Consider the following 70196-nt stretch of genomic DNA (forward strand, 5'->3'; position numbering starts at 1 on the left):
GCATCAGCAATCCCTTCTCCAGCAAGCTGAGCACCCAGCATGTTCACTACCACCACCACCTCTTTGAAGTTCAGACCTCCTCAAATGTATTCTCCTGCTTTACGCGAATTTCTGTCACCACTCTCTCCTTCCCCATTATCACCTGCACCACAGAGAGCACAAAAAGTCACATAAAATCCCACAGGAAATGCAAAAGATCTATATAAAGCTGCCAAGTGTCTCCTGTCTCTCATCTTCAGCTCTTTACAAGTTTTTCAGACTGCTGGGAGAAGAGAGTCCTGGTTACACCACGGAAGGAGGGGAGACGTGAACTGAAATAATCAACCTCAAATGCCCCAAACCAGCCTGGATGGTGGAGCAGGCTGTGAACTTCATACCGGGGCTATACTGGGAACCTCTCTGTGCCTGCATCAGTGCCTACAATACGCTTCCAGATCAGAGTTTTGGTTTAAAAGTTTCATTATCAGTAACAAACGCCCACCATTTGCCTCATTCTGGCTGGTCCAGAATTAATGAGCCTTTTAGGAGAGTGTAAATCAGTGCTGTGGTCCTATTTTTTTTTTTAAAAGGGATTCTTTACAGGTACAGACAGCCCCTCCCAGATTTATCATGACCCTCTGCTACCCCTGGAGTGGCTGTGCTGCCCTGGAGCACCACGTTTGCCCCGAGAGAGCAGCAGCCTTGCCCGCTCCTCCCCAGGCTCAGCACAGACCTTCATCTCCCTGCCACGAGCGTTGGGACAGCAGGTGACACTCTGGGACATCCCAGGACATCCGAAGCCACACTCCGCTTCCCGCAGCTCCACCTGCGCCGAGTTTCTTGATACGAGGGAGCACGGTATCAAAACCAGTCCCATCTGCTTTGAGTGTAAAAGGACAAAAAAAAAAAATAAAATTATTTTAAATTAGTACAGCTCAGCGAACCTTAATTATTATGGTCAAGATTTTTTCATACCACACAACTTATTTACCTACAAATTCTTTCTCCTGCCTCTGCTGGATACTCACATTCACCAACATGTTAGTCATTGCTTAATTATCGCTACGAAGCCTTATTAATATGTATGGATAAAGCGCTCTCTGGCAGGAATGCATTTTAATGAAGTCGCTGAAAGGCAACAAGCAGTAATTTCTAGCAGGTTATGCCATGACTAACAATAGCAAACTGCCTGAAGCAGCCTAGGGACAGGACGAGGTATGGAAGGAAAAAAAAAAACAAAACAAAATTAAATTCATTTTAATGATAAACTTAATTAGAAAGCATTTAGGCATTTTGACCGAGCGGTTACAGCTTCGAACGGCTTACAACTGTTCTTGAGAGGAATGGCGTCTCCCAAAACGTTGTCTGTGGGTGCCCAGCAGCGTTGTCTCCCGGACACGTAACGGAGAAAGGAGGAGGTTGAAAATGAGACATTTTGTGCCCGCCCTGTACTTAACAGCAAGCGAGGCACCCGCGCCGTATTTCTGAGCCTACAGTGGGGTCTGTAACATTCTGTATCGCCCAACAACGTGTAATTTACAAATCGAACGCATACACCGTGTATGTAATTGGACTTATTTCCTACAGCAGCAATTCGCCTTGCTCCTTATGTTACTTCTGTTTGCCCTTCCAAGGGGACGTCACCCCGGCCACCCTGAGGGCCCAGGCCCAGCGCCGTCACGCCTGGGCACCCAGCGGGGACTGAGGTGGCCACAGACCCGGCTGGGGGACCCGAGGCACCAAGGGACACCCGGCCCAGAGGGGCTCCTTCGGGAAGGCGCACCCGGCAGCAGGGCCCAGCTCCGGGGCGCCGCAAGGCCCCGCCGACAAGCCCGGCCCGGGCACCCGGGGCAGAGGACACCCGGGGCGGAGGAGAGGACACCCGGGGGCGGGCCGCCGTGTGGGCTGCGGAGCCGCCCCGAGAGGCGGGCCCGGCCCGGACGGCTGAGCGGCGGCTGCCCGAGTAAGGGTCGGCGGGGGAGCGGGGCAGGCCATGGCGGACGCGGGGAAGGCGGGGAGGGCAGGGAAGGGGAGGCGAGGCAGCGGCGGGCCGAGGCGCAGGCCGGGGAGCCCCGCCGGAGGGCCCGCGGCTCCGGCCCCGCCTCCGCTCGGCCCGGCTGGGCCCCCTCCCGCCCCGTTCGGCTCCTCGGGCCCGCTCCCGGGCCCGCTCCTCCAGCCCGCGGGCCCCACTCGGCCCACTCCCGGCCCCAGAGGCGCGGCTGGGCCCGCTCCCGGTCCTTCTGCCGCCCCGCACGGCCCGGCCGGGCCCGGCCCGGCCCCTCTCGTCCCCGCAGGCCCGGCTGGGCCCGCTCCCGGTCCTTCTCCCACCCCGGCTCGGGGAGCCGCCGCCGCAGCGCTCTCTCCTCCCGGGGTGTTCCCTCACGCCCCCGGGCCTGAGGTGCGGTGCCTTCTTCACTTTCTCAGCCGAGGGAGTCTGAAGTTTTAATTTATATATTTTTTTTTTATTATTTTGGGTTTTTTTTTTGGGGGGAGGCCAATAAATGCTGTTTCTTCTCCCTTCAGCCCTCAGGGTCATGTGGAACACTGTGGCGTTGTGCTCCCTTGGCAGGCGGCCCCCCAGGGCCGCGTCTCCACTGCTCCCAGGGTTACAAACCTTAAATCGCGTGTTCGAAAGAAAATATCAGGACTTGTGTCACGGTAAAGAGCCAGCACACTCGCTGCAGAATCAGGGGTTGAAACGGACACGCGACATGCTCCCCTGCCGTTTAGTAAGTAATAAAGCAAAATGTAAACGGTATGCAAAAACTTACCCTGTTTTAGATGGACGTATCCTGTCTGTGTATCGCCATGTGTTTGAAGAGAATTTAAGGAACAGTGAGGCTGTTATTAAAAGGTAATAAACTGTTTTTGTGGTGTTTTAAAAATGTTGCTGCTTGTGAGGTGATGTGGGAGTTACTTACGGGCACTTTTAGGAACTTTTTAACATAGGGAGAATGCTAATTAGAAAGTCCAAAGATTAGAAAACAATTTTTCTTACCTAACCGTTTTGGAGCTTAGCCTAGTTTCCTGGCTGCGCTTTTCTTCTCCGCAGAGTGGATTTTACAGGGGTCAGCCCTTGATAATTTCAGCCCCCCAGAAGAGGTGCCTAAATGTTGACTGAAATGCCTAAATGTGGGTGCAGTCTGTATTTGAAATACTGCCATGTGCCGTTGTTTTGCCTATATACCCATGAAGTATTTTTTCTACACCTTCATAAATCTTGTTTCTTACTCAGTTTTTGAACACAAAGACATAAATGGAGACTCGGGCATTTACAGATCCCTCCTGAAGGAGTAGGTGACAGTTACTGCAGTTTATTGTGATTCACGGATAAAAGCAGGAAGATTATTTTATGCGTTTGTCCTTAAAGATCAGATGGCAAAAATTCAACCATCGCCTTTGTTCAGAGGAATGATACATGAGCTGGCAGCGACGCTATGGCAAACACACTGTGCCCTCCTGTGGTGGCATTTAGGACATTATTAAAAATCTTTAGCTCCTTTCTCCGGAGGTTTTTCAATCCCTGCAGGCTGCAGGAAGCCACGATAAGATAATGGAGCCATGGACAGAATGGTGCCTGAATAGTTATGATGTCAAACAGTATTTTTAGTGAAAGATGATGCATCTTGGTGAAAAATGTTTTATTTGCAATGAAGAACCTGGTTTATTTAAGACTAAAATTATTGAAGCTACCACATTTGTTTACAGTTTATTTAATTCTTTATCTATACATCATGTTGCCCTGACAATAACATTTGCTAATCGCTTCCTCTCTTGATTGTAGTGACACTGCAGTATTTGCTGCTTCTAAAGTATATTTTCCATGCTGTGGAGCGTGCTTTTCGTGCCAATTTAGTAATTTATTCTATTTACCAGTCACTGATTTTTGTCAGATAAACTTGTTGAGGGAAACTGAATCCCTTGACTGGATTTTTCCCTAGAGCGGTTGGAACACGGAGGTGAATGTCCACGGTGATTAGGACTAGCAAATTATGACAGCCTTATTAATAGCTGCAAATTTATAGGGTAATGTTATTGTAGGGCCGTATCTCTCAAAGTCAGCTGTCATTGCTGATGCTCAGCCCCTCGTCAGTGCCCCGCGCGGGGGGTTGCTGGCAGAGATTAACTGTGTCATATATTGTGAAATACTGTGTTGGGTGTATGTGGGCAACACCCAGGGGAGCATAATGTCTACTAGCTATGAACATAACCTACAGATAGAATATTTGTATTATTTCACTCTTTTTTTTGCCTTTATTAGACAATTTCTGAATAATGAAACTGAAATGCTTGCTTTAAATAACATACCTCTGCTTTTTATTACAGTCTGTAAGAAACAATAATCCGAAAATGTGAATTTATCTTCATTCTCATTCTATTGATGTGAAACCTGTGCAATACATTGAAGTACTATGTTCAATCTTCTACAGGGTAACTCGTAGAGTAAAGGTGGTTTTCATTAACTGAAACTTTTGTTTCTTGACTCAGATACTCAGAATTGCTAGAGACGGCCAGTAAAGGAGGGGGAGAAAATGCCATCTTGCGCCATACTCAGAGAAACAAGAAGCTGTTTGTTCGTGAGCGCCTCAAGTTGCTGCTTGATGATGAGTCTTTTCTTGAGCTGTCTCCGCTGGCAGGCCTCGATCTGCCCTACGGTGACGTCCCTGCTGCCGGGTGCCTTACTGGTAATTCCTAACAAATGTAATACTGGACGTAACGGGAAAGGGATGGAGTTCATTTGTTTCGTTGCTGGTATCTTTAAATAGGATTCACATTTGATCTAAAGATGGATACGGGCTGAGCGGCCTTGCTCACTGAAGGAGAGGTGTTTGGTCCTACTGGGAGAGCAAAAAGGATACATGTGATCAGCTTTATGGAATATCTTAGTATCTTGAGAATGTGTTTTTCCTAGGAAAAGTGAACGTCAGGCCTGTCTAGTAGCAGCATGAAGGAGTTCAGCCACCACTGTATTATTCCTCTATGCTTTTTGATGAGAAATCTGAGAGAAACCTTTAAAGGAAAAACATTCTTTAATTTCTAGATTTAGTAATTTATTCTACTTCCCAGTTACTAATTTTTGTCTCAAAAAATTTAGGATGATATGTCAAATAATGGGTCAAAGGAAAGGGGACCAAGTTATTGTGAGACACAGGAGCTGTGGTGTTTCTTTTGTAATAGTTTTCAAATTATAGTCAAGCCTCTCACTTCATTGCGTTTTGAAGAGCAGTTCCAGTTTAAAAAGTAAATGGAAGATTAAAGTATAAAATCCTATCTTTTGTCAGAGATCGTTACATTTTTCACTTTTATATAGGTAATTCTTTATTACCTTTCCTCTTATTTCAAGAGTTGGAAGCCAAACTATGTATTTTTTTTTCTCTTACATTGTCACCAGGAGTAAGTAAGTTTATTTCAAGTTCTGTCTTCCGTCATTCAGATTATTATTTTTAAATATCATTGGCTTTCAGCTTGTTATTCCAGAGACGAGCAATAGATTTCTTCCCTGTGTGGTATTTACAACTTATATTGCAGCTTATTGATACAGTGTTACTGAAAGAACATCCCAGCTATAATTTGTCCCCCCTTGTTTCATCTGTGGTATTTTAGAGAGTCCTGATAAGTGTCTGTGGTACCACTTACAGGAATCGGCAAAATCTGCGGGGTCTGGTGTGTCTTCATGGCAAACGATGCGACGGTGAAAGGAGGAACTATTTATCCCATCGGGGTGAAGAAACAATTAAGAGCTCAAGAAATAGCCCTGCAGAACAGGCTGTGTTCTGTGTACCTTGTCGACAGCGGGGGAGCTTTCCTACCACTGCAGGTAATAGCTGAACCAATTCACAGCAGAAAATACCCATGCTTATCTTAATCATATTAATTCTTAGCAACAAACCTCAGATTTCGGTTTAGTTTTCCTGGCTGGCTGACTTTTGTTGTCTGTTAGAGTTTTGTCCACAAATGGGAGTCCAGGCAATGGTTTGAAGATGATTTATAACAGCAGTGATGGCTTTGGCTAATCTTGTGCCTAATCAAAGTTTAGAAACTTGAATTTCAGTGGGGGGACAAAGTGCTGACCAAGCACGGGTGATCTCAGCGTGCTGAAATGCTTTGGTGTCTTTAATAAATTAGTACAGCATTTGAGGTTTCTGTTTTAAACTTCAGAATCTATAAAATTACTCTGAATTTTATGGTAACTTTTATGATAGTAACGCAGTAACCTCCAGGGCCTTTAAAATGTTAGGTTTTGAAATTCTTACTGTAAAAGGAGAATTTACAGGTTACTTTCCAGAGGCCATGTTATTACAGAGACTAAAGTAGATCCTGCTGCAGACTGAAAGACGTATAGAAGAAGTTTTTACCTGACTTAAGGAAGTGCATCAAAAACTAAGTAAAAAGGGAAACTGTTCTGAAGTCATTTCACAGATAAAGGATGAACATGAGCCTCTGAAAGGTCCCTTCCATCCCAGGCAATTCTGTGATTCTATGTTTACAGTCTCACTTTGTGTAGAATAAATTTGTTTCACATAAAGTTACGAAACTTACCTCTGTTTTCAAAACACACGGGTGTGTTTGTGGAATTTCACAAGGCATAAGGGGAATAGATACTGCAGGGGGTGCTGTGTAGGAAAGTTTCAGGAATGATGTAGTGGTGATGTTCCAAGAGGCAGGTTACAATGCGTTTGGGAATGAATGGAGCGAAGGGGAAGCCTTGGCTTTTGTAGTTAATATCCAAACTCCCTCTGTCTTTTCTCCGCAACCTCAGTCGGAGCTGTTTCCCGACAAGCTGCACGGCGGCAGGGTTTTCTACAATGAAGCAATAATGTCTGCCATGAGGATCCCGCAGGTACAGTGTCACTTGGAGTACAAATAAGTGGAGTAGGTGTCATCAGGAGAGCTCTGGGAAAACGGTTTGCTGTAATAAAAATTCCAGGAACAGCTCTCAAACATGCAAAAAAATTCCCAAAGCCCTCCTCTTTCTGTTTGTGGGGAAGGGAGATTCATATAGTACCTCACATAACAGAATACTTTAACCTTAAGGATTTTCTGAGCGTTTATGGACTGATGGTGATGGAAAAGCATAAAATCCCTGGGTTATTTGAGAGTAAACGTTGAACTCTCTCAAAACCAGCATTGTTGTTCTTACTGGAATTTATATCTCCAGTTCATCGTTCCCCAAGCTGCGATTTAGTCTCTTGAAGGTTTCTGAAATGTAAGGGTTTTTTGCTTTTCCGTTCCCCCCTCTCCAGCATCTGGGTTTGTTTTGGTTGCTGTGTCCTTCAGGTGGCGGTGGTGTGTGGCTCCTGCGTGGCCGGAGGCGCCTATGTGCCAACCATGGCCGAAGAAGCGGTGATCATAGATAAAATCGGTACCTTGTTCCTTGCTGGCCCACCCCTGGTCAAAGCTGCCACGGGAGAAGACGTCTCTCCTGAGGACCTAGGAGGAGCCAAACTTCACTCTAAGTATGTTAAATAATTTGCAAAAACAGCAGAGAATTCAGCATACTTAGCTTTAAAAAAACTATCATTTTATCTTAAATGACCGTGATTGAAACTACTCCAGTGACGTGATACCATATGGTCCTCAAGACTGAAAAACGTAGTGAAAAAAAACAAGTAGAAGTGATAAATGAAATATTACGAAAGGATGATGGTATTCAGTTACATACGTGGGAGTATCGTGGGGCCAGATAGAATTCTTGGAAATGAAAACAGTAACGTGGCATTGTCATTTCAGCTTTATTGCTGTCCACAGGAACTTTGTGTTCCTAGAATCATAGAACCACAGAATGGTTTGGGTGGGAAGGGACCTTAAAGCCCCCCCAGTGCCACCCCCTGCCCTGGGCAGGGACACCTCCCACCAGACCAGGTTGCTCCAAGCCCCCTCCAACCTGGCCTTGAACCCCTCCAGGGATGGGGCAGCCACAGCTTCTCTGGGCAACCTGGGCCAGGCTCTCACCACCCTCACAGCAAAGAACTTCTTCCCCACATCTCATCTCCATCTCCCCTCTTTCAGTGTCAAACCCTTCCCCCTCCTCCTATGGCTCCCCTCCCTCATCCAGAGTCCCTCCCCAGCTTTCCTGAAGCCCCCCCCTTGAGGGACTGGAAGGGGCTCCAAGGTCTCCCCGGAGCCTTCTCTTCTCCAGGCTGAACCCCCCCAGCTCTCTCAGCCTGTCCTCCCAGCAGAGGGGCTCCAGCCCTCCCAGCATCTCTGTGGCCTCCTCTGGCCCCGCTCCAACAGCTCCATGTCCTCCCTGTGCTGAAATACATATATATATATATATATAAAAAATATATACTATATACACACACACGCTCTGATAGAAATCTCACATAAGTACAGAGCCTTTCTCACAAAACCAAATACCGGTGTGAGAGGCAGCCAACTGTGGTGCATGCAATAAGTTACATTCTTTATATCTGGGCTGGAAGTGCTTATTTTGAAATAATTTTTGAAGTTTGTTTTCCCTTTATTATATTATTTGCAACAACATCATAATGAAAATAATTCGAAGGTCTTTCTTTAATATAGGGAAACACAAAAGTCCCAAGGGAGAAGTCCTTACTGTGAATTGGGTTTGTGGATGGCACAGAAATCCCACTGTCAGTGCTCTCAGCTCATTCGTACAAGAACAAAATCACACACTATTTTCAGGGAGTTTGGAGAAAAACCAAAGATTTTCCCTTTGGTTTGGATTTTCTATCAGAGTTCAGATTCCTTTAATTCCATGCTAATTAACATTGCTCTCTCTCCTAGAGTCAGTGGCTGTAGTGACCACTTTGCATCCTCGGAAGAGGAAGCCTACGAGTGCATTCGGAATGTCATCTCAACATTAAATTACCACCCACTGCTGGAGGAGGCTGTGGAGCACGACAGCCCTCTCTACAGTCCCGATGAGCTCCTGGGACTGGCGCCGCGAGATTATAGGTGTACCCTCCCTGTGAAACTGGTAAGGTGACACTCACCGTGTTCCTTTGTCCCTTCTCCATCTCGTAGCTCCAGACTAATCATCAACAGGCCTCTTGGAGAATCCTGAAGCGCCTGAGATACTCCGTATTACTACCTAATCCTTTGCCAAACTGTCTTGAGCCTGCCATAGAGCAGAACAGCAACAATCCTGTTGAATTATAGAAAATATTTAAGCTGAAAACCTGCTGGAGATGAGATCATTACAATTACAGATTGATTATTGGCAGCTGAACCCCATCTGTTTCCAGGCGCCCTCTGAGATGCTGTCACGTCTCCTACCGTGTTGGCTGCCTTGAGACCGTGCCTCCCTTTCCTGTCCTGTTTTCCCTTCCCCCTGCCTTTTTTTTTTTCCCCAAAAAGTCAAGACTCTATTTTGTAACTTAAATGCCTAACAAAAATACTGAGGGAAAAACCAGTAAAGCTCTGAAATTGGGACGGACACGGAGTGTAAGACATTGAAGGGCTTCTGTGCTCTTTTAGGTTGAGTTCTTACAGGTCTCCTTACTATTTGAATTAATCCTATTTTCAGTTAAATTTCTGTAGTAAAGACTAAAAATATGTACACATATATATATCCACACACTAAAGTATATTTCTTTGCAGATTCTGAGCCGTCTGATGGATGGAAGCAGGTTCCAGGAATTCAAGGCTAATTATGGAACAACATTAGTGACAGGATTTGGCCATGTGGAAGGGTAAGGCTTGATTTCACTATCACGATGTGTGGATGCATTTGTCTCAGTAGCTTTCATATCATCAGGTTTGATGTTATTCCAATAACAATGTTTATGAAGTTCTGAATCCATCGGGAATTGATAATAAAATACTTCTAGAAAGGCCGGTGATCTGTCTCCGAGCTCCGAATTCATCGTGTCTCAGGCCAATAGCAGCAGAGAGTGATTACAAATCAATGGCTTTAATGACTTTGAAGTGGTTTGTTTGCTCAGGCAGCCGGAACAGTGAAGTCTCAGCAGATTCCTGAAGAAATAAGAAACAGCATCTTTAAAAGTGTTCCTTCCCAACCGGAGTTGAAATCCATCATCCTTCTCCCATGTGATGGAGATGGGATAATACCCTTATAATAAAACCTTGCAGAGTTCAGATCAGACTGCATTATTAACACATTCATAGATTCATAGATTGGTCCAGGCCGGAAGGGACCTCCAAAGGTCATCTAGTCCGACCTCCCCGAAGCATTCATGAAGCATACAACGTTCCAGTCAAATCATATTAGGAAAGAAAAGAGAAAAGGTAGTAAAATATATTTTTTTGAGCCTCTTTAGGTTGGAAGTACACATTTTTCAGATTGACTGTTACGTTGTATGTTACAGGAATTAGAGAGAGCCCGGAGTCCTGGCACCTTGTGTGTTTTCTTGCAGTGTAAACTCAGGTTTACAGGTCAAATTTTTATATATATATATATATATATATATAAAAAAGTGTATATATATATATAAAAATATATAAAAGTTAAAGCTTTACCCATCCTCTGGGTATTTAACCTGTCTTAATTCTTCCAAGCTTTACACATCAGGAGAGCTGTAAGACTTGTTTGGAGGGTACATGAGGATCCTTGAATGAAACAACATGCATAACTGCATCCTTTTACATTCTGAATTCACGGATATTGTTTCCATCCTTCAGGACATTCCGAGCTACAGTTTGATAATTCCTGGCGTTCAGAAGTGAAAAGGTTCACGTTGTCTGTGTTGCAGGCGCTTGGTGGGGGTCGTGGCCAGCAACGGGGAGCTGTCTCACGACGCCGCTCTCAAGGGCAGCCACTTCGTGCAGCTCTGCGGCCAGCGCGGCGTCCCCATCCTCTTCCTCCAGAACACCGCTCCGCAGGCGCCACAGCCAGCCAGCCTCTCCCAGGTAATTTCACTTCAATAGCCTTCATTCAAGTCTTGCCCAGTTCTTGCTTTGTTTAAGATTACATTTTGAAAATTATTAATTGTTAGGAAAATATTTTTTTAAAACTGAGAAACTTCATAATTACTCCGTTCTTAAATCTTCCCACTGGCGTTCTCATTTTACTCTAATTTTAAGCAGGCCTCTATCCTTAGCTAAAATGGTACTGCCCAGCTGGCACGCAAGCTGTAAAACTTGGAATTCATTTGCTAATGGCTGGGAGAGCGAGGGTCGCTCAGTATTACTGGTTTTTGCACCATGGTTATAACTGTTTTGCTGATTTTCATAGTAAAATCAGTGCATAATGCTGTCTTACTGTTGGGGAAGAAATGATCATACAGAACTGTAAAGAAACAACTGTTTTAGAAATACAAGTGTGGTGGGAGCGGAGGGAATCCAGAAGAAAGACTGAAAGGATCTAAAAAGAAATCTTTATTTTTATTTCAGGCAGAGGCTCACTCCAACAGATTAAAAGCCCAGGCCTCCATGATGGCTGCTGTGGCTTGTGCGCCTGTTCCCAAAATAACCATTGTCATCGGGGGCTGCTACGGGATCGAAAGTTATGTTATGGTAGGGGTAGCATAAATGTTATGTTATAGCATGGGTAGCATAAATCATAGAATCATAGAATCGTCCAGGTTGGAAGAGACCCTTGGGATCATTGAGTCCAACCACCTACCCTACACTACAAAGTTCTCCCCTACACCATATCCCCCAACACCACATCTAAACGGCTCTTAAACACATCCAGGGATGGTGACTCAACCCCCTCCCTGGGCAGCCTGTTCCAATGCCCGACCACTCGTTCTGTGAAAAATTCTTTCCTAATGTTCAGTCTAAACCTACCCTGCTGGAGCTTGAAGCCGTTCCCTCTCGTTCTGTCATTAGTTACCTGTGCGAAGAGACCAGCACCAACCTCTCTACAGTGTCCTTTCAAGTAGTTGAAGAGAGTGATGAGGTCTCCCCTCAGCCTCCTCTTCCTCATACTAAACAGTCCCAGCTCCCTCAACCGCTCTTCATAGGATTTGTTTTCCAGGCCCTTCACCAGCTTCGTTGCCCTCCTCTGCACTCGCTCCAGCACCTCGGTATCTCTCTTGGATCGAGGTGCCCAAAACTGGACACAATACTCCAGGTGTGGCCTCACCAGTGCTGAGTACAGGGGCACAATCACCTCCCTACTTCTGCTGCTCACGCTGTTTCTAATACAAGCCAGGATGCCGTTGGCTTTCGTGGCCACCTGGGCACACTGCCGGCTCACGTTCAGCCGCTTGTCAATTAGAACCCCCAGGTCTCTTTCTTCCAGGCAGCTTTCCAGCCACATTTCCCCAAGCCTGTAGCGCTGCGTGGGGTGATTGTGGCCCAAGCGCAGAACCCGGCACTTGCCCTTGTTGAAACTCATGCCATTGATTTTGACCCAATGATCCAATCTATCTAAGTCTCTCTGTAGAGCTTCCCTATCCTCCTGGGAATCGACACTCCTGCTTAGCTTGGTGTCTTAAATGGTATGGTATGGTATGGTATGGGTAGAATAAGCATTAATGGGTTTGGTAATAGACTTTTTATGCTTTGCCAAGATTTCACAGCCCTTCATTTTGAAAACAGTCAGTTGCTGTCAGAGACGTTGAACTCAATATGTTATTTTAACTACTTTTACATCACAGAAAATTTGGGCTGCATCCAAGAACCTAGAGCCAGTTCTAAAAAAACCAAATTATCTGAAAACGTCCCTACTTGGAGCCCATCCTGCCTTTTTTTCTCTGTTGGTTTTCAGCGATCGAGGAGCACGTCTCCTTTAGTTGCGCTACTCTTTGTGTTGTTGGCGCTGCTGCTAAGTGGAGTAGGGCTCCTTGTTTGCCCAGAATTAAATGTTTAAGTGCTTGGAGGAAAAATGAAATAATAAAATAGCCATATTGAAGGCCTTGGGGGTTGATGGTTGCTCCCGCAGGGTGTCTGTACTGATACAGGAGCTGCATCATTAGCACTTTACAAATTAAACTCAGTTATATTCTGCCTTGAACTTGATAGTGTTGTCCTACAGCTGTATTTTTCGTGATTAATTTCAGTGAGTTTGTGCTGTGTATTTTTTTTTTGTAGTGTGGGAGGTCCTTCAGTCCAAACTTTCTGTTCCTGTGGCCTAACGCCAGGGTTGCTCTTGTGGATTCAAGACATTTCTCCACAGTCCCACGAACCGAGGACAGTGACTCTGCAGGAGACGAGTCAGAGCTAAAACAGCTGAAAGAAAAGTAAGGCCCCTAAACATAAGCCCTTGCAGTTGCACTGGGATTTAATTGGTTAAATTACCTGGTTTTGGTCATCTTACAGATCAGTGCATCCCAAACAAATGAAGCAAACCTGAATCTACTGGAAAATATTTTAAATTTCCATGTCTGCTCTTAGGATCTTCCCAAGGAAACACAAATGTTTGACTTCAAACCAAACCCAAAACCCAACCCCGAAACCGTACAACCCAAAATCAAGCTATTCGGGATGTGGAGGGTTGTCTGTGCTGCAGAACGATCACATCTGTTAGGCATTAATTGCTGGATTCTAATTAATTTTAACAGTAGAACCGCACATTCACTTGAGATTGAAGTACATGCCTTTTTCATCTATGATTGATCTAAAAGCCTGATGGTTTTTATTACATTCTTGTGCTTTTAAGCATGTTTAATCCTCTCTCTTCTCCAGGCTGGAGGAAGAAAGCAGCGCTTTTTACTCCTCTGCCAGGCTCTGGGATGATGGTGTGATTCTACCTCAAAATACTAGAAAGGTAGGGTTTTTTTCCTTAGATATTCTTTCTGGTACATTTTGTCCTCGGATCTCAGAAGGATCTTGGGGTGAATGCACAAGAGTGTGACTTGCTCAAGGTCAGAGCCAGGTCTCCCACTTCTCACTCCATCTTCTGGGGCATTTATCATTGGAATTCTCATCTTTTCTCTTTCCCATTAGTCTATCCAAAAAGTTCCTCTTGAATTCTGGTTATTTACTACAGCGTTTCCTCACTGAACCTCTTAATTGATTCTCTGTCCAAATCCTTTCTTTTTTGGTCTTGCATAATCGCCCCATCTTCACTTTCTAAAATTCAGGCTTAGATTCTTTCTGAAAGCCGCTGCCTTTGTTCTTTTATTTTTCCTTGTTATATTGTTTATTAGCAATCCTTCAAATGTTCTTTGCACTTCTGAGGCTTGTTTACTTAAAGATTGCAAATAAAGCCTGCCATCCATTAATCCTTCTAAATATGGAACATATTTATGGTAGTACGTAGATGGGAAATATTTTCTGTGGAGTTTATGGGAACTTTGATAATAGGAGAGCGCCGAGAAGTATTTTCTAGCCCTGAGACTGCCTCTCTCTGGGAACTACACGCGGAAAGAAAATAGGTTAAGATGAATCGTAACTCGGGTAATTTTCACCAGCACATCACAACTCACGGTCGTGTGTTTAGCTGGTTTTTTACAATATTGTTCTGCGACTTTATCCCAGTTCTTGTTAACAGATGGAATTAACGGTTGGCTGTGTCGGAACCGACAGCACGTGCTCCTTCAGAGCCGCAACGTGCTGCTTTTTTAAGAGGCTTTAAAAGCCAACGTGCGCTCCAGCAGCGGTGGGAGAGGCACACTGAAATCAGGAGGATGCTCAACATGACCTTTGGTTTCCAACCAGACACACAAAAGGTTCTGGCAAAGGAGACTATTAAATGTGCACCATGTGATAAGATAATTCTCCATTATGATTTTGTTAACTTTTGTTTTTAAAGACCAAAACCAGTTCTGTATTTTCAGTCCCTGGTGTCACAAGACACCAAGAAAGATGACTTCTTAGATAAAGGCGGATGCGAAGGAGCAGGATGTTCTGCTACTTTGTGATGTGATTGGGAAGAGGAGGAATGTGTAATAACAGAAATGAATTTTCATTGGAGTTTTACAGTAAAACTGGAGTTTCAGTGTTCCAAAAGTAATTCTCTTGTCACCAAAGTGACTTTAAACCAGTTTAGTGGTCTCTGGCATAAACTTTGGGGGCCCAAGGAGGTTTTTTCCTTGACGTTTCCCCTGCCCCAGTGGTTCTTAACACCGACCTCTTCTTTCCCCTGACGCTATGGTCAACAGCTCCTCATTTTAAACTTCATTATTTTGCAAAAAGTAAGAACAAATGCATTATGGAACGAGTGCAGAACTAGTAAGTTTTACTTGTTTTTTGTTTCAGAGGCCCGTTGCTTATATTTATACGTGGTTTTGTGTTTAATTAGGTGATTGCGCAGTGCTTGGAGATTACAGCCCAGCAGAAGTCCCAGGCTGTGTCTCCGTGTCCGTATCCCGTCATCAGAATGTGACTGCCCCAGCCTCAAATCATCAGCCTTTTCGAACTAGCCCCCCGTGCTAGAAATCTTCAATGTAAATGATTTTCTAATTCTTTGATACCATTAATAAAAAACGCTAAACCATTGCAGGCAAACAAGAATCCTGGATTTTAAGTCTTTTAGCAGTAAGTTTGTATTTTGAACCATAACCTCCTACTACAGTAGTGGAAAACGCATTTGTGAAGAGGAAGGATTAAGCTGAGAGCCCAGAGCGCTCTAAGGAAGCAAATTCATCCCCAGCCGGAACAATTCCTTGATTTTTTTCATATTCCTGTTTTACCGTGAAATCCAGAAGTCAAGAAACTGCACTTTGAGGAGAGAAATGGGAAAGAGAAAAGAGCACAGAGATTCTACATCGCGTTACCATGTGTGCAGGTAACGAGTTCACGCTCTCCCATTTCATATATTTAAACTTTGTGGCTGCGGTGGAGTTAAAATTTGGTAAAAACAACAAAACTCCCCGTCCCAACCTTGTGTTGTTTCAACTGTACGTCCAGAAATGATGCCAGAGGGTCTATCTGAAAAATATCTGGTTAAGTATTTTGAAGAGTCAGCGACAGAACTGAACTGCTCAATCTTAATTAAGCAGCCGTGCAAATAAGAAGTGACGTTGAAGGAATTTAGGTCAGCTGAGCGCTCGTGGACGGAGACTGCACCTTTTTGGAGCTGGCAGGAGCCCGAGGCGACGTCGCAGGCAGCGGTCAGGCTCTTTTGAAGAGTCCGTGGAAGGTCACGGGGATGTTCACCTCCACTTCGGCCCTGGCCACCTCGCTCATGTCCTTGGCGTTGAGGATGAGGAGGTAGGCGGGCTTCGGCCCCGCGCCCGGGCTGATCACGATGCTCAGCACAACCCCTGGCAGGGACAGAAACAACCAGCCTGTCCTGGGGGGGCACCTGCTGACCCAGCCCCGGGGCTAATGGTGGCCACTCACACACAGGACACCAGTAAATCCCGATATTACTCTAGACTGAGGCTATCTATTTATTTCTCCTACTATTTTGGGTTCTTGCTGCCATCATTTTCCCAGCCTGGGGTGCTGAGGCACATACAGAGTTTCTGTTTAAAACTGAAACGTGTTTTTATTCTGAATAGAAACTGGGAAAAGCTGTTGCTGGGGCTGACGACAAACATCACTTACTGGCATAGACATCACATTTTGTCCATTAATTTTTTCAACACTATGAATTATTTTATAATTCTGCTGAGGTTTAATGCGACAAGATAAAAGAGAAGTTAAGCATATTGCAAAGATGCACGTAAAATGCACTTCAGTTCTGGAAAGCTTTTAAAAACAAGCTTAGAACCATTTCAGTGGGAGTTGAGCCCCTGCAGAAGCGCTTTCCTGAGCTGGGAAGGGATAATACGCAATTTGGTTCTGTCGAAACCAGTGGGAGTTGGCTCTTTAATTTGGCAGCGCCAAGACTTCTCCCAGTTTCACGTAATCCTGTTCGGAGATGGGGAATTCAGGGAGTAAGCGCTGCCACGCGCCGTCCGAAGCAGGTTCAGGGCTGGGGGTGCGTGAAGGAACCACGTACTGTGTGTGACATGGGTACAACTACGTGTCCTCGAGTGACAAAGCCCAAACGAGGACGAGAGCTCACCTAAACCCAGAGGGGCTTTCTCCTTTGGTTTTTTCATTCAGTCTTAGTTTTCTCATATTTTCCTCAAACTTCCCACCAGCGTTAGAACAATCTGCTCGTGCCCTTGTAGGCAGCCCCCGGGGCCAGCGGACACGAGGTTTTCAAGCCTCTGTGCCCTCAACCAAAATAAAATCGTTATTACCATCATCTTCCTCCAGGGCATCCGGGTGGGAAACAAAGATCGGCTCCGATGGGTATGAATCCGGCTCCTGCCACACCCAGGTCTCCTTGGTTTTAACATTCAGCTTGCAAAGCTAAAGGAGGGAAAAAACAACAAAAAATAGTTGTCAGAAATAATCTTTTCTTGTCCTTTAAACTGGAAAACGTGGGAAAGGGTTTTCGTTGATATTTACCCTGTCTGGGACAAAGTGATTCAGCCCCAGCCCGTAGGTGTAGGTGTAAGGTTTCCCACCGTATTTCTTGTAATTGATCTGTGGAAATTCAAAGGCTACAATAAAAAATAAATATATATAGTGAGGATGAGGGGGAGGCGGGGCACAGGGGGTGCTGGCGTTGCCGATGGCTGTGCTTTGGGGGGTGGTAGTCGTCTTACCATGGCGTGGCCCTGAGAAAATAACTTCTGGCTCCAGCCAGATGGTCTCGTCGCTGCGCAGGGTGGCCGTGGCTGTGGTGTAGGGCAGCGTCACCAGGTTCTTGCCCGTGTCGGCCTGGGACAAAGGAAAACACCCGAGAAAATGAATGAAAAATTACCCAAAGAGCATATGGATACGCCAGCGAGCTCTGGTCCAGGGTGGCCACGTTGAGGGACCTCACGCCGTAAGCTGGAGCTGGGGGGTTTGTGCTCAAGGCCAGGTTGGAGGGGGCTTGGAGCAACCTGGTCTGGTGGGAGGTGTCCCTGCCCAGGGCAGGGGGTGGCACTGGGTGGGCTTTAAGGTCCCTTCCAACCCAAATCCCTATGATTCCATGATTTAACTACACACACTCAGGCTGCTTTCTCCACCCTCCGGAATTAACTGCTGCCCCACAGTCTCTGATTTGAACAGTAATGTAGGGGAAATAAAATGGAATAACGCTGATCAGCTAAAGAAAATTAAAATTTTCTCTGAAGACCCATACTTTAAGTTCCCTCCTTCATTAAAATGTTTAATTTGCATTAAAGGGGTTGGGCAGAGCACCAGCGATGCTCGGCCGTAAGGAGTGGGGTGACGGTGGCGTCTCAGCCCCACCGGCAGCGGCGGGGACACGGAGGCGCGGTGGTACCTTGTCGATGTTGAGGGGCAGGACGTATCTGCGGGCTTCGGGCTGCGGGGCTTTCTCTGCCTGACGCTTCACCTCATCCCAGTTGGCTCGCAGGTTGGCTAAGTAGAGGTAATTGTAAACAAACTCGAACCTGCGCAAAAACAGGGGCACGGGTGGAAAATGAGATGTCATTTGCGTGTCACGGGATTCAAATACAGCTGGTTTTTCCTAAAATTCAATGGAGTAAGACGAGTCCTGGCCCTGCTCCTTGGCAGAAGCGATCCGCGCCTGCGCACCGCTTCCACTGCAAGGAAAATGGCCAAGAAGGCTAACGGTCTCCTGGGGGCATCCAGAAGAGCGTGGCCAGCAGGTGGAGGGAGGTCATCCTCCCCCTCTGCTCTGCCCTGGGGAGGCCCCATCTGGAGCACTGGGTCCAGTTCTGGGCTCCCCAGTTCAAGAAGGACAGGGAACTGCTGGAGAGGGGACAGCAGAGGCTGTGAGGGTGATGAGGGGCCTGGAGCATCTCTCTGCTGAGGAAAGGCTGAGGGACCTGGGGCTGTTCAGCTGGAGAAGAGCAGACTGAGAGGGGATCTCATCCATGCTGAGCAATAGCTAAAGGGGAGGGTGTCAGGAGGATGGGGCTGGTCTTTTTTCAATGGTGCCCAGGGACAGGACAAGGGGCAACGGGCACAAACTGGAACACGGGAAATTCCATCTAAACATGAGGAGGAACTTCTTTCCTGTGAGGGTGGCAGAGCCCTGGAAGAGGCTGCCCAGAGAGGGTGTAGAGTCTCCTTCTCTGGAGACATTCCAAACCTGTCTCCAGCCTGCTCTGAGTGGACCTGCTTTGGCAGGGGGTTGGAGTAGATGATCTCCAGAGGTCCCTTCCAACCCCACCCAGCCCGGTACGGCAAGACTCACCCCTTCCAGGTGCAGAGGTCAACGATGAGAAAGCCATTATCTTCATAGGTGTTAATGTGATGGAAAAGGTTGAAGGCTGAGGTGCGGTATTTGATGTTGAGGAGCCTGCCTTTCTTCTTCTCGGCCACGTGAAGCCAGACCTGAAAAGCAAGCGGATGCTTGGTGTAGGCTCAGAGAAATGAAGGAGAAACTGATACGATGGGCCTCCCAGTCCAGCCCAGTTTGGTATCACCCACCACTTACCCCCATGGTTTCGTTGGACTCAAAGCAGTCCATGTAGTTGGCTCCCCAGAGGCTCCAGGAGGAGAGGAACTTGAGGAGGTTGATCTTCACGGGCGTTTCAACAAACACTATGTAGTTCGAGGTCAGCCCAAAGCTGTTTGGAAACACATGGGGAGCACATCAAGTGTTTTTTTTGGAGAAAACCCATGCAATTAGTTTGTCTTAAGCATTGAATATAGTACACAGATGGTGGCTTAAAATGACAGGGATATAAACATCCTGATTTTGGTAAATCACCTAATTTTAGCTGCTGATTGCATGCAAGAACAAGTCCTGGGGCCATTTCTGTAGAGCACCTGAGGCCAGTGATGCTGCACACACAGACCCCACCTTTGTGCGGGTAAAGAGGGATGCTGCGAGCATCCACTCGCTTATCAAAGCAGCCGCTTTGCTGTGGGGACGCGCTGGTGGCACCCAGGAGCAGCATCTCACTTGTCACTGGACCTGCACTGAAGTTTACTGACCCCAGGAACCCTCACCTGTGAACGTAAGAGGGCTTAAACCTGTCGCTGCAAGGGAACTGCACCACCACCTCCGACTTGTTCATCGGGTCTTCCTTGTCTGGAACGGTAATAGAATCATGGAATGGTCTGGGTTGGAAGGGACCTTCCAGATCATGGAGTCCAACCACCAGCCCAGCACTGCCCAAACCCCCACTGACCCATGTCCCTCAGCACCACGTCTGCCCGGCTTTGAAATCCCTCCAGGGATGGCGACTCCACCACTGCCCTGGGCAGCCTCTTCCCAGGCTTCACAACCCTTTTGGGGAAGAAATTGTTCCCAATATCCATCCTAAACCTCCCCTGGAGCAACTTGAGGCCGTTTCCTCTTGTCCCATCGCCTGTTCCTTGGGAGAAGAGACTGACCCCCCCTGGCTACGTCCTTCTTTCAGGGAGCTGTAGAGAGCGAGAAGTTGGTGGGTTGTGGAGGGTTTCCCCGTGCTTACTTGGGCTCTATTTGTAGTATTTGCCCACCAAGTTTCTGCCTTTAACACAAAGGCAGTTCATGACTTAGAAACCACTTTAAAGCGTTTTAAAGATAACATTTCTGTTAGTTAAAAAAGCAAATACAACCTAAAGATTATTAAAAAAACCAACTTGATGACAAACCCATGTGAAGGATAAAAAAAAACAAAAAAAAAAGAGAAGAGATTTATGGGATGGGATGTTCTGGGTTCTCTCCAAGGTGGGATTAACCGACCTGCCTGAAGCGGAGGAATCCGGATGATGTTATAGGCCAGGGAAAAATTTTTTCCAAAGCAGTTGCCAATGTTATAAACCGTCCCGTCGTTTTCAACGTGGGGATGAGCCGTTGCCCCGTTGACGGACACGTATTTGCAGAGATCCACCTGGAGGAGAAGATGCAGTTAAGTCAGGAGGTTTCTTGGAGGCAGACGGGAGGTCACCAGCTCTGCGAGGCGTCACAGGTCAGTATGTTCTCACTCCAGATAAGCCCAAAAGGAGCAAAGCCAAGTGGTCTGAGAGGGTCAGGCGAGGTGACACCGTTACAGAGAGAGGTTTGGGATGCTGGGGTCCAAAAGGAGAAGCTCCACAGGCTGGACATTGGTAACGCAGCAAAGAAACACATCAAAACACAGTTCCATGGGGTAAATGCTTCTCAGCTCCAATGTAGGAACCCTCCGGTTACGGTCCCCTTTGCAAACCCCACCCCAAGCACAAGGGTATGGATCACGGACCCCCAGCGCCTCCTAATTAAATATTCCTCAGAGCAGCAGCAGGTTCATTTAGAAGTTCATTCCAACTCTGCTTTCATTAACCCTTTCTCTGCATCATCTCTCCAACAAACCCCAACTCTCCCCTTGTTGGAAGAGGCTGTTATTAAAACATTTTCATGTCAGTTTTACTCCTCCACCTATTCAGAAGCTCAGTAGAAAGACCCACCTGCTTAATTGTCTCTAAGGTATCGGGGTTGATTTTGGTTATGAAGTTGGTCTCGGTACAAGCGTAGTAATCTTCGCCCACGGGGTAGACGTTCACGAGGGCGTTGTCAGTCACCTCCACACCTTTGAAGTAGGAGAAAAACCTGAGCAGAGAGAACGGACAGGCGGTCAGGGCCTTCTTGGAGAAGTCAAGAAGCTTCTTGGAAGCGGAAGCACCGCAGGAGATCGCTGCAACCTCGACGGCCCTGCCGTACCTGGAAAAGATGTTCTTGCAGGGGTCTGGGTAGGCATAGGTGCCAAATTCCGTTATCACGATCCTTTTCTCCGTCATCGCCCTCACGTAAGCGTCCGTCCTGACAAACCTGGGCAGGGCAAGAAGGCACCTTGAAGGTGTAACCATTAAAAAAGCAAGGGGCTATGTGATTATTATACAGATGTTCTTGTGATGAGCCTCACGAGACCTCTGACAGCAGCAGGTCCCCGCAGGCTCCTGCTGCATCTGGAGCACGTGGGGTCCAGCACCCACCCCCAGAGGGAGCTGATGGGAAATACAGTGTTTTGCCTAAATATTCTGCACCAAAACACCCAAAAGCTGACAGCTCGGCAGCTTTTAACTGAAAACAGCCTAGTTTTCAGCCAATGACCAAATTCTGTCACCCACTGCAGCTGCACCCAGCCCTCCCTCCCTCCCCTTCCAGATGTTTTGTATCCGTACAAAAAGTTGCATTTTTTCTAACTGAGCAAGTTTCAGTTATTTTCGGCCGGTTTTAGTGATCTCACCATTAGAGTTCTTCCAATAACTGTACGTACTTGAAATAACCGGTGGCTCCCACGTGCTGGGCAGCAGATCCCGTCTCCCCAGCACTCATGGTCGAGCAAATGCTTTGTTATTTTCTTTTATTTTTTGCTTGGAAAATTGCCACCCACCTTCGGTGATAGGTGACATGCCCCTCCTTGAAGTCGAACTTGTGGAGGAGCGCCTGGCCATCAAAGAGGTGGTAGAAGGGCTCCGTGCCCACCTCGAACAAGCCGGGACCGCATCTCAGGAGGCTTCCTCGCAGCCAGGTGGGAATCCTGCCTGTGGAAGACACAGGATTGGTCCGTGCGCAGCCCACAGTGAATCAGAGCAAGAACAAAACGTCAAACTATTTAATTTCTTTTTTTAGTGTTCATTAAACTTGAATTTTAAACATCCATGAGCTCTTAGAACTGTGCTTTTTTCTTCACCTACAGACCCACCAAAGATGTTGAGTTGATTGATACGTCTGAAGATCCCTCACCCAACCTGTCCTTCTTTGACACCAAAACACACCAGCCTTGTCACCTCCCACCTTCTGCTCCAGCCCTTGTGAAGCCTCTGAGCTCTGGTGACCACGAGCTCCCCAGCACAAGAGCTGGGAGGGAGGAGATGGGGGAGCCTGCACCAACCTGTGACGTGGGCAGTCACCGGAGAAGACAGCTCCTCCACGGTCTCAAAAAGCTTCTTGTAGCCTCCAGCTGGATGCTCCACTCTGAAAGGACCAGCAGACATGGGGTTAACTTGGTTTTGGGATCGCTTTGGAAACCCCCAATGAGGGAGGGGGTTTTGTTTCTGAACGACTGATCTGGGACTTGTAAATAACGTGAGAGATCAGGAGGAGGGAGAAGGACCAGCCTTCGTGGGGCAAAGGCTCCTAGGGCTGTGACCAGCTACTGCAGCCGCCTGCGACCTGGCCCAAGCACAGAGAAACAGGGAACACCAAGGGGACAGCCCGTGCGGCAGCCCTGAGGACAAAGACCCTCATCCAGGGGACAAATGCAGGATACCCTGAATCATCAGGAAGAAAAATCCAACTTGTATCTCCCAGGTCTTGGATAAGCAGGTTTTTTTCTTTGAGCTCGAGTGCGTGGCTGAGAAGGTTCCACCTACACCAGCTACGGACATCCTCTGGTCCCCAGAGCTGAGCCTGTCCCCCCGGGCCAGAATTCCACCATGGCACGGGACAGACCGACATGGACACCCCCTAGCCTCACAGCAACCCCCCCGGCCACACTGGCGATGGGTGACCTCCTCCTGGAGAAGAAAGCCTCAGGAATACTCACTGGCTGTACATTTTCTCCCCAGTGAAGGGCCCGAGGCTCCGGCAGCCAAGACGCAGCGAGAGCCGTGTGCTGGGTATTTGTGGGGCGCTGGGTATTTATGGGGTGCTGGGCCCCACAACAAAACCACCTCCCCCCCCGCCAATGAGCCCACCCCGGGAACAGAGCCGGCTTTCACCGCTGAAATCCTCCCCGGGGCTTTGAGAGGTTTTTGTTTTGCCGTTCGCACAAAAAGGGGCTTTGAATGTTTTTCTCAGACCTAAATTCTTCCCAAGCAGAAGTGATTACAAAAGGGGAAAAAAAAAAAAAAAAAGAGAGAAAAAAAAAAAAGAGGGGAAAAAAAAAGCCAGAAAGGAGTGAAATGGAGCGCGCTGGAGTCGTGCCGGGCGCTTGGCACGGCCACTCGGCTCCTCACCGCGCCACGGGGAGACCTTCCCGGCTCCAACACACCCTGGGCTGCAAGAAACTGCTCCTTCCTGCAACAGCCTCTTGATGCTGAGTGACAGAGTGTCACTGAGTGGGGGGACTTTAGAGACACTGAGAGATAAGATGACGTTGGTGTCAAGTATTATCATTCCTAGCTCCCGTACACACCAGCCACCAGCTTCTTCCTCCATCTTGGGCCTCTGTAGAAGACCATCTTTGCAAGCTTCAGCACCTTGGTACAAGCACAAGACCAAAACCCTGCCCACCAGTTGGGAGGGCATCAGGGAGCATCATAGGGAACCATACAGTCATTTAGAGAAGAGACCTTTCAGATCGAGTCCAACCACCAGCCCAGCACTGCCCAAACCCCCACTGACCCATGTCCCTCAGCACCACGTCTGCCCGGCTTTGAAACCCCTCCAGGGATGGTGACTCCACCACTGCCCTGGGCAGCCTCTTCCCAGGCTTCACAACCCTTTTGGGGAAGAAATTGTTCCCAATATCCATCCTAAACCTCCCCTGGAGCAACTTGAGGCCATTTCCTCTGGTCCCATCGCCTGTTCCTTGGGAGAAGAGACCGACCCCCTGTGGCTGCCGCATCCCTGGAGGGGTTCAAGGCCAGGCTGGACGTGGCTTGGAGCAACCCGATTAAAAAAAAAATTAAAAAAATAAAGCCAGTAAAAAACTTCTCTCAAGAAAAAGTGATAGCTCAAAGAAAGGTTTGGATTAAAACTAAATATGTATCTGTCATTCGTTTGGAATGCTTTACTTGCCCCATAGCTAGTCAACTGGTCCATTTATTGACATTTTTGTTAAGTTTTGTCAAAACCTTAGAAGGGAACATTAAATAACACGGATCAAGGACTCTGAATAATGAGGGCAGTCCTTTGAAAGCTAAATCCTAAGTAGGCGAGAGGCTCGCGTTTCTAAGTTGCTTAACTGGAACACATAAATAAATAAATAAAGCATTTACACAACACTAACAGGGTGAGAATAGTCAGAAGCAAGTTCAGGTACTGGGTTTTTCAAAGCCATCGAGTACAGGTGTGGCAGAGGATGAACGTCTGTCACCTACCGTGGAAGCCTAAAGTCACCCACAGGATACCAAAGAATTGCAAGGATTGGCTAAAACGGGGCTCATCTCAGTTTCTCATTTCCAGTTCTCAACATTCCTAACCCCAAAGTACCTGACACAGCGTATGAACTTAGAATCATAGAATCATCCAGGTTGGAAGAGACCCTTGGGATCATCGAGTCCAACCATCTACCCTACTCTACAAAGTTCTCCCCTATACCATATCCCCCAACACCACATCTCAACGGCTCTTAAACACATCCAGGGATGGTGACTCAACCCCCTCCCTGGGCAGCCTGTTCCAATGCCCGACCACTCATTCTGTGAAAAATTCTTTCCTAATGTTCAGTCTAAACCTACCCTGCTGGAGCTTGAAGCCATTCCCTCTCGTTCTGTCATTCGTTACCTGTGCGAAGAGACCAGCACCGACCTCTCTACAGTGTCCTTTCAAGTAGTTGTAGAGAGTGATGAGGTCTCCCCTCAGCCTCCTCTTCCTCACACTAAACAGTCCCAGCTCCTTCAACCGCTCTTCGTAGGATTTGTTTTCCAGGCCCTTCACCAGCTTCGTTGCCCTCCTCTGCACTCGCTCCAGCACCTCGATATCTCTCTTGGATCGAGGTGCCCAAAACTGGACACAATACTCCAGGTGTGGCCTCACCAGTGCCGAGTACAGGGGGACAATCACCTCCCTACTTCTGCTGGTCACGCTGTTTCTAATACAAGCCAGGATGCCGTTGGCTTTCGTGGCCACCTGGGCACACTGCCGGCTCACGTTCAGCCGCTTGTCCATTAGAACCCCCAGGTCTCTTTCTTCCAGGCAGCTTCCCAGCCACATTTCCCCAAGCCTGTAGCGCTGCTCGGGGTTATTGTGGCCCAAGCGCAGAATCTGGCACTTGCCCTTGTTGAAACTCATACCATTGATGTTGGCCCAATGATCCAATCTATCTAGGTCTCTCTGTAGAGCTTCCCTATCCTCCTGGGAATCAACACTCCTGCTTAACTTGGTGTCATCTGTGAACTTGCTGATGATACACCCTATGTCCTTGTCAAGATCATCAATAAAGACATTAAACAGAAATGGTCCTAACAGTGAGCCCTGAGGCACACCACTTGTGACCGGCCACCAGCTGGATTTAAATCCATTGAGCACCAATATACTTATACAAGATTATCCTGGAGCCTCCCCGTGAGATGCCAAAAAAACCCCAAACCAACCCAAACCAGGCAAAGAGATGAGATTTGCTTTACTTTTAATTGTGATGGCTGGTTTTATGACAATTAGTGTAAGAGTCTGCATGTTGACAATTCAGGTTTTTAGTCCTAGAAATGGGCAAGACGTGGCAAGACACTGCCCAGCTCAGAGCGGTGTGAGAGAACTGGACACGGGAAGAGACAACTAAACAGCTCACACAAAGGAAAAGCGCTCACCTCTAAAACACCCAATTCCATAAAGCACAAAACTGCTTAATAAAAAAAAACTTTAAAGTGAGAATAAAAATCAGACTTCAAATGTACCTTCTTCTGCAGTCCAGTGCTTGCAGCCCATCCCTTCCGTTTTCCTGCAAACACAGCCAAAATAAGCAGAGTTTTAGACTTCTCTAGAAGGGATGTTACAACTGAAATGTGACACAGACACAAATTCCTCACAACAAACCCCAATTCCGACACTGCTCCAATTGCAGAACGGTTTCAGTGTATGGCACGTTGTTGATTGTGACGATACGTGCTTAAATAAACCTTTCACTGAAGAGCAGGGTGAAAGTCCTGTGATTTCCCCTGTTAAGAGGAAAGGGATTTTTTTTTTTTTTTTTACATTAATTCTTATTTAAAATTCCCTTGACTGCCCAGGCTTGGCCCCTACACACTCTCAGTGTCTCTTTGGGAACACAAACAAAAGGATTTCGGACTTCCTTTTTTGACAAAGATGGGGGAGAAAAGCCCCCATTTCTCTCCAAGCCCAGAATTGAACACTGACATCATTCACCACTTCTCACTTTATACTTTTTTGCCTGAAGCATTTCTGTCTAAATATTAAGCTCTCTTTTCCAAAAACACTTACTTTGAATTGTTCCCTCACAGAAATACTCGTGCAGATTTTTATACTCTTGGGGGGGAGCCTTGGTCCCATCAGAATTAATAAGCAAACCCCTAACTCTGGAAACAAAATAGGAAAATTTAGCATATTCTGATTCTATTTGTTGTCATAGGATCAGGTATCATCCATCTCTTCCATTATTTTGAGAAGCATAGCAATAGATCCAAAATAAGGTTTCCATTACAGTGTCAGAAATATAACTACAACTTTTAATATAAATAAATATACAAAAGCTCATATGACTTTTACAGATGAGATGAACACACGTATTTTACGGAGTCAGATAATCATTTATTTATGGTGAATTTCTGGCTCCCTTGGAGACAGAACCACCTTTTAAATTAGTCCCATTGTTTTGTTTAAAGACAAATATTTTGAGAATACAAGGAAGGCACTTATTCACAACACACGGACATTTAAAAAACAACACAAGCTCTTAATAAATGGCACAAATTCCTGAACAGACATTAGAGAAGTTACAACAATATGCGTATCATTAGTTTCCCATATGAAAACCATACATAGATTTTTGGTTACTAATAGCTTCATGCTTATTTTCACATTTATTTTACTGAACACAATACATTGGAATAACTTGTAAACAGATAAATATTTATTTCTCTCTTTTAACCATCATTTAAAAGTTACCTGCACACACACACAAAAAATAAGCTATTTTGGCACCTTTCAACATAGTGTCCATGTAAACATTTCTTCCTTCTGCACACACAGCCACCACCAAACTTCTGAAGCAAGTGCCCTTTGGTAAATCAATTACCTATCCAATAAATAAGCGGCTGAAGTGGGGTTAAGTTAATATCTGAGGCTACGAAATCTTGGTTTTCTTAGGCTGAGCATCGGTTGTTTGATGGTAGGTTTGTTCTCAAATAGCACCGCTTCATTTTCTGTAGTTGGGAATCTGTTCTGGTAGATCAGAGGGTATTCCTTCTGAAACTAGAAAATACAAAAAGCAAGAATTAAAAGAAAATATCAGACTCCACCAAAAACCTCCAGCTGTGCAGGGCTTGAGCACGAATCACTTCATAAGGATGCGTATCAGCGGGAGGAGCGAGACTATCAACCTGTAAAGCAACTCTGAGCTTTGACCAAAGCTGTAGCCCTTTGCTCACAACTGATTCCAGTCAAATAGAAATTTTATCAGGTGCCTCATCTGCTGAAATGAGAAAAGCTTCTGAGCTCATTCCCAAGGATTATTTGACATTTTGCCTGTTTCCTATGTAAGGCCTCAGGAAGGAATAATGGTACCTACACCTATGCATCGGCCACAGCTTTCCGCTGATGGAGTCAACTATGGAAAATAACACCATTTGTAACTTTGGGTGATAACTCAAGTTGGGACTAACCCTCTGGAAAGTGCCATGTATTTGGCTCTTCCCAATTCAAAGCATCAAAACTGAATAATCACTCCAAAAAGCTGTGATTTATCACACCACTAGCTATCCCAGCACAAATGGCAATATAATGACATATAGTAAGACTATAATGATATAGCTCTGTGAATTTTAAAAATAACCTTTGCTAACCTGGGCCCTTACAGCACAAGCTGCTTCTGGACTTTTGTGGGAACTCATCAAACTTTTAAGTATGTACCTTCAAGTTTTAATATTAGAGGACTTTAGTTTATTTCCTTCCTCCCTGCTTCACCTGCTGCTCTGTATCATTTCTTACTGCTCTCCAAGCTTTAATCAACTGTAATTAACTACTCTTCTTTACATGCAAAAAGTGTTAATAAATTTGAACAACAGTCCAGCCTTCATTTTTACAGGACTGGAAAGTCTTCATCGCACACATGAAATTCAGAGTTGCAGGAGCTGGGTGAGGGGCACCAAAGAGAAATAAAGCAGCTTTTCAGAGCGAGCACATTTCTCAAATTTGAGTCACAAGACTTGCTTAGGAGATTCCAGGACAAGTACAACACTATTCAATTGGTCAGAAATACTTGCCAAAGGTTTTCCAAAAAAGAAAAAAACAAACAACAACAACCACCCTCCAGTATTAAATCCTGCCAGAATGGGTGTATTTTAGATTTAGCATTAGGCAATGTGTTAGTAGGCCACAGAAGTGCCAGATAATCTTGAGCAATATACATGTTACAAAACACAACGCAAAGTCCACACAAAAGAATGTTTCAGGATTGTGGACACAGAGAGCTCAGCCTCGTAAAGCAAAAATAAAAAATCACCGCTTTTATTGCCTATCGATTTTAAGCCCAGGTCTTTAAAATCTCAATCACAGCATGCAATCACATCAAAGAACTTTCTTCTATAAAACAGGTATCTCTCTCTGTGCATCCTGCTCCAGAGTCTAGTGACTGAGATCTCTCCCTCACAACGACATTTTCCGTTGATGTGGATGCAATATCCGCTGAGTTCCTCACCTGTTTTAACTTTTTCTTTTTGTCTTTCACAGACAAGTTCTTATCTTTGATGATGTTCTCCAAGAGCTCTGCCACCGCAGCTTGAGAGGTAGAAACCTTTTGTTCTTCAAACTCCTGAGGGGTTATTTGTTTACAGTATGAATACGTTGGCAATATGGCACAAATTTCATCCTTTGGGTATTTGCACTGTAAGAAAAGTTGAAGAAGTGGTCTGCATATTCTCACAGAATGATAGGGGGTTGGAAGGGACCTCTGGAGATCATCTCCTCCAACCCCCTGCCAGAGCAGGTCCACCCAGAGCAGGTCGCACAGGAACTTGTCCAGGCGGGGTTTGAATGTCTCCAGAGAAGGAGACTCCACCACCTCCCTGGGCAGCCTCTTCCAGGGCTCTGCCACCCTCACAGGAAAGAAGTTCCTCCTCCTGTTTAGGTGGAACTTCTTATGTTCAAGTTCGTGCCCATTTCCTCTTGTCCTGTCACTGGACACCACTGAAAAATGACCAGCCCCATCCTCCTGACACCCTCCCTTGAAGTATTTATAGGCGTTGATCAGATCGCCCCTCAGTCTTCTCTTCTCCAGACTAAAAAGACCCAAGTCCCTCAGCCTTTCCTCGTCAGTGAGATGCTCCAGGCCCCTCATCATCTTTGTGGTCCTCTGCTGTACCCTCTCCAGCAGTTCCCTGTCCTTCTTGAAATGGGGAGCCCAGAACCGGACCCAGTTCTCCAGATGTGCCCTCCCCAGGGCGGAGCAGAGGGGCAGGATGACCTCCCTCCACCTGCTGGTCACACTCTTCCTGATACCCCCCAGGATGCCATTGGCCTTCTTGGCCACAAGGGCACATTGCTGGCTCATGGACAACCTGTTGTCCACCAGGACTCTCAAATTATTATATACTATTTCAGTAAGAAGATACCTAACAAATGTCCAAACAAACTAACGTACAGTGACATCACAAGTTGCAAAACTTTATAAAGTAGCTAATATCTATGTCTGCACCAACAGTGTAATTACTGAAGTTTGCATTCAAAATACAGGTTTATTTGCAGTTTTCCCATTCACCTTCAGAAGTAAGAAATACCCTGCAATTAGCAATTGAAATTAAGCTTCTGTCACACCACCAACCTGAGCCATCTTCATGTATTCTATGTGATCTCGCACCGCGACCTGCAGGTAAGTTGGCACCTTAAATATTTCCTGTTGGTGGTCCATTAGAAAGGAAACTAATCGCGTAGAAAGCAACTCATCGAGATCTACTTCTTCTGCGCAGCACAGCACGCACCGAGAAAAGGTCTGTATCATCTAGAAGCGTTTAACAGCTCGTTAGTACGCGCAGGGGAGGGATTTCCTGCTTTGCCATGAATTCTCCAGTACCAGCTCTCACTGCCATCTCTCTTGCCTGCATTACTGGTCAAGCGAGGAGGAAAACTGACTATAATTTTTTCCTCATCTGAAATAAAGTAACTTCTTATAACATTATACTTGTACTTTTTTGAACAGTAATTTCAATTGAGAAACACATATTTTAGAAAGGTAATAAGAAAGTCTTCCCCTGTGGAAAAGTGTCCACCTTCAATTAGCCACCTTAAGACAAGTGAGATGATAAAGAAAACCCTGCAGAACCCACCTAGCCAAGACCTAATGCACACCAAGAGTCAGTTTTAAATACTTCTAAAAGCCATTTTTCCAACTTCCATATTTCCAGCTTTTAGTAGGCTTATTTTAAATTATCACGTGCAGGTACTTTGTTGCTTTATTTAATGTTATTTGACAAAAATCTTTGGTCGTTCCAATGAAAGCTTAAATTCAGACTTTGAAGCTAGTCTTTAAACTCAACAGGCAGAGAATTCCCTTCTTGGGACCTCTTTTTGTCATAACTTCACCTACACAAATGTTTAGCCCAAGAAAGATTTTCTACAGACACCTTGCCAACACATTTTAAGTTAAATAGCATTTGGGTGAGAAATCGGACTGAAAAGACAAGTCTCTTACCAACGAACGCGTGCCCATGGCATCGTGCAGTCGTGGCATATCGACGTTTTCGCTGATGCGAGAGATCATCCGCATTAGGAGCTGAATCTTCCTACGATTCGGTGGCGGAAGCAACAAACAACAGATCTGTAGTGCTTCGACAGCAATTCTTTCTAAATGAGGCTGAAGCAGATCTACAAGTCAATTGTAAAGACAGCTGTCATTAAGATTTGAACCAACTTTCAGGATACTTTTATCTCGGCACAAGAAATTTCTTTTTTTTTGAATTATGATAATCTATGTTTCATAGAAATCAGCTGTAACGTAGTAAATAATGTTATGTGGCCGCTTTTTGTGTGGTCATCTTCAACTTGCTTCATTATGATAAACTGCTGGTACAATTAGGACCTTAATATAAATAAGAAATGACACTAATGTTATTCCCAGAAGTATTTCTCCTCCAACAGCCCATTCTCTTCCTCACTCTTAGCCAGTGTCTGGGACAGAATTACTTATCACTTACCTGAAAGGTGAATTACTGACATATCAAGTTTAAGACTCTAAAGACACTACACACTACTATTTGTTAGCAGAGGTACAAAGCACTACCTTTAAACAGTGTACTTAAGCAAAGAGAATTATCTTTTTTTAAAAAAAATCATGTTATATGCATACCAAAAACCCTAGCAACAGTGCCAAAGGTTAAGGAAGCAGAGATTAGTTAGTCAACGCAATAAGCCAATACAACGTGCTTTAGAAGCCACCTTACTTTGCGTGCCAGTCAACACATAAGAAGAGCGAGTGAAAGAGTATTCTGAGAGTTCTACGGTACTTTTGCTGAGTCTCTTACTGACGGTGAGATCAGAAACCTCAGTCCTGATGTCCACCGAAGAAGCCACACCGGAGGTGTTCGGTTTTCCTGGCCCACAAAGTTGAGGCCGTGGCTTTACTGTGATTTCAGCAACTGGTACATTGATACTAGAACAACTTTTTGAGTTCCTCTTGCCAAGTAAACTCAGTGACCTGCGTATTTGTTTCGACCTGAGATTTTCATTAAACAGCTCTTTATCCTGAAGAGTTGAGGCAGATGCTCTCTTGATAATACCATGGTTTTGGGTTTGACATGCATTATCAAAACCAAGCTCCAATACAGAATCAGCTTTATGCTCATACGGTAGTGGTTGTTCTCCATTTCTTGTGCCCAGGATGGTGTTCACATCGCTTTGCTTGAGGGAATTGGATTCTCCTTTATTATATACACTTGAAGTAGTGTCTCCAACTGTTTCCAAAGAGTAACATCTCATCCTAAATGTTCGAGGCGGATCTTGTTCACTCCTGAAACCTGAAAGATTTTGACAGCTTCCTCCTATCAGATTATCAGCGCTACCTCGTTCACACCTCAGTTTGTGTTGCTGCAATTTCTTTACACATTGTTTTTGAAAAGTTAACTCTTCTGAAGACGACTTCCTGGAAGCTTCATATTCTGTCTTTTTTTTGTCAGGCTCTTTGCGAAGTAGGCTTAGAAGAAGACACTCAGTTGACTTGAAAGAGTTCAAGTGAAGAATTTTTGAAGGTTGTGGGTCACATTTCTCATCTTGGACAGAATGTTTTCCACTGCATATATCTGGAATTGTGATGTAGCCACATATAACTATCAGAAAATGAAATAGAAGTTAAGATGCAAGTGGGATGAAAATGAACATGTCCAGAAAAGAAAGTTGCTAACTGAACAGAGAAGACAACAAATACAAGACACTAATTTATAGTTGACTCTGTTAGTAAAAACTAAGAAAAATTTAGCTCAGTCCAAAAGCAGTCTAACAAGGGAACGGTAACCAACATGCAAGAATAAAGAAAGATAACATACTGCAGTAGTGAGGAACAGACAGGAACGAGCGCATCTTTTTAAGTTATGGTTACTGCGTATTTAGAATGTTAGCTCAGACAGCAATTTATAAATGATATTATGAGACAGAAGAGCATTTCAATTAATCTTGTAATACAGAATCACAGCATTGATGATCTCCCTCAGATTCGAGTTACCATACAAATTAAGGGGTCAAGCTCTGATTTGAATTTGTTCCCCAGTTGATAAAAATCTTACACCTTGCTCTGGTTATTTCTAAATTCATACGTACCTAAAATATTAACAAAAAGTTCATAGTATTCAAAAGTAAGTAATGGTTCAGGGAGACTGAGAAAGTAATCAGCAACTGTTCTGAAAACATCCCGTTCAAACCCACTGTAAGTTGGTTGGCTCATGTCATTATTTCTAGGCCCTAAAAAGAGATGAAGAAAGAAAATTCACGAAAGTATTAACTCTCACAATTCCATCATTAAAAAAAATAATAAAATTAAATACAGATGAAACAAGCTACCTTACAACGCCAATTCTAATGAATTAGGAGATGGCAGTTTTAATTACACATAGAACCAGGGAAGATTGAACTTTTGATATAATCAAACTTTATAACCACATTACCCCGCACTACACTAAAAATATAGTAGAGCAGTATTCCCCCTGCCAGTGCGAGTATTTTTAGTTTTCACTGTGTAAAGTAACTAACGCCTTAATCATTTGGTTACAGCATAGCTACCAGATGCAGAGATAAAATCTCCACTTGAGCTAATTCTCTCAAATTAGAAATTGAGAATTCAAAAAAACAGAAAACTTGATTAGTTGTCATCTCATGAATACAAAGAGCTATTAGTTCCAAATATGGGGCTGATGTGGGAACTACGGTATTGAAATGACCAGAGACCAGTGCTTAGCTGTATTTTCTACTTTGATTTAAATCCACTCACCCAGCTCTTCCCCGTCCTGCTTTTCCTAATAGTGCTCTTCATGGAAGAGGCTCTATGTTTTGGGGAACACAGTTAAAATAAAATAAAAAAATGGTTGTTTTCACAAGAGTATGTGCTGCAAACTGAATTTCTGAAGCCAGAACCCTGCATGGACCCCTACCCAGAGTTCCAGTGAGCAGTTAGAGATATGTGCAGATGTATAAACACACGTTATAGCTAATATAGCTTTGAGGGGAGCTAGTGAAGGAGACTGCCTTCTGGCCCCTAGAAAAGGGGCAAGAGCACATCATCTCAGATTTCACTTGAGAGGCACTTATCTAACTCTAGCATGCCCTGTGAGACATTAAAAGAGGCAGGTTTTTAATTAAAAAAAAAAAAAAAAAGGAAAAAAAAAGAAGTCAGTCTAATTATGAGTCTAATTGCCCTCTGCTTCTCCAGAATCTTTTCAAAGCCAGCTTCATGAAGATGCAACATTTACCTAATTGCAACCTGTACATATTTGTAACACGATTTTAAACACATCTGACAAAGGAAGCCTCAAAGACAGTTAGGTTCTGTGAAGTTTCATAAATATCAGTGGCACTGTAAAGGAGAAAGACTATTAGCACCACACAGGTCTGCTACAGCACACACTGAAGAACAAAAACACTCCTTTACTAGCAAGAGAATCCACATCAGACCAAGACATTAGAAACCCAACTTCATTAGGTTCACTGTGAAAGTACTTTTTTTTCCCCCTGCAATGTGTGAAACCCTGTGTTAATTGGAACTACTGGGAAAGTATTTATTGTGGATTAATACAAGGCAGCTGCTCAAGTACCTAAGGCCTAGGTGCTATGTGTAACTGATTCTTATGTTCTGAAGATAAAGATTTAACATGATGCCTTCCTAAATTTTACATTTAAGCAAATACACAAAGAAAACAAAACGGCAGCGTTAAGTTTCCTGTAAGTTTTAGCCACTTTAAGTTTTGCTGCTTGGCATTTCAGACATTAGTACCAAAATAAAGGATGAGTACAGACTCTCAGTTTGCAGAGAATGAAAGTTCAGTTCTGTCACAAAAACATTTTTAACAGCTAAAATGCCTGACTTTAAAAATCCACCTCATCGACTACGCAGCGATTGGTAAGACATGGAAGGCCTCCATTTGCCACAGCTGAACTGTAACTATAAAAGGTGTCTTACTGGGTTTTAAGCATAAGCTTTTTGTAAAGACAGTTGGAAGAAAAAGGTGGGAAAGCAGATAAGGAGGTACCAGAGAAGCTATATCCAAGTCCAGGATCCAGGAACAAATGAGTAGAACTCTTCCTTCTGTTCTCGTGACAAATCTAGCAGTCTATAAAGCTGACCATACGAGCACGCTTTTATCTCAAGCCTTTGGCAAAATTTTATTTGATTTCTTGTAGGGCAAATAAAAATCTAACTGGTTTTCTGTGAATTGGCTTCCCCCGTTTAATGTGAAACGTAGGTGCTGTTTTAGTCCAGTTCAAAGCCAGTAACTGAGAAAAGAAAGTTCTTTTACTTCTGAAAAACTACATTAGCAGAAACCACACACAGGTTTTGCCCAAGCACTCAGGTTTTCTCCCTGCCTGATACTTTGTTAATAGGAATTATTTTTGTAAAAAACAGTCCTTGACTTTTCTGTGGCTTCAGAGAGCAAGCTTCCACTGAAGGCTTACAGGGTTTAATTAATTCTCCTGTACATTACATGGATTAAGGAACAGTGAGGCCCATCTTCCTCCGCTAATTTAACCTGTTCAGGTTGCCAAAAATTCGTATGCAGAATCAGACGATGCAGCCTAAAAGCAGGATAACCAGCCGGACTGCTACAGGACTGATACCTCGATTACCCAAAATACATCATCTTTAACATGCATTAACTCTTTGAGCTTACGTTTCTGTGCAATAATTTGCTATGTATTACTTTCACTGCTTCTCAATACATAAGGCACTTAGATTATTTGAATTTCTAAAATGAAACATCATATATATTTCACTTTCAACTCAAAATAGGTTTCTGAAACTTAAAAGCTCTTCAGTGACTTACAGTAGGCGAGGCATTTCATAGCTGACAACACCCAGTGAGGGAGGTCTTCTAAAATAAACAAACAAGTACATTATTTATAACTAATACAAATAATAGCACACATATAATAAATACATACATAATACATAAATATAAATAAATACAAAAGAGCAAATTTAAAACTAATTTAAAAAATTGCTCCATGTGTGTAATTTAAAAGTAAATGCAATACACCTTCAAAACCTTCTAGACAAATATACTAAACTTTAGTTTGGGAAAAAGACAGAGCACGAAACATATCACTTTAATTATTATTTGTTTGTTGCAATTGCACCACATAGAAGCTTTAGGCAGACCAGAAAAATCTTACCTGATTTGTCCTGTAAAATAACAACACCGTGTTTGCTCGTGTTAGTCATGTTGTACATGACGTACTCGGGAACAATCTGCCTTGGCTGCAAAACTTCTTCCAAAGACGGCAGGCCTAAAATGGTCTGCAAACTGTTGGGAAAAAGAAAGCAGATGTTGCCTAAAAGGTTTGCTAATAATGAATGAAAACAAATTCTTTCCATTTCTATTCAAACACCAGTTACTTGATAAGCTACTTTGCTGCTCAATAAATTCTCACTTCCAGAAGGACAAGTCGAGGACACACTTTTTCCTGGGACAAACTCCAAAAACCAGTAAGAAAGAGCATCTGTGGTACTTAAAATATACTTCAACACCAGCAACAATAAATTTCAATACATTTCTTAAATGCAACAATCCATTGTTAATAAATACATTAGAAAGCATATGTAAACAATAGTAAAAAAAAAAAAAATGTTCAACTTAAAACATAATTTTAACAATTTCAAAAAAATTTGCAAGCCCAAAGCCTGATCAGGCCCTTACATACCCCAAACTCATATATAAGAAGTTACTTTTTACAATCTATTACTTACTGTATTAGAATGATATTCCTCCAAGTTTCTTGCACGTATTCCTGGCTTATTTCATTCCTATGCAAAGTGTCTTCCTTGTTTTCCTCCATTCTACTTGGGTTTGTTTTTTCTAAATTTTCCTGAAAATGAGAGGTTTATACCGTAAGACAATCAAGCCACAGGATAATTCAAAATTAAGGAAAAAAAAAATTTTCTCAAATGTACAGAGCATTCTGCAGAACATTAAATTCCAAAACATGATCCAGGGAGAAACCTTAACAGCCTCAGCACTGAAATGTAACCATATCCAACTAAAAAGCAAAAAAGGACACTATGAAAAAAGACCTAATCAAATCAGAAGGCAGCAATTTAAAAGACAGAAACATATAAAATCCAAATGTATTAGTAGGTGAAGTATTCCCCTTTAGGTTCACATCTAAATGCAGAAAGTATGCGTGTGCACACACAAGTCTGAAAAGAATAAAGGGCCAAACACTCCCATTCAATCTTTTTCAAAAAGTAAGCAAAGCAGTTAAATAATTTGTGCCTTATATTTGTCCTAAACAAAAAACATACTAAGTTTCAACAAGGACATATTTTCCAGATCATTTCTAAAACTCCACCTTCGGGCCCTCCCAATACTTTAAAGTACTGTAGCAGGGATAATTCTGGACTGAAGGAGACAAACCAAACGAGAATCCAAAAGAAAACAAAAACCCTCCCATAGTGATGACACAAGATGCTCAATTGCTTACACGTATATACACAATTAAAAATCTACGTAATTTCAAGATCATATTGATGCAAAATTAGACCTATACCGCAATGGGGGGTGGAGGGTGGTGTGTGTGTGCCAAATAACCTTTCTTTCTGAAAAAGTAACGTGGCTGCATTAATTACACTCTACCCCCCCTGCTCCCACTTCTCTTCCCAACAAACTATTGCCAGTATGTTTTTTCTAAACAGCTTCATATAGGTTTAAGAGCATCCTTAATTTTTGTCAAACACATAATGCCTTTCACTTGCTGCCAGCATCTCAAAAATGACGTTACAGTTAAAAGTATGATTTTGCACGTGTGTACTTTGACTATTTACAGGTTATTTAATAATATCTCTTTTTGTACACCCAGAAAGAAAAACAGCACACGTCACCAAGACACTTCATTATGAAATATAGCTGTATCTCTGTTATACTTATATAAATGTTCTATTTCACTGTCTAGAAGAAACTACCAATGTATGTATTTCTTAAGCTAGAAGGGAAGATGACACAACAGAAGAGTGTCACTAAAAGATGATTCCTTCGAGTTTTATTATTTTAAGAATAAAGAAAACACACAGCAACTGTAATTATGTTAAGAAACATAAGTTATTACCAGGGATCGTAGTAACTCATGTCTTTTAGATGTCGTCCTGGATAAATGTGGCAGTTTAAAAAGTCTTTCTTTGTCTCTAGAGAAGTTTTCCATGTTCTCTTTTGGTGGACATGAGCTTGGTAGAGGTTTAACTGGAGATGTTGAAGGAAATCTGTAATGAATAGGAGAGATGTTAGACACATTTAGAATAGAGTAAAAATAAAGAAGTTGCTTAATCAAAACCATACCCTATCAGTGTGATCCATAAGATTCTGAAAAGATTCAGGAAAGTATTAAGAAAAATGCTGATGTTTTCTTTTTAGAATATTGTTTAACCTTATCATGCTATAAAGTAGCTTTGGGCTACTCTCTTGATTCCAAAGTCAAGTTGAAGATACTCAGGTACTTATACAGCACCGACAGCAGAATTGGAGAACTGAGGGCCATTAATACCTTTGATTTTAGAACATAGAGTAGGCTCAGTTTCCCACTTAAGACTTTCTGTAAAACGTACAAGAGAAGTAAACACAGTATTGGTAGCACAGCATGCAGCTACTACACTGAGTTCTCCCTGGCTCCCCTCCAAAGCCCTTGAGCGTAGCACACATGCCAGGGAAAAACTTGACTGGACAAAAGCCCGGGACCAGCCCTCGGCATACAGGGTGTGTTGTCTGTACTGCAAATCAGAATGAAACAGGGAGTGGAGTGAATCTGTGCTAATAATTGATTTTTGGCCCAACTGATCAACCCAAGCAAGATATTTTTGAGAATCTGAGCATTAAGATTTTTAAATAAAGTTCTCAACCCAAAGAGCTCTGTTAATTGATCTTCATTTCAGTACCTGTATAGCGCACCGTTGTCTTCTAAATTTTCAGATCCCCATCTCCCTTTTATATCTTCAATTACGTGATTCTTGAGAAACTTTCGTAATAACTGAACAGTCTGCTGCCTGGTAACTTCAGGACCAAAGTTACTGTTACTCCTTAATACTTCATGGAGCCAGTCTACAGCTTCTGACGCAGTAAAACATCTTCCATGCTTTTTGAAATGCTGCCTGTGTTTCCTTAACGGCATGCCTGCTCGGAAATACTTTGTAATTTCGTTCCACTGCATGGGAAACAAACGAGCAAAAAACGTAAGATCAAAGCCTGAAGCTGATCATTTTAAGTACCAATTAAAACTGTAATATATCGATAAGCGCATAAATGAAATCACGTTAATACTAAGAGATATTGATACTTATACTAAATAATGGAGAAGTATTAACATAGAAACATTAAATGTAAACTTCAGATTAAAAACACGTAAACATTTCATTTAGGTTTTTACCTCATTCTTCTACAAATGAAAACAAGGTCAGTTTCACGTTTAAACATCACGAGTTTTATTGACCCTGTCTGCACATGCCCAGCATTTACAACTCAGTTTCCGGAGGCGCTGTCAAACCACAACATTCAAATTTGCAGCAGCTCTCAGACCTGAGAGGAATCCAGCTGTCAGAGGGCATAAGCACCGGTTTTAAATTTTAAAGTGTTTTCTTCCTTTCCCATTTACTCGCACAAATAAGGTGACACACTATAATTAGCAGGCTCCTCTGACCGAGCCGTCGCCCGATTTTCACGGCGCTGCCACCGCCGCGGCCCCTTCCCGGGGAGGGCCTCAGGGTGCCTTAAATTGCGTGACAGCGGCCGCGGGGGGCAGACACCCCCACCTCCCGCCCCACAGCACCCGGCTTTCCACCGCGAGCCCAACGGCCACGGCAGAAATTTACCTCAGCAGAAGGGTTAAGATTAATTTGTGCTTAACCCGTGAGGGAGAGGCCCGGGCTGAGGGAGAGGCCCGGGCTGAGGGAGAGGCCCGGGCTGAGGGAGAGGCCCGGGCTGAGGGAGAGGCCCACCTCCCTCCCGCCCCACAACCCCGCACCGAGCCCACCCGCAGACCCCAGCCGGCAACGAGGTTGCCCCGGCCGGCTCCGCACCCCCGGTCCACGCCGTCCTCACCAGCCTGGTAGCGCGGTAGGGCGCCGGGGCCACCGGCCGCCCCTCCATGATGACCGGGCGCAGCCCCGCCGGGGCGGCCACCGCCCTCCCCGCCCAACGGCCGCGCCGCCGTTTGAATTCGCTGCGCGAGCCGCCCGCGGCTGCCGATTGGGCGAGGCGGGCGGGCACGTGCTGCCTGAGGTGACGCAGGCGCCGGGGTGGGCGGTGCCGGCCTGAGGGGAAGGGCCGGGTGAGCGGGCGGCGTCTGCGGCGTTGTGCCCTGCGAACGGCGGCGTGGGTGGCAGAGCTATGGCAGAGCTATGGCAGCATCTCTCAAGCCCTGGCAGACGGCCGTGTTAATGAGGATGACAGAATAGTTTGGGTGGGAAGGGACCTTAAAGGCCACCCAGTGCCACCCCCTGCCCTGGGCAGGGACACCTCCCACCAGACCAGGTTGCTCCAAGCCCCCTCCAACCTGGCCTTGAACCCCTCCAGGGATGGGGCAGCCACAGCTTCTCAGGGCAACCTGGGCCAGGCTCTCACCACCCTCACAGCAAAGAACTTCTTCCCCACATCTCATCTCCATCTCCCCTCTTTCAGTGTCAAACCCTTCCCCCTCCTCCTATAGCTCCCCTCCCTGATCCAGAGTCCCTCCCCAGCTTTCCTGGAGCCCCTTGAGGGACTGGAAGGGGCTCCAAGGTCTCCCCGGAGCCTTCTCTTCTCCAGGCTGAACCCCCCCAACTCTCTCAGCCTGTCCTCCCAGCAGAGGGGCTCCAGCCCTCCCAGCATCTCCGTGGCCTCCTCTGGCCCTGCTCCAACAGCTCCATGTCCTTCTGCTGTTGGTGGCCCCAGAGCTGGAGGCAGCACTGGGGGGTGTCTCCCCAGAGCGGAGCAGAGGGGCAGAATCCCCCCCTCTTTTCCTGCTGGCCACGCTGCTGGGGATGCAGCCCAGGGTGTGGGGGGGGTTCTGGGCTGCCAGCCCACGTTGCTGGCTCCTGTGGAGCTTCTCATCCACCAACACCCCCAAGTCCTTCTCCTCAGGGCTGCTCTCAGTCCATTCTCCACCCAGCTGGGATTTGTGCTTGGGTTTGCCCCAACCAAGGTGCGGGTACAACACCAGCCATTTAAAAGCTTGCATCATCTCAGAAGCTCACCTTGGTTACTTGTCGCGATGAGGAGAAAAAAAGCCAACTTGGGTTACATGTCTTAATTTGGTTGTCAGAGCGCTTTCACAGGCAGCACTTCAAGAGGCAGGTGTGGCTTACACCTTCCTTTGGTCCTGTGAGACTAGCACAGCGCTTACACACAGCCGTCTGAACTCATACGGTAACTGTTTTCAGAAGAAAACCACTTTTTTTTTTTTAAAACTACCCTGTTGCATCCTGTTGATTTCCTACAGATACAGGTATAATAGAGACAACCCTCCACCCCCCCAAAAACCCCCCCAACCAACCAAAAAAATCCCCAAGAAATATGGCAATAGCACAGCTTTTACAGTTTTGGGTGTTTTTTTTAAAAGCATTCTTTTCTCAGGGCCTGCAGAGCAAGTATACGTGTAACCTGGGAGCTATAAACACCCCACGAGCCTTTTATCTCCTCCTGATACAGCCATCCATTGCTCACAAATTTTAGCCTTCATCGCTTAAACTTCTTTTACGGTCAGTAAAGACACACAAACACCTCAGACACTTTTATAAGAGGAGGTAAAAACCATCACCGCTGGGGGAAAACACCCCAGCTTAACAAGCGGGTTTAAGCAATAAAACCCAAAGCTGCAACTCGGGGAAAAAGAACAGAAATACAAAGCCAAAGCCCCAAAATCACGCAGCAGACCCAGGGCCAGAGCAGCAGTGAGGAAACCCATTTCTCCAAGCATGCCCTACAAAGAGAGGGATGGATATTCTCCTGTTATATGCTTAAGAAATCAGCTGCAGGAGCCAGTCAAAGCTGTCTCCTAATAACTTCCCTGCGACCCGTGAGCTGTGGCACCTGCTGGTAAGCCGGCAGTTATTGACTTAACGAGTCAGAATAGCAAACAATTCGAAATTCAGTGAAGCTCTGCTATTTCACTTACACCTTGCAGCTGATTAGAAGAAGAAAGATGTGGATTCTGTCGCCAGATTCAAAACCTTTAGAGATGCTCTTCATCATTTATGTATGTCAGCAACTCGCCTCCTGTTTTCCTTTCCAAAAAAATTGCTTGATGAATGGTTGCCAAGACAGAGAGTATTGTTTTTTCCACTGACCTCTGGCTCTAAACCTGTTCAAGAATATAAATCAATTTATTGATTATCTCAGGGAAATCTCCATGAGTAAAACCTGCAGAAAGTGATGACTACAACTGTTCTGCTATGGATTGCTTCCCGCACTCCCCCTCTCGGGTCGTTTAAAATAATATAATCCTTGATGTATTTGCATTCAACCCCCTGCCTATAGATGATCTAATACGCTTTGTAAAACTTCATATCTTAGATGCAGTAAAGAGATTTTAGGGATATGTCTGGCCAATACAGTAAAAATAATAATCTGAATAGTCTGGGAATCATTACAGTCCATCTTCTTCATACCAGTGTAAGCAGTGTTACGCTGTTGTAGCCTCGAGTGTTTTAATTAGTTTCCTAGGAGACAAAAAGTGGAGTTCTTTCTGCTTTTACAATTCAATTTCGAGTCTATTCTTGCTTGCAGGTTTTCCTACTTAAAGAGAAATGACTTTACAGAGCCAGGTGTGCTGTATTTTTATCACTACCTGGTGGTGAATAGATGCAATCAACTGGAGATATAAGCGGTCCTTTAAAATGATTGGAGGGAACCTTCAGGTCACTAAAAATATTCTTAGAGCTGGTGTTATGGATTTACAATGAGATTTCCTTATTTCTTCAGTGGTTTTCTTTTCTGTTTTCTCATTAGAGAGTACCAAATACCTGCTGCATGCCTGTACGAACACCAAGCCAGGTTAGCTGGAGGGGAGCATTGGTGTAACTCTTCGCATACAAAGTTCTGCAAAACACGTGAAGGAAAATAATGAGAAAAGTAAGGCGTTATTTTCTGTTTCCCCTTTGATTGTTTGATGTTGGTGTCTCCTAATAGTAACGGTAGAAGGTAAAATAAATAGAGATTAATAGAGTTAATTTAAAATGCCAAGGTTCTGTCTGTCCCTCTGGATGGTTTTTTCGCTGTGTGTGTTACTAAGCAGAAGAGGTGTGTGCTGTACGCACCGTGGGTCTTTGTTTTACTAGTTTTAGATAGGAATAAAGCCAATTGGAAGTACTTAATATTGATCTCCTGATGTTTAGTGCAGTTGAATTAACATTCTTGCCCTCAAGTCCAAACAGAAAGGGATTTTAAACTGTAAGGAGGTGGATTGTGGAGGCTTCTAGTGGTAACATAAGTATTTGGTGTTGTGCAAGCCGACACAGGCAGGGTGCAGGAACAACCACAAAACCACGGGTGAGATGCCAAGAGGGAATTTAATCCCGATACCTCGGGACGTGGGGGATGTTGGAAGCAGCATTCGGGCAGACGCACCCGAGAGGGAGCGCAGGGGCAGCAGAGCGAGAGAGTCTGGACCTGATGCTCTCGCCTGCTTATCAGGGATTCCAGCAGACCTTCGTTTTCCACTGTGCTTTCATCTTCTCCAACAGCAGGGCAGGAATCTCAGGCATGTTCGATAAGGTGCCCCGGAGTCCATCACGGGCCGGTGTTATCTAAGCGCAGGTGTTCCGCTTGCCAAGCGCACAAGGCTAAACAGTGATTAGTGTGATATATGTGTTCTCTGGTACCCCAGCTGCAAATCACCTGAGCATATTTACAGTCTTCCTCACCGATCTTCCTCCACTTTCCCACAGCCATTAAGGAATACAAATACATACACGTTTACAGATGTTTGGCTTGGTTTGTGGGGATGCTGCTGTAAATGGGGTGTTCTTCCCCTTGGAAGTGTTGCGGTGACCAGGGGCCTTGGTGGCACTTGGCATGTTAGCCCGGCACGGACTGCACTCTTGGAGCTTCCAGCGAAAGAAAGTTCAGTTGCCCGTGTCCAAACCAACAGTGATTCCAGGCCCACATCCCAGAGCAGACACAGCCGGTGACCAGCAGGACTATTTCTTTGGCCCCTGTGTTTATGACTTTCTCTTTACCATGGCTAAGCGTTGGCTTTGGTCCCTGGTAAGGAAAAGCGTAGATGATTGTAGCAGCAGCCGTGACAGTGCTGCTGGTGGGACAATCAGGAGCAGAGGTGATGGACTGAAGTCTCTGAATTTGCTGGTTTAAGCACAGTTGGAAGGAAAAGCAAGACTGGGGCCCAGCGCAATGTTTGTGAAGCTGTGAAGATGCTTTGTGAAGGCCCTGCTGCTGTTCTTTCATGCGCGTCTCTTTAAATTCTGATTTTAGGGGGGGCAACTTCTACACTTACAGCAGGCGAAACAAATTGCCTGGTATTTAGTGGAATGAAACAAGAAGCATAAAAATGCGTAACAGTTGAAAGATATGGGTCCTTAACGCAAAGTTCTCATTGTGTCATGGAGATAACAAGATAAGAACTCAGCCATTTACATTTCTGGATGAAACATTCAAGCAATTGTTTTCTTCCCCCAAGAACATTATGTATCGTTCTTTGAGGATATTAAGCAGTGAGGCCTGGATTTTTTTTATATATTTTTTTTTTAATGTGTAGTACAGACTTTGCAAGAGCAACATTTTGTAGACAAAGAATCTAATCCAGGCAGGATGTGCCTGAGGGAAAAAATCCACATTGAAGACAAACTGCAGCAGCAATTACCATCATTTCATTACAATACATAATTTGGTTTTTAGTTGTTTTTTTTTTTTTTTTCTTAGAAAAGCAATTCTGTGAAATTTACCAGCTTTCAGATAACAGCATTTCAGCTGATGTGCTGCTTTCTGGAGATGGAATGACTGCGCTTTCATAGTGACAGTGCAGCCGCTGCACAGAAGGATTGGTGTGGGAAGAGGAATAGAGGAGAATGCCTGTGGGGGTTACCGTGAAAATGTGCTTGTGGGAATTTGAGAGAAAAGAAGAATCTGGGTTTGGAACTATAACTTTTTTGACTCCTGCTGAACTCTACCCCATGTGGAGTCAGGAGCTTGTACAAAAAGCTACTAGAGGGGAGGTTTTATGCAGGAGTGTAGGAAACCCAACCCAAACAAGTGGGATAAATCCTGCTGCTGTTCAGCCTTGAATGCTCTGCCCCTCAGTAGCTCAGGATCCCCAGGCACTTTCCTTTCTCTCCCATAGTGAGAAATACCCTGCACCTTTTCTCTCTGGGTTTTCACATCACCCAATGCATTTACCCACCCCCCACCTCCTCCCTTCTTCATGAGTCGACGAGAGCCCTGTGAGCTGCTCAGGACTCTGCCCTTCATCCCCCAAACATGCTGAGGTTTTGCAGAAGTCATAAAGAAAAACCTTGAAGTCTTTAATAATCCCGGTTTTTACGGTTCTACGCTCCCTTAACCTTGTAGGAGTTTAATTTGTGTTTATATTATGGCTTCAAGAATGTAAATATCTCTTAAAACTCAGAATGTAAACAGCTCTTAACTTTGAGCTGAACAAAAATGTTAGGGCATGTTTGGAACACTTGTTAATGTAGAAATAACAATCCATTAACAGCCATCTATTTGTTATTACTAATTGTTATAAAAGAAAAAAAATCTGTCAAGTGGATGAGAGGATTGTATGTAACAGTCTAAGCAGGAGTTGCAAGATGAGCGTTATACTACTATAGGGGAATGTGCACAAAGAGCCTTTTTTTGCAAGAGAAAGTTGCTGTAACGTTAAATATGTGCAAACAATTAAAATGTGTACGAGGTTGTGTGATCTTTGAATTTTCAGAAGTACCGAGCTTGGAGCTCAGTTTATTTGGGTTAGTTTCAAGTACAGTTTCAAAGTCTTGCAGAAGTGTTTAATCTATAATTAACAACTGGTGCTTGCAACCATCTGAGATGAAGGCTGCAGCTTTAATGAAAGCCTATTTTATTTTTAATAGGATTCAAAGATATTGCATACAAAAATGACATAGCACTGTCTATTTCAGCTGCTCTACCTGAGATTGTTAAGTATTGATTAAGTATTGATTCTACCTGTGTATCTGAAGCTGTAGCTGTAAATAAAGCCTTTGCATATATAGACATGAGATGTCCTGGCTTCAAACACAATTAATTAATCCAGACAGTGTGAGGCTCGAGGTGTTTTTGAACCAGTCCTAAATTAAAGCCCTTTTGCTTTGCCTTTCATATATTATTTATTATCCTGTCAAAGGGGTTTTTTTTTGTATATATACCGCGTTGTGATATGTTAATTAACTGGTGCTTTTTCTCCCCCAGTCATTTGGCTTAAGACTTAATTAAATAGTGGGTGTTAAGTATAGTTCAGTGAAGGGATTCAGCTGAGTGTGCTGCTCACTGGCTCAGGGACACAGGATGACCTGGATGGACTCTTCCCTCCAAACAGGAGGAAATTCCTCTGGGTATTTATCTTCTCTCTGAAAAGCATTTCTCAAATTATTTTGGTTACAGCTATAATAATGAAAAAAAGCCCTTGTTATTTGGATGCTTTATGGAAACGTCATGCGTTTTTGCTTATGCTGCTCTGTTAGCTCTGTGGAAATACGTGATGAAGTGAAAAACCAGTAGTGCCTCAAATTACCCAACAACTTTATCCAGGAGGGCTGGTCATCCTTTTGCTTTCTGAGCAAAAGAAAATAGATGAAAATAGAGGGAAAACAGCTAACTGTGCAGGTTTTTAATGAGATTTTTTTTCCAAGAGGGAGTAAGGCTGAGTAGAGAATTGTAGCTCACGATAAGGTGAGGAAAGGAAGGAAATAATGCAGAGTTCTGCACCTGGAAAGGGCTGACCCCATCCATTGGGTACGGCGTGGGGGCTGCTGGCTGATGGAACAGTATTATTTCAACCTGGATATTTTTTAAGACATAGTTTTAATTCTGTGCTTTCACTGATAACTCATGTTTATATTGCACAGAACCCATTGTAAAAATCCCTTGGCATGTGCTTCTCTAACAGCTTTGTGCAAATCCTGTCACTCCTCTATCGTGTGACATCCCCTCTGGAGGTGATTTTTAGAAGGGAAGGTGGGAAGGTGCAAATTGTGCCTTCCTTTTGGGTGTAACAACAAATGAGAGTTTGCTCTAATTTAATACCTGTACTTCATACGCTAAGAATTTTGATCTGTGGTGTTTCTCTGGAAAAATGCGGAATTTGCCTTCAACGTGTCTATTTGTTCACATATTTTTTAATGAACTCAACTGAATTACTCCTGTACTTTAAAAGAAAACTGATTTTCTGACTCTGCCACAGACCTTTAAGTAGCAGTTACTTCAGATATAGGCGTTTTCTGCCTGGTTCCCTTGTCCACCAAAGTATTTAATTAAAAAAAAACAAAAAACACCACCCAACAACAAACTCCAACTACATGGAGTTTTAGTGAAGTTGGTCTGAAAAAACAATCCCTTTCTGCAGTTGCTTACAATTTGTTGCTTTTCATTTGTGAGCTCTACCACAGCTGGGCCCGGTTTTGCTCACAAATGGGTTCATCAGGTCTATTATTCTACAAACGCCCAGCAGCTGTTGCTCAAATCCAGCCCAATTCCATGTGCCCTCGGCAGCTTTTGCTCAATTGGTTTACTCCAAACACTTTGTTACTAAATCTTTCATTTGGTCGTAACCCTACAAAGTAATCACAAAATGCTATGGGGTTGGAAGGGACCTCTGGAGATCATCCTGTCCAACCCCCTGCCAGAGCAGGTCCACCCAGAGCAGGTCCCACAGGAACGTGTCCAGGTGGGGTTTGAATGTCTCCAGAGAAGGAGACTCCACCACCTCTCTGGGCAGCCTCTTCCAGGGCTCTGCCACCCTCACAGGAAAGAAGTTCCTTCTCACGTTTAGATGGAACTTCTTATGTTCCAGTTTGTGCCCATTTCCTCTTGTCCTGTCCCTGGGCACCGCTGAAAAAGGACTGGCCCCATCCTCCTGACACCCACCTTTGAAGTATTTATAGGCGTTGATCAGATCGCCCCTCAGTCTTCTCTTCTCCAGACTAAAAAGACCCAAGTCCCTCAGCCTCTCCTCGTCAGTGAGATGTTCTAGTCCCCTCATCATCTTTGTAGCCCTCTGCTGTCCCCTCTCCAGCAGTTCCCTGTCCTTCTTGAACTGGGGAGCCCAGAACTGGACCCAGTTCTCCAGATGGCGCCTCCCCAGGGCAGAGCAGAGGGGCAGGATGACCTCCCTCCACCTTTCATATTGCGGCAATTTGGAAGCCTGTTGCTCAAAAGACCAAAGGATGGGATGACATATGGAGCATGGTCCTCTCACCATAAGGATTCACAACTCCTGGCTGTTGGTGAGAGGCAGGTACTTACAGCAAAAGGGGAGGAATGCTCAGATTTGAGTTTTCGTTGTAATGGCATTTGGAATCGGTTGGGAAATGTGAATATTGTATGTGTTCTCAGGCATTCCTCTCGAGGAAATGGCCTCAAGTTGCACCAGGGGAGGTTCAGATTGGATATTAGGAAAAATTTTTACACTGAAAGAGTTATTAAGCCTTGGAATGGGCTGCCCAGGGCAGTGGTTGAGGCACCATCCCTGGAGGTATTTAAAAGACAGGTTGACATAGTGCTTAGAGACATGGTTTAGTGATGGTTTTTATCAGAGTTAGGTTGATGGTTGGACTAGATGATCTTAAAGGTCCCTTCAAACCCAGACAATTCTATGATTCTACGATTCTTGGTGCTTCGCTCATTCTCTGCAAGTCTCTGAAATGCAGATGTTCCTGGAGTGGAAGGTGGCAGCTGTCAGGCGCGTTAAACAACAGTCGGGGAAAAGGGATGTTGGCAGGAACCAAGGAAAAAAATGTCTTGATCACTAGGAAATATAACTAAATATTTACAAAGATTTTTTTTTTTTCAGGATTTTCCTAGATCTTCTGTAGTATTTAAAAGGCTCCAGCACAAAGTGAGTAGCTTTTGCACGCACACAGCCTTAAGGTCATTAGTGCTGGTGTTGTGCTGCTTCCACCACTGGAGGCTGCACTGCTTTAATTAAAAATTTGAAATAGAGTTATCTCTTGACCTAGTAAAAAGACTTAGAAGATCCAAACAGCTTGAAAACAAACCAATAGGAGGACATATCAAGAAAACACAAAGCACAAATTGTTCTTGGCAATAGTCCGTGGTCTTTTCAAATACTACAAATCTCTGCAGAGAGGTCGGGGAGGTTCATGTGTGAGGTAGGAAATCACCGGGATGTGCTGCCCGGTGAGTCTCCTGGATGCAGCCACACCAGGAGACGTTTCAGACTGGAGAATAATCCTGAGGTCGGTCAGGTAAACATACATTTTAGCACATGAGGGCTCCAGGAGTTGCATGCTGGCAGCTTTACTGCGAGCACTGGCAGGAGGGGAAACGTGCCTGGACAGATAGACAGACAGATGGACAGACAATGCTCTCTGTTGAAGAGGGGAGGGGAAATCACGCTCCTCAGGCACCCCGGGGTACAAGGAGCTCCTTGGAAGCTGAATGTTCCCCATTTCCCCAAAGGTCCAGGTATACCTTTGTGTAATAGCCATAGTTTTGCATCTGTTAATACCTGAAAAACGTAATGAGGATTGGGGACGACTGCAACGTAATCTAGAAAGTCCAAGCAGACCAGGCTGGATGGGGCTTTGAGCAACCTGGTCTAGTGGGAGGTGTCCCTGCCCAGGACAGGGGGTTGGAACTAGATGATCTTTAAGGTCCCTTCCAACTCTAACCATTCTATGATTCTGTGAGTAATCCACGGCACTGAGTTTAAAGCGCGATGCCCTGTGCTGCACAGGAAGAAAATAGCAGAAGTTCAGACATACCCATATGAAAACTTGTGTTCTTCAAGCCAATCCAGGAGCCTGCTGCAGGATGTCTCAATAGCTAAAAAAAAAAAATGGAGCAAGCCCTTGCTTTTCGGGATTCGTCCTGTCTTTCTGGCCATTTTCGTGTGATGTGATGGATTTCTGCCACACGGTGGTGGTGTTGCTTTTTGTCCTAATCCTGAAAAGTTGTTTCCAAGACCAGCTGGAGCAACGAAAACTGCTTTTTTTTTTTGGTAAAATACAACCTAATGATAACGTGTTGATTTTAATAAACGTTCATGCAATTTTCATGTTATTTTTGCAGCCAGGGCGTAACGGTACTGTATCACCAATATACAGCAGATCTGTTGTACAGCAGCAAGGCTATTATTGCCAACTTTCTTGTCCTTTGCATCTAATATTTTCACTGCATTTGGTGTTTTTATGCTAGTTTGTCCCCACAGGGAAAACGAGATGAGCCCCCTTTTTTTTTTTTTTTTTTTTCCAAAGAGAATTTAGGAACACTTGGAGCCATTAGGTGTCATTTTATAAAATTCAAGTTTTTGGTTGTAAAAAGGTGGTTTAGGCATTGCGTTATGAGGAATGTATGAGTTGAAATTCGTGTTGGCACAGGCTGAAATCTGCAAAGATCTCTTGCTTGGCAGCCTGGTACCCGTCTTGCTCGGAGAGAATGATTCAGGCAGTGATGCTCAGCAGCAGACAGAGGTAGTAGTAGCTGCAGCGTGTGGTCCCCGAGCTCCTGAAGTAGCTTGATATGGTCCAGATCTCCTTGGCCAAATACCTTACAGACCCTGTGAGGACATGAAAGCCTTCCTGAAAGTCTGGGAAGAAGCCAGAGAAGACTATGAGAAAAAGAGGTGATTGAAGAGTCCTTGAAATCCAGCAGTCCTTAGCTGTCTGTGTTTACAGGCTGGGTTTTAGAGCCGGAGCTCAGGTAGGGATTCAAATTAAAAAAAACCAACAACTACTGCTTGATTGTAGTAAATGGAAAAACCTGTAGAAGTGCCATGGTGTGTGCTCCTCCATCGCTTGTTGGTCTGGCTCCAGAAGCTTCTTGTGTACTGTAGCTTAGTGGTAAGGGCAGGTGCCGCTTCTGTTTGGGTTTCTCGTGAATGCTAACACTGTTGACCTTGAAATAGTTCTCTGGTTTTGTCCTACTTGGAAACTGAGTACCTCCTTGGGCAAAAGGAGGAAGCAAGGGAAAGCCCTTGCCTTGATCCTGGTTCCCCTCCCTGGTTATGGAGCCTCCTGGCAAGGAGAAGGAGCAGCCAGGCAGGTCAGGACCATGTGGAGGGCATCCAGAACATCTGTGCAAGTATCTGCCTGGCAGGAGATAAGGGACAATGCATAGAGTTTATATTCTGTCCTTCTGTCCATCTCCTTCCTCTGGTTTTGGTGTCCCTATTACTGTATTTTTTCTCGATCCATAGGTGGTATGTATGCAGAAAGTTTCTAGAAGGGAGACCTTATTTATGCAAGTATTGTCCTTGGAGGGCTAATGCAGAAAAAATATGAAATCTTCTAAATAGAAAGGAAACCACTTGAAAATCACCGTGATTTGATTAGAAACAACAGACTCTAAGAAAAATCCTGGAGGGAAGACGGAAGGAACAAATTGGCTGTGTGAAACAAGGGTAGGATTAATACACTGAAGGAGCGAGGGGCTTGATAAACATTCAGACAATTAAGATAGCAGTACCCCTAGTTCTGAGGAGAGAGCGGGCTGCTGTTGAGGTTTTGGCTGCCTCCTCTCCCTTGCCCCATCACCCAAGGAAGCCACTCACTTGCATTTTAATTACATTGCCCAATGATTCTGATCTTCGTAGCATATGTGCTAGTTCTTGTAGGGCTGAAATAAAGCGTTATGCAGTTGGTGATACTGCCTGTTGTGTCTACTCTCGCATTAATATGAAAGTTCTTTTCAATATACATTGAAAAAAGAAGGCATTTTTGTAGCTGTTTGCTCTTTGGGGTCAGGGACAGCATTGTCCCCACTGTGCAGGCTCTAGAACTGGCAGTACTTTTCCATGGGCTTCCCGTCAATGCAACTCTTGCACACTTACCACAGGCTCATAGCAACGCCACGGTCTAATTTACTGAGTAGGGTTTGAATTAGTTGCATGGAGTTAAACTTTTTTTTTTCTTAATTTTTGCACTTAGTTTGCTTGTAAGCTATGAACAAAAATATCAGTCTTAAATTTTTTTTCTAGGTCACTGTACACTATTATCGGCTGGTATCCTCTATATCAGATTACGACTATTCAGTTTCCAGACAACAGGTTTTTAAGATAAATATTCACTGACTCAAAAAGAGGAGATGCTATTCTAAAAATTGTTAGACCTTGTTGTTAAAAATGACCTTCATGCAATAGTAGGTTATTTTATTTAAATAGGAGGCTAAATATAAGGTACCCATTTCAGCAGAGCGGGTTTTGATAGGCCAAAAGAATTGCTCCACCGTTAAGTGAGCTGATGAGCTTGAGAATGTGAAGAAATTCTAGGGCTGCTCCAGGTTTGGTGCCAGCTGTTGGGACAGTGAATAATTGGGTTAGGAAGGATCTTGTGAGTAACCATAGAGCCCAGGAAGGATGGAAGGATAAGGATAAATCAGCAAAGAGATCAACATGATGGGACTGGGAACAGCAGGGGATGTGTAATCTCGTGATTCGCATTGGACCCCATTTGGTGGTGTTTCCTAATAAATCCAAGCCTTTGTGTCCGTCTCTGAAGTCTGGCTCCTCTCACCTTAGGCATATGCTTCAAGTGCATCTTTCCTTCAAAATTCTGTTGTTCCAGTCTCTTTGTCCAGCCCGTCTGAGATATTCATGCCCTGGCTTCTCTTCAGCTTCTGTTTCTGGCCTGGTGAATATTTATGAGCAGTAAAAGAGTCCAACAGGAATGAGTTAGAGATGTTCTGTCCAGAATAGTTAGTAGCGTGCGGAGGCTGGTAGACGGAGGTCGTGTCCTTGGTCCACCTAGGAGCTCTCATCTGTCTCGTCCACCTGCCTGAACTCCAGGTTAAACGCTGCTTTAGGAAAGTGAGATTTTTCCCCTCTGGGATTGTATTTAAAAATTATAGGCAATCTCTTTTCTGCCTGAAGTGGAATGGGCTCAGTAATAGAATACCAAACGTTTTCTGATGAGAGACCTCTTCCTTAAAAAGACCCAGTCTTTGGTGATGAGCGATCTCAATAACAGGAAATACAACCATAATTAGCTGGGAATCCATTTTTTTTTCCAGCCAAATAATTCCCCCCCCCCCCCGATAACGCTCTTCCAACAGCTCTAATTTTAGACTCGGTACACGCACGCGGATTCGGCGGTGCCAGAAGGGGTGTAGTAATACGCTGAAAATGTATTTGATTTAAACGCGAGCGATGCTGGTGGAAACGTGCCAAACTACCCACATTTGTGTAGCCAAAGAGCAGTCTGAAGGAGTCATACGTATATTTCCAGCTTCCCGTGTGCAGGACAAATGCCTGCTTTCCCCACTGTTTGTCGTAGACGTCCATAGGCTGAGCTCTGCTTGTTGCCCAAAGGGATCTATGTCTCCGTGTGTCCATCATTTCTTTCCTTAGTGTTAACATTATTTCCAGGGCATTAAGGCTGCTGTTAATGGGGGTCGCGCCGAGGAGCTGGCAGACAATCTGTAATCTCAATTCCGGCTGGGTAGAAGCTGCACAGGGTTTTAAACACTTTTCTACTCGAGCTCAGACAAAGCCGGGTGGTTTTCACATTAATCCAGCACTTTCAAAGCGCGCGCGAGGTTTTAGCTTCGGAGAGACTCTTGATTTCAGCGTGAGTTAAACACTGTGCAGGACTTTGAACATTTCTTCTTAGAAGTGCCAGATTTGGGCAGTTCGGCTTCTGAAGCCTTTCGATCATGACTCTTCTGCCCTCATTTAGATGAAATGTTAAGAAAATAGGAAACTATTATTCTGGAGAAGCTTCCCCCCCAGGACAATCACAAATCTTAAGTATGTGTTTACCTCCAGTCCTGTAAAAGCAGGAGATATCACTGCAGTTTCACTAACTATAGAACTTGTTCGTTTGGCTGATAAAGGGATTTTCTTCTGTTTGGGCCATAACTCTCACACGAAAAATTCTTCCCTCAGCAGATGAGCATTTTAAAGGTAGTTTACTGTGTTTTAAAATATAGATAATGGTGTCATTTTCTTACCAACTGTAAAGGATAAGCAGATGCGTTATGAAATGATCAAGGCCACAAATGATCACGGGAATGGGGGAGGAATGGGTATACAACGGTCTATTTTTCCTAAAGTCTTTGTTTGTAGGTACCGTCCCTCACTGGCAGCAGACCTGAGTTCAGAGTGTAGAGCTCTGGGTTTTGAACACTAGGAATTGGAGATCCTGTGTGGAGCCAGGCTTTGCCACTGCCTATTTAGAAAAGGGCACAGAGACAAAATTGGCTTTAAACCCAGGTTCAGAACTGGAATTGTGCAGGTCTGCGGAAATGCCTCATTTCCAAGCAGGCATTTGGCTCAAATCCATCTCATTTAAAAAAAAAAAAACAAAAAAAAAAAACAAAAAAAAAACCAAAACAAACAACCCCCCAAAAGTTTTAGTGGAAGTTTCTAATGGCATAGTATGTTAATGATAATAATGATAAATGGCATTAACATAACTCAATTTCTTACATAAGGACTCCTTGAGAGTTCTGGCCCAGACCCCGAAGCAAGCGGGCAGAGTGGGCAGAGGATCTCCCAGCTCTCAAACCTGCCCCTTCATCGTGTGTGCTCTCTTTCCCGGCTCTCATACGGGCAGGGTGAATAAAAACCTTTTCAGTCCCTTCCAGACTATCCGGCTGCCACCTATAGACAGAGTTCAGCTTCTCCATATGTGATCTGATTAAAATCAGGAGCGTATTTTGAAAATACTTTAAAGCTTGCTATTTTTAAAGTGCCAAGGAAGCTTTTGAGCAGCCGGGGACCCTGGAAACAGTTCAGAGTGTGGATTTAGGCTGATGTTTAAGTTGGGGCTAAGACTCAGCCACAGCTTCCGTGATAAGACGCTTAATGCTCTGCTCATAAAATGGCAAAAACTTTATGCATTTTAGGAAAAAATTCTTCCCTGAAAGGGTTGTGAAGCCTGGGAAGAGGCTGCCCAGGGCAGTGGTGGAGTCGCCATCCCTGGAGGGATTTCAAATCCGGGCAGACGTGGTGCTGAGGGACGTGGGTCAGTGGGGGTTTGGGCACTGCTGGGCTGGTGGTTGGACTCCATGATCTGAAAGGTCCCTTCCAACCCAGACCATTCTATGAAAATTTATTAATAATTTCTGATGTCTTAAGGAGTGTAACTTGCTGGTTACACAAGATTTCTGTGAGAATGAATTAAAATCAATCCAAACCCAGCTGTTCCTTCTTATTCTGGTAGACACAAGTCCAACCAGCCCCTAGAGCAGCCCCCTCCAACCTGGCCTTGAACCCCTCCAGGGATGGGGCAGCCACAGCTTCTCTGGGCAACCTGGGCCAGGCTCTCACCACCCTCACAGCAAAGAACTTCTTCCCCACATCTCATCTCCATCTCCCCTCTTTCAGTGTCAAACCCTTCCCCCTCCTCCTAGGGCTCCCCTCCCTCATCCAGAGTCCCTCCCCAGCTTTCCTGGAGCCCCTTGAGGGACTGGAAGGGGCTCCAAGGTCTCCCCGGAGCCTTCTCCAGGCCGAACCCCCCCAACTCTCTCAGCCTGTCCTCCCAGCAGAGGGGCTCCAGCCCTCCCAGCATCTCCGTGGCCTCCTCTGGCCCCGCTCCAACAGCTCCATGTCCTTCTGCTGTTGGTGGCCCCAGAGCTGGAGGCAGCACTGGGGGGTGTCTCCCCAGAGCGGAGCAGAGGGGCAGAATCCCCCCCTCTTTTCCTGCTGGCCACGCTGCTGGGGATGCAGCCCAGGGTGCAGGGGGTTTCTGGGCTGCCAGCCCACATTGCTGGCTCCTGTGGAGCTTCTCATCCACCAACACCCCCAAATCCTTCTCTTCAGGGCTGCTCTCAGTCCATTCTCCACAAATCCTTGTGCCTGGGATTGCCCTGACCCAGGTACAGGACCTTGCACTTAGTTTTGGTTCTCCGTGTCTTATCTCATTTGCAGAATGTGGATGCCCTTTTCTTTGCATTGTAAAAAACTACAATTTTTTTATCTCCCAAACAGCCACAGGACACTGAGGGAACGCACACGGGACACTTGGGCAGTACCCTGTAACGCAGAACGTGCAGCGCAGAGCTGGGTGCCACACAGTCCGATGGGCGAGTGAAATATTTTTCCAACGATATAATAGGCATTTACAGTATAATAATATGCAGCTACAGGAGGGTGAATCATGCAGCACAAAGTCGCTTTAAAGAAAAAAAATAAAAGGCGCTCTGCAAAACTGCTTCATTATGTAATAATGCCGAGTGATTTCTGGGGCTCTGGCCTACAAGATATTGAACAGTTCTAACCTGAGAAACACAAAAAGTTGATTTATAACGAGCTACCTGTATTTGCTGACAATAGTTTTGAATAATAGTGCTTAAACACTATTTTCTTGGCAGTTCTAAAACCAAGGGGTTACTATTTAGAGATTTAGCCTTGCCATAAAAATAGGAGTTAAAAGGAAAAGAAACATTTCATTGGAGTTTTTGATCACTCAGGAGATATTTATTCTTTTCTTCACTAACTGAAAGTCTCCCGTAAGTTTAAAAGTGTGTTGTAGTTGGGGTAATTACATACTACCCGTCATACAGATACATTGCCTGCTGACACTAAAGCTCTCAGAGATTATAATGGACAAGGACAGATGTTGCCAGGTTTAAAAATAAAATTAAAATAACAGAAACAGCGTAGCAGCTCCTCAGAATTCATCAGCACTCGGGCCTTAATTCCATGGTACTGAACTGTTATCTGTCAACCATTCATGCAATTAAGAGAAAATATCTCCCAACGTTTCCATGGAGCTAAAGCACTCCCGGAGAACAGGCAGCCCACACAGGACCCAGGAGCGATAAAATATTAATTCAGTACAAGCACATGTTCGATAATCTCAACATTTAATACAGGCTAGAGTAATTCAGTCCTAGCAAATTATTCAGTTAAACAGAGCAGAGCCATACAGTGTACTACTTGGCAATGACTTTATTTGCAAAAGAAGAAAAAAAAAACAAAACAAAACCAAAAAAGAAGCCTATTTGTTGAGGGATTAGGACTGTAGATGTGAAAGCGGTGCTTTTGTGTGAGAAATGCTGATTTTGTGGGTGATGGGCGCACAGGCTGAGCGGCTCCAGCCGAGGAGGCGAGCGTGGAAAGCTCAGTTCCCAAGGTGTGCATCCGTTTGCTAGAGGAAGGCCAGAAGAAAACGGGAGTTTGAAATGCTGCATTAAGCGGAGAGTAATTAATCTGCTGCTCAGAGATGAGAAATGAGACTGGTCTCCATGGTTGTTGCAAGGAACTGCGTGTCGCAGAGAGGATTTGGGGGGCACTCGTGCCTCCTCCATCAGCACCAGTGCTCGTCCCCTACAGCCCAACCCTCTCCAGCTGGCTGTGTCCAGCTCTGGTGTCTGCTGAACCTGGGCTTAAAATTAGGAAGAAGCCCCATTTCCCGATGCTGGAAATGCCCAACACACCTCCGTAGGGGCGCTGGGGGAGTTGACTTTGGTAGCAGCATCTCCTAAGTATGGGTTTAACTCCAGGCTCCTGCATCGTCTCCCTTCCTGGCTCCCTGCCTGCCTTTGCCGCTGGATTTCTGCAGGCAGCGCCAGGTCCCAGCGCAGCCAGGATAAATTAGGATTAACTGGAATTAGTTACGCCAGAATTGCCATCTTCTCCCTTGAAAAGACATCCCGTCCCGGCGTAAACTTCTCGGAAGAAAACTTTCCCTAAAAAGTTCCAAAAGGCGGGGGGGATGCAGCATCTTCCAAACTCCAGCCCAAGGTACCTTTAAACTCCGCTTGTTTATGGCAAAAAGCTGCTGCTGGGGCTGGTGTTGCTTTGGGAGGAATCGGAAGTATTTGCCCTACAGATATTTTTCACAGACCTGCAGATGAAAGGGCCGTCGCCGCCCCTCGGTTTCCCTTTCATCTGTTCTTTATAACATGATGCTTTTGTTTTTGTTGTTGCTGTCCAGGGAGAGCAAGCTGGAAGCCGTTAAAGGAGAGTCCCACAACGAGTTTTTAGAATAGGATGGCACAATTAGCTGAAAAACTTTGCTCCGTTATCAGCTGCCTCGTACTAAAAAGCACAGGCTCGAAGGCTTTCTCTGGAAACAACCCCAGTCAAGGTCGTTCTCCCAGGATTTATGGTGCATTTCCCACATGAGCGAGGGGCCCTGAGAATGGGCGTTCATGATGAAAAATCATAGGAAAATTGAAAATTATATTCTCTTGCTTATTTAATTTCTAAATACCTCAAAACCAGGGTTCTGTCGGCTCCCTTAACAAGCTAGAGCATGTAATGAATTACGTGTTGGTAGCTGGGACAAGGCTTTAAGGGGCTGAAGGATATTTATTTTAAACTTCTTAGGTGTCTGGTCTGCAAAAACCCAAGAAAATATGTGAAGATAAAGTTTCAAGAAGAAAGGAAGTGAAAACTCTGTGCTTAAAAGGGAAAGGTTGAGAGGGGAATATTGCGAATTTCTGCTTTTTTCCTAATTTTTCCACTTCAGTGGCTAATTAACATTTCAGAGAAAAGAAGGCTTTGCTAAAAATCCAGCATCTCTCCTTAAGGCCTGGCATAAAAATACGTCCTTCAAGAATTGTGTAGAAAAACAGGCTAATATTGGCATTCCTAATATTTTAAGGATAAAACAAAGAAGAAATCCAGCAGAGCCATTCAAGACAGTCTTTCAAGCCCACAGAAAGAAACAAATTCAGGCAAAAGAAGAGTGTTTTTAAAATACTTGGCAGCTCATCTTTAATATTAATTCCACCAATCATTCCTTATTTTTCTGAATAGTACATCCTGCATATTTAGTCCCTTCAGACATTTCTAGACTGACTTCCCCTTTGCTGTTCAGCCAAGTGAATATACACAATGGGGGCAACTAAAATTAGTGTTGGTTCTTTTTTTTTTCAATATACCAACTCCATCCATCTCTTAAATAATTTCAGTTTATTCCCTCCGAACTCCGCAGTTTGTGCCTGTCCCTCTGGCAACGAGCTGGTGGAGCAGAGCATGAGGGCTCCATGTAACACAGACAGTGGATGGACAAACCCATCGGGAATGAGAACTACAACACATTCAAAATCCAAATTCTGGTTTTTAGCAGTCATGGTTCCCACTTTGTCCGACACGGATCAATGATCCTGCTGCTTCTCCAGCCATCCCCGGTGGCATTAGTCATCACGTAATGAATGTTTTTTTGCCCGATTCTGGCTGTTCCGTGTGGGCTGTTTCACTGCTGATTTCGTAGAATCACAGACTCATAGAATGGTTAGAGTTGGAAGGGACCTTAGAGATCATCGAGTCCCAACCCCCCTGCCCTGGGCAGGGACACCTCCACTAGAGCAGGTTGCTCAAAGCCCCATCCAGCCTGGCCTTGAACCCCTCCAGGGATGGGGCAGCCACAACTGGATTTCTGCCAGTTGTATTTGATAGTTGCAACCCATACCTGTATAGGGGAGAAGGGAATACATAAATTCAGATAAATATTTTTCAGTGCAAAAATCATCTACTCTCTTGTTGCCCAGATTATATTTTGCTTGACTTAGTCAAGAGCAAAATCTTATTAGACAATTTATCAATCTGTCCTGGTTTGAGGTAGAACAAAACCAGGTTTCTTCTCAGCAATTTTACTTTTCAGTTAAGTCTCTTCTAACTGACTCTTCTCTCTGAAATTAATGGCGTGTTTTTTGGCCGGTATCTGCTGGCAGCGATAAAGTCTGATGCTTATATGTAATGCCAAGGGATGGTGTGCAGAGAGGCTCCTGTTTACACTTATTGCTATAACAACCAAGGTCAGTTAACTTCGTTATTTGCCCCGTTGGAGGGCGGGAAGCGGAGAAGCGTAGAAGAGTGGCAGCTGCAGGGAGGAGGGGACAGAGCAGGAGACCCCAAACTGGCCAACAGGGTGTTCCATCCCATGGGCATCACGCTCAGGATAAAAGCCGAGGGATCAAAGGGTCAGCCCTCTTTCTTCCATGGCCGGCGTCCAAGGAGGACTCTGTCTCTTCATCTGCCTTTGATCCCGAACCGAGCATTCCGGAATCCAGTTCCTGAATCCAGCTCCTGTCCATCGCTGAGTCCAGTCTGGGATTTTCCCAGTGCCTGCCAGGGACATGACTGTGATCCTGGGAACTCCATACTGGTTTTGTATATATTTCATTATTTTCTTATTAGTATTATTTTCTTTCTATTTTTAATATCTCATTGAAGCTGTTTTAGTAGTTTATTTTTTCCAACCCGTAAGTCCCTCTCCTTTATTCTCCCTCTCCCTTCCCCTTCTGGGAACAACCGCGTGTCCCTCTGGTCCCTTCTGGGAAGGGAGAGGGACTCTCTGTAGCTCATTTATTGGCCAACCTACCCTAAACCTCGACAGATTTATTGGCGCCCAACGTGGGGCTCTGACAAATTGCCTGAATAGTTCGAATTCTGGCTTGCTCCGTTGGGAGAGAATCAGATTATTTTTTTTTTTTCCTTTGAGGGTCTTGAGGGGTTGGAAGTTAAACCAGACAGCTCACTCGCAGAATATGGGCGAGGACTTTCGCCGCCGTGATGGTGAGAAGCTCCTCAGCTGGTTGCTCCGGTGCTGGGATAACGGGGCCGATGCCGCAGACCTAGATGGTAGAGGAGCCAGGCAGTTGGGGTACCTGGCCCGAGACGGGGGCATCGATAAAGCGATTGGGCAAAAATCGTGCACTCTCAGCCTCTGGAGGCGACTCTTGGTGGCCGTAAAGGGCAGGTACCCCTGTAAGGACGATATCGAATGCCACCGGGGCAAATGGACCACCATGGAGAAAGGTATCAGGTACCTGAGAAAGCTGGCCGTGTGGGAGGTGATTTATGGGGACTGGAGGGTGAACGTGGACCCCGACGAGGTGCTGTGCAGGCGCTCCATGCTGCGGGAGCTTGTGCGGAGTGCTCCACCTGCGTATTCCCACACCTTGTCAACAATGATCTGGGCAGGATCTGTGGCCGACACAGCCCCTGTAGATGAAGTGGCCAACAAGTTATGACTGTATGAGGACAGTCTCTCTCCTCCCCTCACTGTTGCCGCCATGGAAGAAACAGCCGAGAAAATGGCTGAGAAAGATGAGAAAGGATCTGAAAAATTGCTTGATAAACTGTCCAGGATGGAGATAAGGTCCCCCTCTTGCCCTGCATGTACCCACGTTGCAGCTGCTGGGAGACAATGCCCCTCTGTCAGAGGGAGCACATCACGAGGTACCCTGTAGTTTTACCTCCATGACCATGGAGAGGACATGAGGAAGTGGGATGGACAACCTACCTGTGTCCTACAGGAACGAGTACAGGAGCTGAAAGGTGAAAAAAATAGAAGAAAGTGTTTTTGCCAGGAAGATTGCTGCTGTGGTCAAGAGTGAGCACTTGTTGGTCCGGGTGGGAACCCATTTGTTGATGGGTTCCACACAAACCAGGTGAAACCATCTGTTAATAGAAGGTACTATGCTTAATATGAGAGTATTATTTCAGCAATTTTACTTTTCAGTGAGATCTCTTTTAATGCCTGGGAAAACTGCACTTTTTTAGAAGACTCCAGTGTTTGGATTTGTGACAATATTTCCTTTACAGCCAGCTCTGGGGTGCGGGTTCCAAGGTCCCGGTGTTTTCGAGCTCCCCGGGTGCGGGGACGAGGAGGAGCGAGACCTGTGCACTTGCCCCAAGCTGCCAATAGGGTTATTTCATACCATGAACGGCACATTCCAGAGAAATTAGAAAGTTTGCTGAGGAGTTCTCTCTCTCTCTCTCTCCCTTGATGCTGATGGTCCAGAGAACTCCTTCCCCCGGTGCCGGAGCCCTGACCCTTCCCTTCCTCCCGGAGCCGCAGCGCTCGCAGGGTCCCACGTTGGCTGTCCCTGCGGGGAGTGCACGGCTTCTGCTGGGGAATGGGCTGGGGATGGTCCTGGGGTGTTTTATATCGATATCGGGATCAATACTGGTTCTTTAGTGTTATTAATGTTAATTATTTAGTCTTATTCTGTTAAACCTGTTTATATTTTAACCCTTGTGTCTCCTTGTTTTTCCCTGATTCCCCTTCCTGGGTGGGGAGGGGTCGTCGGGCGAGAGACTAATTTTCTAAACAACAATGAATTGTGGGTTCTTCAAACCATAACACCATCGAATCATAAAGGGACAGAGTCCATCACTATTTCTGGGGTGACAGGTGGGTCTCAGGAACTGACTATATTGGAGGCTGACGTGAGCCTGACTGGGAATAAATGGGAGAAGCACCCCCTTGTGACTGGCCCAGATGCTCCAAGCATCCTTGGCATAGACTGCTCCAGGAGAGGGTATTTTAAGGATCCAAAAGGGTGTCAGTGGGCCTTTGGTAGGAGGGACTGAGGACATCACACAGCTCTCTACCTTGCCCGGTCTTCTGGATCACCCTTCTGTGGTGGGACTGCTGAGGGTTAAAGAACAGCAGGTACCAATTGCTTCTGCCATAGTGCATGGAGGACAGGATCGCACCAATCGAGACTCCCTGGTTCCCATCCGTAAGTTGATTCATCAGCTGGAGACCCAAGGAGCGATCAGCAAGAGTTGCTCACCCTTTAACAGCCCTGTATGACAATCTGATGGAGGCTGGAGGTTAACAGTGGGCTATCGTGGCCGGAATGAAGTCCCACCACCACTGAGTGCTGCCATGATGGACATGCTAGAACTTCACTGTGAACTGGAGTCAAAGGCAGCCCGGTGATATGCTAAAATTGACATTGCTAATGCCTTTTTCTTTATTCCTTTAGCAGCAGAGCACAGGCCACAGTTTGCTTTCACCTGGAGAGGCATCCAGTAGACCTGGAATCCACTGCCCCAGGCGTGGAAACACAGCCCTTCTACTTGCCATGGACTGATCCAGACTGCGCTGGAGGCAGCTGGGGCTCCAAAACACCTGCAGTACGTTGATGACATCACTGTGTGGGGTAACACAGAAGCAGAAGTTTTTGAGAAAGGTAAGAAAATAATCCAAAGTCTTTTGAAAGCTGGTTTTGCTATAAAAAGAGGCAAGGTCAAGGGGCCTGCACGAGAGATCCAGTTCTTGGGAATTAAGTGGCAAAATGGGCACTGCCCGATCCCAAGGGAGTTGATTAACAAAATGACAGCTGTGTCCCCCCCCAGCTAACAAAAAGGAAACACAAGCCTCCCTAGGCGTTGTGGGGTTCTGGAGAATGCACATTCCAGGTTACAGTCAGATTGTGAGCCCTCTCCATGAAGTGACTCAAAAGAAGAATGATTTTGGGTGAACAACAAGCCTTTGGACAAATTAAACAAGAGATTGTGCATGGAGTAGCTCATGGAACAGGACAGGACATTAAAAATGTGCTTTACACCACATCTGGGGACATTGGCCCTACCTGGAGCCTCTGGCAGAAAACACCAGGGGAGACTCGAGCTCAGCCTCTAGGATTTTGGCGTTGGGGATACAAAGGTTCTGAGGCCAACTATACCCCAACTGAGAAAGAAACCTTGGCAGCATGTGAAGGATCTTGTTGGAAAACGTTGAAGGTGGAAAGCTGCTGCCACCGCCTGGAATAACAGCCTGGGCCTTAAAAAGCAAGTCTTGTGGTGACCCAGCACTCCAGAAAGTATTGAGTCGGACAATGGCACTAATTTTTTAAACAATCTTAAAAATAATTGGGCCAACAACATGGCATTGAGTGGGTATATCATATCCCCTGTCATGCACCAGCTTCCAGGAAAATCGAACGATACAATGGGCTGTTAAAAACTACCCTGAAAGCAATGGCGGGGTGGAACCTTTAATAATTAGGACAAGCGTTTAGCACGATCCACCTGGTTAATTAATAGCAGGGCATCCATCAATCGAGCTGGTCCTGCTCAGTCAGACCTTTTACATGTCGCAGAAGGGGATAAAGTCCCCGTGGTACATGACAGGAATATGTTGGGGAATTGGGTTTTTCCTACTTCGGGCAAACCCACTCGTGGGATTGCTTTCACTCAAGGACCTGGATGTATTTGGTGGGTGATGGTGAAGAATGGAAAAGTCCAAGGTGTACCTCAAGGAAATCTAACCGTGGGTGAGAATACTCAGTTCTGAGCTGTATGATGTTAATTGCTACATAACAATACTTGGTCCAGTCCTGTTCAACATATTCATCAGCGACCTGGACGAGGGGACCGAGTGTATCCTCAGCAAGTTTGCTGATGATACCAAACTGGGAGGGGTGGCTGACACCCCGGGGGGCTGTGCTACCATCCAGCGAGACCTGGACAGGCTGGAGAGCTGGGCAAGGAAGAACCTCATGAGGTTCAACAGGGAAAAGTGTAGGGTCCTGCACCTGGGGAAGAAGAATGTCAGGCACCACTACAGGTTAGGCTTGGACCTGCTGGAGTCAAGTTCTGAAGAGAAAGATCTGGGGGTCCTGGTAGACAATGAGCAAGCAGTGTGCTCTTGTGGCCAGGAAGGCCAATGGAATCCTGGGCTGCATAGGGAAGAGTGTGGCCAGTAGGTCGAGGGAAGTCATTCTCCCCCTCTACTCTGCACTGGTGAGGCCACAACTGGAGTATTGCATCCAGTTCTGGGCTCCCCAATTCAAGAGGGACAGGGAACTACTGGAAAGAGTCCAGCGAAGGGCAACGAGGATGATTCAAGGATTGGAGCATCTCCCTGATGAAGAAAGGCTGAGAGAGCTGGGACTCCTCAGCCTGGAGAAGAGAAGGCTGAGGGGAGACCTTATCAATGCTTATAAGTATCTAAAGGGTGGGTTGAAGGAGGAGGGAGCCAGACTCTTTTCAGTGGTTCCCAGTGGCAGGACGAGGGGCAACGGGCACAAGCTGGAACATAGGAGGTTCCACTCAAATATGAGAAAAAACTTCTTTACGGTGAGGGTGGCAGAGCCCTGGAACAGGCTGCCCAGGGAGGGTGTGGAGTCCCCTTCTCTGGAGATTTTCAAGACCCGCCTGGATGCAGTCCTGAGTAACATGCTCTGACATGCTCTGGGCAACCCTGCTTCAGCAGGGGAGTTGGACTAGATGATCTTTATGGTCCCTTCCAACTCTAAAAATTCAGTGAAATTCAGTGAAATAACACTAACAGTGTTCAATAAGTGTTTTTCAGGATAACATAGTGGTGATGAAACAGGAGCCAACTTCATCCAGCCGTGTCTGGTAACTTCTTCGAGGTGGACACACCTTGAGCTCGATTCTAGTTTTATATATATTTGTATATGTTTCATTATTTTCTTATTATTATCTTTTCTTGTTATTGTTAATATTTCATTGAAGCTGGTTTAGTTTGCTTGGTTTTTTAACCCATAAATGAGTCTCTCCCTTCCTCTTCTGGGAGGAGAGAGGACACTGTCAATTTGGTGGCCAGCCCAGCCTAAACCTCAACAGTTTATATCCCTCTAATATGGCACAGAAATAGAAGTAATTATCAACATTAATAAGTAAAGGAATTGTCTTGAATGGGATTAGTTAATACGAGGTTCCCATTTTCCCTGCTTTAATGAGAATACTTACTCTTTGTTAGGAGTGGAAACATAACCCTGCAAAGAGCTATTTTCCCCATCACGTCTTGCTGTTAAACGAAACAAACCTCAAATGAAAAAGCCTCCAAAAGGCAAATACGATATTCATTGATACACTCTGCTGGGAGACTGACAGCACTGCTGAAAAATTGCAACTTTGGGCCTGTCTATGTGAAACTTTCCAGAAACCATTTATCACCAGTTATCTGCAGTGTATTTTTGTTTTCTTGTGTTGCTAATAAGATATATTCCGTCCCCATCCCTGGAGGGGTTCAAGGCCAGGTTGGAGGGGGCTTGGAGCAACCTGGTCTGGTGGGAGGTGTCCCTGCCCAGGGCAAGGGGTGGCACTGGGTGGGCTTTAAGGTTCCTTCCAACCCAAACCAGTCTGTGATTCTGTGCTATTTCACATTTAACGCCTTTTAAGCCTTCAGCCATGTGTTAATACAGCAGCTGGTTGTAAACTTCTGACATGACACTAAATTCGTTTTGCTTGTGACGACAGAGAGATCCATAATGATGTTGTGGATTCCCATCTCCTGGACTCGCTTCCCTCCATGGCACTTTGTGCTTTTGCTTCACCCTCCCCAGGGAAAATGACTCTCCCACCCCAAATTTCCCAGTTGTGCTACTGGTTTCTGCTCTGCCAATGAGTTGCTTCACGGATCCTCATTCCTGCCATGGAGCCGTGATGCTGAACCACCTGAGGAGCCATCCAGGACATCGGGATTAGGTTGGATCTCAGCCCGAGGTGTTACCTGACTGTTATTTGTCCCTGCGCAGGTGGGGTCTGCACCGACCCCGAATTTCAGGGGTTAGAGCCCGCAGGATGGCAACTGCACTTACTCCCCTTCCCTCTCTGCGCAGCCTTTCCTCCATCTAGCAGTGCCCCAGCACCCAGGGGAGCAGGATTATCGCGTTATCTCACCAGATTACATTATATGAGATTTTTAATTATGTTATTTCTCTAATTCTGCAGTCATAGTTTTGCCCGTTATCGTATCTCCTGATTTTTGGTTCAGATAAGGGCTAAAATAAATTTGTCTGATGAAACAAAATGGGTTTTCCTACTTAGTGGGGAGGAAAAAAAAATAATCATAATTCTGGGAGGTGACTGATCGGAATATTTGGGATCTTATGCTGGGACTTTGCATGTTGTTGTCTTTCTCTTAGTGTGACCTGGGCTGTGCAGTTTCCCTGTTACTCTGAGTTGAAGCACAAAGCCTACTGATTTTTTTTGTCCTTCTTTTCTGGCTTCCAGCTTTCTTTACAGAGACTTTAATTTTGCCATCTCTTTCTGCTAAGGGGAAACCTCTTTTGGTTTTTTTTTTGGCTCTGGCTGTAGCTCAGTGGCTGCTTGGCCAGGGCTTTGGAGTGCACAGAGGAAGACCTGGCGTTTTGAGGGGATGGTTGCCTTTGCCAAGTCGGTGGAGGCCACGGCAACGCTGGAAGACCATAGAGATGAGGATTACTGCAAATATGGTTGCTGTGCTAAAGTTACTGACTCATAAAGGATTTTAAATATGAAACTGTGCATGCTGGCTTAGCCATAAGAACTCATCTGTGGGTTTTTTTGATTTTGTTTTCCCCAACTAAGGTGAAAGTTTGGTTTTGTTTCCCCCAACTAACTCCTAAGGTCAAAGCGAACTCAGGTGTCCGTTGGCTCTTTGTGGAGTTTGACCCAACTACTTAAGGCAGTGCTGGGTCCGTGGGATCGCTGCTGATACCCTCACCTCACTTAACCCAAATACTCTTTGCATTTCAACCGTTCAGCCCCTTTCATGCTATTTTTTCTGCTTTGCTTTTGTTCCCTTGCTCCGTTTTCTGCCTCATCGGGGAGAAGCTGTGGGTCACAACCAAAGGCCACCTGCTGAAGCTCTCTTTGGTGGGCTTGCTTTTTGCCTTCAACTTCTACAAAGGCTTCAGTTCAGGGGCTCTAAGAAGTGATCCACATTTCCTTGCTGGAGTTGCTGTGCTCTCGGGTGAGCTTTCCAAGCCATTAATATCAAAAGCAGCATCACTTGTTTTACAGCACAATCTGAAGAGAAGAGAGGCCTCGGAGCCGCTTTGGATGTCTGTGCTTGCTGGAGAGTGAGGCTTCTCTCCTCTTCAGCCTGGAGAAGAGAAGGCTGCGGGGAGACCTTGGAGCCCCTTCCAGTCCCTCAAGGGGGGGGCTCCAGGAAAGCTGGGGAGGGACTCTGGATGAGGGAGAGGGGCCATAGGAGGAGGGGGAAGGGTTTACACTGAAAGAGGGGAGATGGAGATGAGATGTGGGGCAGAAGTTCTTTGCTGTGAGGGTGGTGAGAGCCTGGCCCAGGTTGCCCAGAGAAGCTGTGGCTGCCCCATCCCTGGAGGGGTTCAAGGCCAGGCTGGAGGGGGCTTGGAGCAACCTGGTCTGGTGGGAGGTGTCCCTGCCCAGGGCAGGGGGTGGCACTGGGTGGGCTTTAAGGTCCCTTCCCACCCAAGCCATTCTGTGATTCTGTGATCTCCTGAATCAGAAGGAGATTCTGGGTATGGATGGTTGGATGGGTATGTGGCTCGGTGGTTTCAGTGGGAATCACTCCTACCTAATCTACTGCTTTAAATTCTTGTTTGAAAAGCCCAGAAACTGTGAAAAAAGAAAACAAACTGACGCTTGGGTTCCCACAGCGTTGCTGGCAGAATGTCAACATTGTGTTTTACGCAGTGTACATGCTGCTAAGGTACTGAGATAAGCAAAAACTCTGCAGTTTCCCTGCCTAGCAGCTCTCTGATGCTCTTGATTTTGTAAATCTCTTTATTCTATAAGACGCGATTGGAAAAGGCCACCTCACTGATGCGAAAAGCCACGGTAGGAAACAACAATAATGTGTGCTTACTGTCCAGCTTTGTGTCTAAAGCTCTTTTGTGCTTGGATTTAAAAAAAGAAAAAAAAAAAAAAGCTGCTTTTATTATTTTGGTGAGTTTTATCTCTTCAGCTGGTCTGGAGACAGTGTATTAGTCAGATGTGTGGGTAGTGAATTACCCACCATGTCAACCTCTGTGTCGTTAATTAAAAATACACGCTTTTGACATATTAAGCATCCATTAGAAGCTCCATCCTTTGTCTGGAGGGGCGCTCTGGCCATGGGACGAGCTGACAGCAGAGGAGGAGAGCAAAACTGGGGAGATTAAATGTAAAGAGCGGAACTGTTGCTTTGGATTATGTTTTTGCTTATCTCCCAAGGAATAAATCTCCAGGGCTTAGCTGGCTGGCGGGGGCAGAACTAGCAGGTGAAGTACTGCCATTTTATTTTTTTTTTTCACTGACTGGTAAAATTGTTTTTCTGATTTGCTCAGCGCAGAGTGCAGCACGGCGCCTGGTGGTTAGCCTACCCTGAGAGCTGCTGGGTTTTCCGGCCAAAGAGAAACTGTATTTTTTTATTTTTTTATTTTTTTGTAATTCATGTGACATGCTGCTAAAACGAACAGTATTTCTTTTCCCCTGGACTATATTTTTTGAGAGATGTGTTTGAACGGAGACTTTCAGCGCTGTGGTATCTCCTGAGAACTGGAAGTTAGGGTTCGCTTGTTTAAGGAACAGGCATTAAGCACACCTTGATTCATGGAAAATATGCCAAGCTGTTATTCCTTAAGGCCAAAAGAGAAGTGATAACAATGTCCTTGCCCACAGTATTTAAAAGCTTGGCTTGGGTGCGATGGGGGGCTGGCGCCTGAGCCAGAGGAATTACATCCTAGGAGGGGTCTCCCTCCTCTTTCCATGTGGGTTTCGAAATATTTGATTCCTTTCCTTGCTGGAAAAGCCACAGTCGTGGTTCAGGGCCCCTGGTGCAGGGTTTGGGTGCTGCACCCCCCTTCCCCCCTAGCAGGGGACATGTCCCCAGGGTGGGCTCTTGGGGGCTGGATTGACCGGGGCAGCCAGTGTGGGCGCAGTCTGTAATACAGGGGTGGTTTATTGATGACTTTTCTTCAGAGAAAAAACATGAAGTAAAAGGAAGTCTTAAAAAATAAAAAAAAAAAAAAAAGAAAAAAGAAAAAAAGGGTAAAACAAGGAAAAAAGGGGAAAAAAAAGAAGAAAAGGCAAAAAAGAGAAAAGGGAAAAAGGAAAAAAAGGGGAAAAAGGAAAAAGAGAAAAGGAAAAAAAGGGGAAAAAGGAAAAAGAGAAAAGAAAAAAAGGGAAAAAGGAAAAAGAGAAAAGGAAAAAAGGGAAAAAGGAAGAAGGGGAAAAGGAAAAAAGGGAAAAAGGAAAAGGAGAAAAGGGAAGAAAAGGAAAAAAGAAAAAAGAGGGGAAAAGAAAAACGGAGAAAAAAAGAAAAAAAAAAGAGAGACTGACTAAATTATAATTACCCAGGCAAAGGGTTGTCTTGCTCCCCATCAATCAAACTCGAGCACAAATGAAAGGGGCTTCTCCG

General features: G+C 45.1%; 3 protein-coding genes across 5 annotated transcripts; 1 reads left to right on the forward strand and 2 right to left on the reverse strand.

The window, feature by feature from the left end:
* The first annotated feature begins 2508 nt into the window (after window positions 1–2508).
* Window positions 2509–16173, forward strand: LOC141467115 (methylcrotonoyl-CoA carboxylase beta chain, mitochondrial-like). The gene is made up of 12 exons (XM_074151442.1): window positions 2509–2833; window positions 4468–4664; window positions 5619–5797; window positions 6740–6820; window positions 7258–7436; window positions 8731–8923; window positions 9547–9638; window positions 10659–10815; window positions 11299–11421; window positions 12946–13094; window positions 13540–13621; window positions 15098–16173. The coding sequence occupies exons 1-12, from the start codon at window positions 2514–2516 to the stop codon at window positions 15179–15181; spliced, it is 1836 nt and encodes a 611-aa protein (XP_074007543.1). The 5' UTR covers window positions 2509–2513; the 3' UTR covers window positions 15182–16173.
* On the reverse strand, window positions 15910–23245 carry RPE65 (retinoid isomerohydrolase RPE65). The gene is made up of 14 exons (XM_074151443.1): window positions 23235–23245; window positions 22581–22663; window positions 22080–22230; window positions 21407–21514; window positions 21154–21295; window positions 20453–20600; window positions 19732–19813; window positions 19214–19346; window positions 18971–19110; window positions 18071–18200; window positions 17403–17517; window positions 17203–17297; window positions 16992–17103; window positions 15910–16061 (listed from the first exon to the last, which is right to left on the reverse strand). The coding sequence occupies exons 1-14, from the start codon at window positions 23243–23245 to the stop codon at window positions 15910–15912; spliced, it is 1602 nt and encodes a 533-aa protein (XP_074007544.1).
* Window positions 23246–27016: 3771 nt separating this feature from the next.
* On the reverse strand, window positions 27017–40387 carry DEPDC1 (DEP domain containing 1). 3 transcript variants are annotated; one of them, XM_074151711.1, is made up of 12 exons: window positions 40303–40350; window positions 39144–39409; window positions 38324–38474; window positions 36969–37087; window positions 36395–36525; window positions 36046–36090; window positions 33332–33472; window positions 31963–32844; window positions 31215–31387; window positions 30348–30524; window positions 29226–29411; window positions 27018–27781 (listed from the first exon to the last, which is right to left on the reverse strand). In XM_074151711.1, the coding sequence occupies exons 1-12, from the start codon at window positions 40348–40350 to the stop codon at window positions 27641–27643; spliced, it is 2460 nt and encodes an 819-aa protein (XP_074007812.1). In that variant the 3' UTR covers window positions 27018–27640. The 3 variants fall into 3 exon arrangements, with proteins under 3 accessions (XP_074007813.1, XP_074007812.1, XP_074007811.1); XM_074151710.1 differs by having other exon boundaries at window positions 36046–36093; XM_074151712.1 differs by lacking the exon at window positions 31963–32844 and having other exon boundaries at window positions 27017–27781; window positions 36046–36093; window positions 40303–40387.
* Between the last annotated feature and the right edge of the window lie 29809 nt (window positions 40388–70196).

Source organism: Numenius arquata, chromosome 8, assembly GCF_964106895.1.
Source record: "Numenius arquata chromosome 8, bNumArq3.hap1.1, whole genome shotgun sequence".
NCBI lineage: Eukaryota > Metazoa > Chordata > Aves > Charadriiformes > Scolopacidae > Numenius > Numenius arquata.

Coding starts and splice junctions, on each gene's coding strand:
- LOC141467115 (XM_074151442.1), top strand. CDS start 2,514: ATGTGGAACACTGTGGCGTTGTGCTCCCTTGGCAGGCGGCCCCCCAGG. Junction 4,665..5,618: donor TGCTGCCGGGTGCCTTACTG/GTAATTCCTAAC, acceptor TACCACTTACAG/GAATCGGCAAAATCTGCGGG. Junction 13,622..15,097: donor TACCTCAAAATACTAGAAAG/GTAGGGTTTTTT, acceptor GTGTTTAATTAG/GTGATTGCGCAGTGCTTGGA.
- RPE65 (XM_074151443.1), bottom strand. Junction 22,231..22,580: donor GGTGACTGCCCACGTCACAG/GTTGGTGCAGGC, acceptor TGTCTTCCACAG/GCAGGATTCCCACCTGGCTG. Junction 17,518..18,070: donor TGCCCCTCAACATCGACAAG/GTACCACCGCGC, acceptor CCTTTGTCCCAG/GCCGACACGGGCAAGAACCT.
- DEPDC1 (XM_074151710.1), bottom strand. CDS start 40,350: ATGGAGGGGCGGCCGGTGGCCCCGGCGCCCTACCGCGCTACCAGGCTG. Junction 38,475..39,143: donor GACAACGGTGCGCTATACAG/GTACTGAAATGA, acceptor TATTCATTACAG/ATTTCCTTCAACATCTCCAG. Junction 30,525..31,214: donor CCATGGGCACGCGTTCGTTG/GTAAGAGACTTG, acceptor AAACGCTTCTAG/ATGATACAGACCTTTTCTCG.